We start from the raw sequence: 72,089 nt of genomic DNA, 5'->3' as shown, positions 1-72,089 counted from the left end.
CGTGGACGTCGGAATTAGTGCACAGACTAGAAGCGTCAAGAGATAATATCATGTGAGATGTGGACCATTGGCTCAATCGAATCATAGGAGGATTTATGACTGAGTTCACGGTGGATATGACCATCAGCTATAGTGAGGCGGAGTGACGCTTCTTTAAAGGACCGTGAGGTAAGTATATTAAACCTTTGAACACTTGGATTAAGATTTTATTGTGTGAAAAACAGGTTATGTGAATAAATTAATGTTTAGGACTAAGAAAAGTGGGAAGATTTACAGAAGCGGAGGTAGTGAAGAATTAGAAACCAGTCCCTTAATTTCACCCTCACAGGAAAGCGAGGAAGAGCTCGCGAAAGTTTCTCCGAGAGGTGTGGTCAGTATAATAAGGAAGTGAATTCTGCGCTTACCATCTCCACCTACACCGCCACCCATCTCACCCTCTTCACCTCCATCTCCACCCACCCCACCTCCACCACCACCACAATTTAGTATGGCGAGTGCGATCAAACTACCAGTATTCAGAGGAGTAGGGAATGAAGATCCAGACCAATTCTGGTTTGTGGTAAGGGCGGTATGGGAAGCACAATGAGTCATGGATGACAATATCAAAAAAGCTATGCTGGTAAGTGCATTTTAGGATCGCGCATTAACATGGTACATCAAGCATTCTAATGACCATCCAAATACAGGAATCACAGAAATCCAGACCGCGTTGAATAGGGAATTTAGGAGGCCAAATTCAGAGACACAATCAATTATCAGGTTTAAGGAGATTGTGATGCTCCCGAGTGAGACCCCCTGGGATCTAGACCAAAGACTAAACAATGTGATTCGTTAGGCCAACATGACTTTGACGGATGGACAGCAGTGCGCATGGTTTGTAGTGTCACTAACACCGCATTTAAGGATAGCACTATCACAACAAAAGCTTTCCACCCAGGCCGAAGCATTGGAGATGGAAATGAGATTGTATGAGACCCATATACAAGACCCCGATCTGGGAGTCCAACAAATCCATGCACAACTGCAAAATATATGTCTGGAGATGTAGAGTTTGAAATAGGATAGGACACCTTGGCCAGAGGTGTGTGAGGAGGTATGGTGCATAAAATGCAAAGGATATGGGCATGACAAGGACCACTCTCTAGTATTCGCGAATTACTTGGCGGGAGGAGGGCTAATGCCATTAAGACCTAAGGTACAAGAAGGGCCAAGCACAACTCCTGCTTTATGGTGCGCGATATGTCAAATAGGACGAAAACACAATACGGATAATTGTCATCTATTGCAGAAGTATACGCAGATGTCCCAAAAATTGTTTTGTAATTTCTACAGGTCAGTAGGCCATGATGAATGCACCTGCAAAGGCTACAAACTAATGATGGATCAGACTCCTACCTATAGGGTGCAGACCAAAACATGATCTCTCTACCCAAATACAGGAATGGTGTGCATTGGATTTCAAGGGCGCAAACGAGATCGAGGTGGAATGGGACCAAAAAGGGGTCACAGATAACTAATTTGTTACAATTGCGGAGGGCCATGGCATTATGCCCCCAATTGTACAAACCCAACAAGGACATCATTTTTGTACTATACTCAGTTTGATCATGAGGTAGAAGACTGCCCTACCTTGATAGCGAGGCTATGCAAAAAAGGGGTACTCCAACCTCCTTCGACTTAGAATTTGTAGATGATGAGGTCTGAGCCGCGTGAAGAAGACCCGAATGTAAACATAGTGCTCAAGAGTGGTATGACCACTGGTGATGAAAAAGGTAAGCATTAAGAAGAAAGTGTGTGGGTTTGCAAGGCTCCTACAAAGGAACCTGAATTTGATTTAGAATGCGTGAAGGATACATTCATGGAAGCTAATAAGAGCTTCACGGAGGCCTCCACTTCAGGTAGTAAGGATCAACTAGAACCAGGGATGGATCCTTCAATGCTCACTACCTTTCTAGAGACATGCATGAAACTGCTACGTGATAGCAAGGTAGTAAAAATACTACAGGAACTTATCACTAGGTGTGCAGGGTTAGGAGAACCGCGCGTGGTCGGGAAACTTGGAAAACATGCATTGCGCATAGGAAGAGAAATAAGGTTGATTGCACAAGTCAATGAGTATGAAATGGATTAGGTAATCGTGGAACTCAGATCGGATGTGAATGTACTGCCAAAAAAAAACATGAGAATGCATGGGAAGACCCACGCTACAATGGTCTCCTATTTAGTTGCGAATGGCGAAACAATAGAAAATCTTGCCCATAAGAAGATTGCAAGGGGTAACATTGGAAATTGAAGGTGCGAGCGCACAGGTAGATTTTGAAGTGACAGAGATTTTCGATGATGACAATCCCTATCCTACGCTACTAGGAATAGATTGGGCCACCGATATGAATGGAGTCATAAATATGAAGAAGCGCAAAATCATTTTTGAGAAAAAGTCACTACGCATAGTAGTACTGCTACATCTATCCGAAGGAGCACGATACACTAAACTGGTGCACGGCGATGATAGTGATGATGATCTTGATTGCATCTACAAGATAACCACATGAGAACAGGATTGGGTGAACCCGACTGTAGATGGTAGGATTCTGTGGAAGTGCGAAAAAGAGATAGAGCAATGGCAGAATTGGCTGCATGAAGTAACAATGCTTAATTGCAGCATGATGGTTAGATCACTGCGCTGTGTGACAACAGAGATAAGGGACCTGCCTATGTATGACGGGTTGACCGCGGTGGATGAATTCCTATACAAATTTGAAAGCGCAGTACTATAAAAGCAGCAGTTCGATGCTCTGAAATGGGCACTGCGTGCGACGCTCGCAAGGTGGTGGGGTACACATCAGAGAAGTTTTGACGAATGGCATGAATGCAGAAGGATGATGCGCCTACGATTTTGGAAACCGTAGATATGGCTAGTAGACAAATATGACAGATGGGATGACCCACGTACACACCTCACAAAATGGACCAAGGTCTATGGGGAAGAGCCACAGCCTGAATGGGTACAGCCTGAAGCTCCACCATGGTATGAGAAAATGGGATGCCTTGCGCGAGGGATTTTTGTTAACTTTCACATTTGAAGATCGTTGGTGGGATACTGTTGATGATGTGCTACAGGCAGTAAAAGCAGTTATTTTCAAAATACCCCAAGAGCCAATGGAAGTACTTCAGCCAGAATGGGCGACACAACTGAGCTACGCACTAGAGTGTTACAATGTAAATGTTGAGGAGGATGATGAGGACCCACAAAATATTAACATTCCAGAAATGGAAGGCTGCTGCAAGATTTGAGGACCATCACTTGAGGATCCCAACATCACCGTGCCAGTAAAAAAAAAAAGCAGGTAAACATTGGAATCAAGGTAGAGCCGAAGTACTCAACACTTGGGGACTATTGGGATGACGCCATAGTGGATAAGGTCGCTAAGTTACTCCGCGAATACCAAGACTTGTTCCCGACCAAAATTACGGACTTAAAAGGGATCGTTGGTGACTTAGGGATGATGAAGATCATCCTGAAACCCAACGTGAAGCTAGTTAAGCAGTGGCCTTACTGCTTGAATCCGAGATATAAAGAAAAGGTCCACGAAGAATTAGACAAAATGATCACAGCCAGAATTATTGAGCCAGTGGAAGAATCCGACTGAGTGAGTCCTATGGTAGTACAGGAGAAAAAGCAAAAGGATGAAATAAGAATATGCGTGTACCTTAGGAAGTTGAACGACGCCTATGTACATGATCCATTCCTGAAACTATTCACAAATGAAGTACTGGAGAATTTTGGCGGTCAGAAAGCATACTCATTCATGGATGGGTTCTCAGGGTACCATCAGATCAAGATCGCACCGAAAGATAGGAGCAAAATGACCTTAGCAATAGAATGGGGATGCTTTCAATACATCGTTATGCTGTTTGGAATGAAGAATGCTCCAGCCATATTTTCGTGCATCGTTGTGGTTGCATTCAAAGAATACATCCACAAGTTCTTGGAGGTCTATCTAGATGATTGGACTATCTTTGAATTAGTTAAGCACCATGTAGCAAGCTTATGTGTGATGCTGGATACTTGCCGTCGACACCAGATTGCATTGAACCTTAAGAAGTGCACATTCATCATTCCCTTTAGAAACTTGTTGGGACATGTTGTCTGCAAACAAGGACTGATGGTGGACCCTGCAAAGATTGTCATTATTCTAAATTTGGAAGCCCCGCGAAGTGTTAAACAATTGCGCTTTACCTTGGGACACACCGGATACAATAGGAAGTTCATAAAAAATTATGCCCAAATAACAGCGCTGATGGAAAAGTTATTGAAAAAGGATGTTACATATTGCTGGAATTATGATTGCATGAAGAGTTTGGATGTCCTAAAGGGGAATTTGGCCTCTGCTCCAATCCTGGTCGTCCCAAAATGGGATGTGGAATTTCATGTACATGTTGATGCGTTGTGTATTGTGCTGGGAGCAATACTCACATAGGAGGGCGTGGATCACCCGATCACATTTGCAAGTCAAAGATTGTCCAAAGCAGAAAAGAACTATTACACCACTGAGCGAGAGGGGTTAGCGATGGTGTACGTGCTCCAAAAATACTGATACTATTTACTCAGAGGACATTTCAAGATGTATACTGACCATTCCGCGTTGAAATACGTGGTGAATAAGCCTATCTTGGGAGGGCGCATATGCAGATGGATTTTACTGTTCCAAGAATATGATTTTGAGGTAATAGTTAAGCCAAGATGCTTGAACGCAAGACCAGATCACTTGTCATGAATTGAGATGGGCAAGGAACCCACGAATTTGGAGGAAGAACTATCTAATGCACAACTCTTTGCAATGCGTGTCGTGGATGGACACTTGGAAGATATAATCCATTTTTTGACAACAGGGACTACGCCGAAGGAATACTCAGTCCAACAAGAAAAGGAATTGGTGGTGCACATGGCGGAATTTTTTATCATCACGGGGCACCTATACAAAATGGGCAATGATGAGATATTGCAAAGATACGTACCTGAATTTGAACGAGGTCAGATCCTCACAGAAGCACATGGGGGTGCTACAGGAGGACACTATGCAGGATGCACGACTACACAAAATATTCTTTATGCAGGGTTATGGTGGCCAACCCTGCACCAAGATTCAAAAGCACATTGTAAGGCCTGCGATATATGTCAAAGGAATGGAAAACCATCACAGAGGGCCGAGATGCCATTAAATATACAAATGACACTACAGCCATTTGAAAAATGGGCAATCGACTTTGTGGGACCGATCAAACCTTAGGGAAAGACAGGCATGCACTACATCATCACCACGATGGAGTACTTGACACGATGGGCAGAAGCGCAACTGGTCAAAGACTGTGCAGCCGCTATGGTTGCGAAGTTTTTGTCCGAAAACGTGTTGACCCAATTTGGTTGTCCAAAAATATTAATGAGTGATCACGGAACACATTTCCTGAATGAAACCATCAGCACACTCACAAAAGAGTTCCAGGTGTATCATCAGAAAAGTACATCATACCACCCACAAGCTTATGGGACAGTAAAAGCATTCAACAAAATACTGGAGACTGCGCTGACCAAAGTGTGCAATGCACAATGAATGACTAGGACCTACGCGTACCTACCATACTATGGGATTATAGGACAATGTGCAAGAAATTGACAGGACAGACACCTTTCCAGTTAGTCTATGGCACGAAACCTGTCATGCTGATGGAATACAACTTACCTAGTCTATGAATAGTAGTGCTGACAGGCATGACAGACCACAAAGCTCTGGAAGAAAGGTTCCTGCAATTAGAAGAACTCGAGGAACAACGATTTCTGGCTAGATTTCATCAGCAGGTACAAATGTAGCGTGAAAAGGCCTGGCACGACCACCATATCAGGTTTTGAACCTTCAAGGTAAATGACTTAGTGCTGTTGTATGACAGTAAGTTTGAAAAATTCCAAGGAAAATTCAGAATGCACTGGCTAGGACCATATGTGGTTAAGGAGGTCACAAACGAAGGCACAGTCCAGCTAGTCAAACTGAATGGAGAACCCTTCCCAGGCAAAGTAAACAGCAATCGCTTGAAGCCCTACATGGGCGGGCCGACTGTCTGACTAATCAACCAAAGCACAGTCTTCGCAAATCGAGGATGCAAAAAAGGGTGTGGGACTATAAACATATTCAGCAGATGCTGGTACAAAGGTAAGGACACACGTCAGACACAAAGGGTTCAGAAGCAAGAAAGCAGCAGGTTCAGTAGGTAGCAACGCAGTGCACTGCAGACATTCAGGCCATTCGGGACCAGTTGGAGGGACTCTGTGCCAAGATTGCCACGCCGATAGAGTGACTTGAGGGCAAGTCATGATGTCTGTGTTGGGGGCCTGTTGGGAATGGAATCCCCCCATAGCATGTTTTTGGGCTCAAAGCCTAAGTTTTGGTCAAATAATGTTGTAAGACTCCGTGAATTACGAGCACGGAGTGCGAAATGTACATTTAGTCATAGGGTTGTCCGCCCTAAGTTTTGTAATGTAATATAATGTCATGTCGGCCTACCCATTGTCCACGGACCATGGGATTGTATAAATAGAGCGAGGCTCTAAGTTGTAAAGAAAAGAGGAGAGAGAAGAAGGAATGGATTCTAGAAGATAGAGAGCCTAGAAGAAAGGTCTAAGTGTCTTGGGTTGTAGTAGTAGGAAGAGGCTCTGCGGCTGAGTGCGCAGAGGCCTAGTAGAGTCCACAGTTGAGTGCGTTCACCCCTGTAGCTGAGTGCACAGGGTAGAGACGAGTCTATAACCCAAGAAGAAGAATAATAAAGAGAAGTTTGATTCCAAATATTGTGTATCTGCGTTTGTATTACTTTATATGCATTTATACTGTGTTATTTATCTCGTGCACTTATATGAATACTGAACACTGTTAAGTATAATTGGGCTCATATAGATAAGTTACATAATTGGATGATATCGGGTTAATAGTAGGGAACTTGGGTAATAACACGGATCGCACCTTGAGTAGGGCTGCGCGAAGATAGCATTCCAGGCTGCGTGGTAGTGATAGGTGCGAATAGCGACGTGTACGCAGGGTCGAAACCGCAGACCACTGAAAAACCATCAGACATCTCTACGGTGTGGAAACCTGGTTCTAGCACCCTCCCATACTAATTCGAGTGGGACCTTAGTCCACGCTCTGTGGACTGTTGCCAAAATTTCCAGTAGTACCGAGATTTGTTTGGCTAAATCATCTCTGAACCTGGGTTAGGCCCATATAAGCCATCACTGTGAAGTTGGTTTTATACTGAAACAATAGTTATGTAATGGAGGAGGCTCCTAAAAAATGATGAATGCCCAAACTATTGTAAGGAGGAAAATAATTTTTGATTTAATAGAAAATCTAATCCCTTGCCCTGTGGATGTTTCCTTGACACCTTGTCAAGGTTTTACCATGTGAACATTGTGTTTTTACTTGTGCCTTTGCATTCAATTTCATTTAGTTTCAGTTATATATTTCTTGGTTAATTAACTACTTTGCCAACAAATTATAGATCTAACCATAAATACATAGATGCAAAAGAAATAATACTTCATTTCATTAATGTAAAATATTGGAATATGCCTAGTAACAAAAATGCAAATAAACTAGCTCGGGCGATGGCAGCTTATCCCTGAGAAGAGATGTGATGGCTACATGCCTCTGAACTACCTTACAATGAGGCTCAAGGGCCTTTTTATTATTGAGCAATAAGAGAAAACCATAAACAACCAAAACCCTAACCTGAGGAGATGTAACACCAAGAGTTTATGTGCCCCGTTGGCGTTAGTTGGACAACCAACTTTCCGGGGTCGTGACTTGGTCATATTATCTCCGTTTGATGCACATGATACCCCATTGGAAAGATCTCTTCAAGGACTATGATGGAGAAGAAAATGTAAAAAAAAAAAAATTGTTGACGGTAGATAGGAAAAAAAAAATGTCGTTTAGGGAGTCAAAACGGCTCCAAAAATTTAATACCCGAAAAACTACTAAAAATAGGAAACTGTGCTACAATTAAGGAAACTGAAAAAATGAAAGAAAAAATGGTGGGGATCTAAGTGGAATTTGTAGGTGGCCACCAATATCCAGCTAGATCAATGAGAAGAGCACTCCTTTCTAAGTGAAGTGGTATAGGGAGCAGGAAAAGTAAGGGCTGCGGAAGAAAAAAAAAGCCACCAAGCCATCGTTGGACCCAATTACTTTGACTGACGACGACCTAGATGAAATAGGTGATAAGGTGTGGGATACCACCATAGAACTGCTGCAACAATTTGAGCAACAACAAAAGAATACACTGAGCACCATTTAGAAGGATCTGTGTGAGCTACAGATTCAAACTACGAAGATCCAGGTGGGTGCAGGGCAGAGCAGTGCTACATCAACAAGTTTGGCACTGAGAACCACTCAAGCAGCTGAGATGGTCTGGTCACTGGATCTCTAGGCAGTCACGCTAACAGATGGATCTTTGAGTGTGGAGGTGGCTGCTGACAAGGCTATTGTCATCTCTTTGAAGAACATTGGTCTCAACTTGGCCACGCTCCCCAGTGAGTTTCTTCACACGCTGCAAGTAGGTGCGATCACAAAGGTTAAAGCTCAAGAACATCACTCACTGAGCCTTATAAGTGACTATCAACTAAAAAATGAATAGATGTTCGTTGAAAAATCAGTGGCACTAGAGGCCTAGAAGAAAGTCTAGGAACATAACGACCTGCTTACAACTGCGGTGGCAGAAGCCTATAGAACAGTGCCTAAGCTGCATATACCAAAGGAAGCATCGTTGGAGGCAAAGATCGGAAAGCTGGTTGCAGGCGTGTGTGATGCCAAGACAGAAATGCCTCGAGTTTAGTTTGAGCTGAACTTGAATATCACAGAATTAGAGTTGAAGTCACAACCTTCAACTCCACCAGAGGTTAGAGAACAACGCGAAGATGCTATGAAGGATGGAGTTGCGACAGTGGATGCTGCGATGGCAGATTGCACCACTCTTTTTTAGCAACCAATGGATGTAGTCATGTCCCTATAGGAATATCCCACCCTACATACCTTTAATACACAAGCTCACAAACTCTAGCAATAGTATGATGAAGTCAGAGCAATGGCGCGCACCATTACTGCCGCACAATGTGTTGCTAAGTTGCAGGAGGTTGGGTAGCTGCATCTACAGGTAGAAGCAACAAAGAAGAAAGAAGCAATCCTCAAGGCCAGATTGGGGCCTTGGCTGGATGAGGCCTACATTATCTTCGCTAACATTTAGGAGAAGTTGGCAAGCCTGTAGAGCACACAACAGAAAATCAAGGAGGATAGTGCAGGACTACCAAAAAAACATCTAGTGGAGCATATCAAACAGGGAGCTACGTAGTCTATGGCTGAAGTGGCAGTGGCACAAGTAGAGTTGGGAGGTCTTTGCAATAAGATCTCCAAGCCAGTAGAGTGACTCGAGGGAGAGTCACTATATTTGTGTTGGGCGCCTGTTAGGATGGCGTACCCTAGAGTCAATTTTGGGGAAAAAGCCCAAGTTTTGTTATATAAAATGTAAAGTCTCCACAAGTTGTGGTTGCAGAGCGCATAGATAATTAAAGTCTCATAAAGGGTTTTACCCTTCTTTTATGTAATATGAGTCAGTTTTTGAAGATCTACCCATGGTTCGCGGACCATGAGATTGTATAAGTAGGTGTGTCCTAGAGAGTCTAAGTCATAATAGTACTTAGGATGGAGACGAATGTAATGGGCCAGTAAGAGTAAGAGCGAAGAAGTCTTAGAGTAGAAGGAAGGCTCTGTAGTTGTGTGCACAGAGGCCTAGAGTAGAGTCTACAGCTAAGTGTGCAGATCCTTGCAGCTAAGTGTGCATGGAAGTCTTGAGTTTGTAAGATTGAACTGGTTATCAATAAAGAAGATTGTGCATTAATATCTGTGTTATCTCTTTACTTTTGTTTATATGAATGTGCCTTATGTTATAATGGGTTTATGAAATAACTATGTATTGATGCACAAATTTACATGACTTATATTGTTATATGAACACAATTAATGTTAACTATTTACGCAAAGATAATCTTGTTGTATGTTGAAGCTATCAAACACTTAAGTTAATATGAATAGTTATTAGGTTATATGTAATCATTGATACATGCAAGTAGTGGATTCACCCATTCAGGGTCCGCGAAAGACAATCATAAGAATTCGTAGAGGTATATAAGCTAATTAAGGGGAGCTATATTGATAAGCCCTAAAGGCTTATTGATCTGCACGAAGGCAGATTTAGGGCATTAAACGACATCACGCTCATCTTTGGGTGCAGAAACTTGGTTCCAGCATCCCCCCATACTACTTCAAGTGAGACTTCATTCTGCACTCCACAAGTTGATGCCGAAAGGGCTAGTAGTGTAGGGATTTGTTTGGCGAAACTAAATCTAAACCTGGGCAGGACCCACTAAGCCAACATGACCCTTTTTTTCTCTTTGTTTAATTTGGGGAACATTCCTCCTAAAGTTTTGGTTTCTAGTTTTAGGGGCACTTTGGTTTTCTCTTGCTTTAGTTTGGTCAGTAATGTTCACTCTTTTCATCATTTGATTCACTAGTCTGACTAAGTTATCAATCTTATGATCAATAGCAGAAGTAGAAGGTTCTTCTTTTATGGTAACTCTTAGTTCAGATTTTAGTTTGTCATTTTTGGCTAGGATGTTAGCTTCAACTTCAATTGCATTTTCTTGCATTTTTCCAAAGTTGCGGGTCTCTCTCTCTAACTTGATATTCCATTTCTACATTGAAACCATATGGAAAATCAATCAGAGCTAGGCTAGGTGAGGGCTTGATGTCTTGTGGAATGGCTTTGTAAACAATATTAAACCATTGACAATATTCTTCCGCACTTTCATTTGGTTTTCTTTTTAGTCTTTTATATCCAGCTAGGAGTTGAAATGGATTCTTCTTGATCTCTCATCTAGCTAAAAAAGTTTGATGGAAGCATCTAGGTTGGCTATACTTCCTGTAGTTAAACCCCTAAACCATTTCTTGACATCACCTCCTAGAATTTGGGTAAACAATCTCATTTTAACATCAACGTCATCTACTTCTTGGAGGCAAAACACATTGTTCATCCTATCTACATGCTACTAAGTAGTATAAGCACCAATTTTATCGAAGGTCACAATTTTAGATTGATAATCTCTAGGCATAGCATTCAGTTGGCCTAGCAACACCAAAGGTGCATACTTTCCTACCATAATTGTTTTAGAAGATTTACTTGAAGATGGACCCAATGTAGGTGTAGTTTTGATAACTATAGGTATAGTAGGCACAAAATTTTGGAAAACCAAAGGTGAGGAGGTTAATACTATGGAATGAGTAGGGATAGGAGGTTGTAGATGAACTGACTGCAAGGATTGACTAGACAAAGAGGTTGTTGCAACTTTTAAAGAAGAAAATTAAACAGAGTGATGAATAAAGGCTTTTTCAATAGCTTGGTCCAACTTTGAAACTACACCTTGTAATTTGTCAAATTGTTGTAAGGATTCAAGGTCAGGATCTATTTCAAGGAGTTGGGTTTGGGGTATATATGGCTGCAGTGTGGCTTCATGTATGATAGTTTTATCTACAAAGGCCTCAGACTTTGATCTAAACAAACTTTGTTGGAAAGGAAAATCAAATTATATATCTTGTACAGCTTCAAATTTCTCTGGGAGAGAATTAGACCTTGACAAAGGAATATTCTCAGGGAGAGAATTGAATCTAGACAAAGGACTACTACTGCCTTGACTCCCGGTAAATCTTTTCTTTCTCACCAATTTCTCAAGGTTATCTACAATTTCAGCAGGGGTGGGGTAAGGGTGAGATCTAGGGCAAATTATTTTGGGAGCCAGGGCTATGAAAAATAATCACACACAAATTAAAATCAGAATCAATGATATATTAAATATATACAAATTAACAACCTTGGGTCATGTATTTGATAATGATACAACAGTTGCTTATTGAAATACTAATTCAAAACCAGGGAATAATTATTTTTTGGATAAAAATGTATTCTTCCCACGTATGGTCGCCACTATGTTGTCATTCTTTATTTTTGAGGTTGAGGGAGTAAACACATTAGACAACATCAAAACCACTTTGGAAGCTAGGATCTAGCCCTGCCAGCTTCAGAGAGGGATATCTCTGTTTAATTTAGCTTTGTTTTAGTGTGAGTTTTAGGCTAGTTATGATTGTACTTGTTTGTTTTGTTTGAAAGGTTTGGTTGATTTGAGTGTTATAATTCCATTGGGCTATGGAGTCTATAAACTAAAACTGGAGTTTTTTCATCAATTTTTTAAAGGAGTTCTCATAGAGAAAGCTAGGTTGTAGTAAATGGATCTTTTCAGAAATTAAATGAATGGTGGAATAGAATAAGTGTAAGGTTTAGTATAAATCAAGGAGAAATTAAGAATTCCTTGATCAGACTTCAGTGGAAAACATTTAAATTAACAACAACCAAAATAGGGTGTTCTTGATAACGAATCCTATTTATCATAGTTTCAGTTGATTAATACAGATTTAGAATAACATAGGAAAGAAATAATATCATTTAAACAAATAGAAAGAAACACATCACCATTGAAGACACCACATGAATCCTATGAAAGGTCCCTATATTATTTGTTGACACCTAATCCTCACGGTTGGGTGAATTTATGTAAATAGTTAAATTAGGAATGTGAACAATCATCAGAAGATGAACTGAGCAGTCACACCATTTTGTATATAACAATATCCTACCTAATGAAATTGAATGAATCAGTTTTACTGCCTATTGGAGTTATTTCCTGGCCTGACATGGTATCAGAGCCAGCTCGTTGTTTTAGCTATTATGCTCCTGTAACTCCTCTATCCTGGCCTCTGTCTCTCCCTCTGCCTTATTCCCCTCTGTCCTGAAAAGCGTTGTACGTTAAATTTTTGAATAGCGTTGTCATGACTGAATAAATCCTCTACCAGCTCTGCCCTTTCCATGTTGTTTTCACTGTTTGTTTGCTTGTCTTTCTCATTACTCTGACGCGCCCTTTTCATGCCAATCTTGCCCGTTACTTTGCCAAATTAACAACTCTCTCAACCAACTTTCGCTGTAGTATTCATACCATACCATTCAATGGCGTGGGAATTGGTCTCGAGCTTTTTTTCATTTCCATATATCTGAAATTCGCCCCAGGTTCTTGTACTGCATCGAACTCTTACCCGCCATTTTTTTCTTATTCCGTTTCACTCTCTCGATCTGCAAGGACTGTATGACTTGCTCGCTACGTGTAGAGACATTTTTGACCAAAACTACCATCTGTCTGGTCATTTTAGAAGACCTATATAACACGCATGCGTCTTTAGAAAACATCAAACTGTTCAACGAAGCATTTAAAAGAAGGTATCTGTCTCTGTTAGACCGAATGCAAGAGCACATGAAAATATGCTTCCTCGCTTTGTACAACCTGGTATCGACATTTGAATGCGGAAGGGTTTCTGCGTTTCCAGTTGAATGCGTTGAATGTCGTATATATTGAATGCAGTATATATTGAATGGTATCAACATTTTAACGTTGTCCCATTGGTAACAGTTGAATGCGGTATATGTTGAATGCGATATATATTGATTGGCATATGGTATCGATTGGACAACGCATTTTTTTAGTATGTCTTTAAAATGTCTTTAACGTTGTCCCATATTTTAAACACTGTCCAACACTTTAATGCTGCCATATTTTTTATTACTGGCTTCAAAGTCTAGAGAATCAAAGGGATTTATGGTGTTTTTCTTTTTTGTGAGCTTTGAAATTGTGATGCCATTGCTGCTCCAACTTTGTAGAGCTTGCGGAGAATGATTGATTACTGGCTGTGATATGAATTAAACAAACAAAATTGTTTCCCACAGAAATTTTTGAGTACATTGTTACTGTATATTGGCAGAAGTATTCTTTTCTATCAGCGAAATTTTTTACAGAATGCATTCAATCATATCCATGGTAGGAATAGTTCTCACTGGCAAGGAGAACTATCCTGAATGGTCCCAGATGATAAAACACACCCTCATCTTCAATGAGTTGTGGAAAGGAGTGTGTGTCGGAGAAGGAGACAATGACCCAATACAGCCTACCTCAGACAAAGAGCTCGTCATTTGGGAAAACAAGAACAGCAAAGCCTATGCATTAATCGCAGCATCTGTAAATGAAGAGGTGAGTCACCATATTTCATCATATTCAACTGCCTTTGAAGCTTTACAAAAGCTAAAAGAACTCTATGACTCACATTCTACACTTGAAGTCGTCCAACTCATGATTAAACTCTTCACTCTTGAAATGCAAAATAATGATCCTCTTGCTCTTGCATCTGAAGTAAAGTCTATAATGCATGATATCAAATCCACTAAGGTTGAGCTGGATATCCCTCTTATTTCTTTTCTCAAAGCACTTTATCCTACTTACTCCAACTATCTTGAGTCTTTGCAAGCAAATGGAAATCTCAAAGATATAACCTTTGACTCTCTTGTGAAAAAGTTTGCTGAAAGAGAAAAAGCTTTTGGAAAGAAGACAACCCCTGAGTCTTCTGAAGAGACTGTGTGCCTTGCTCATAAAGAAAAGCATCCTGCTCAAGATTCTACAAGAGGAAGAGGTGGACGAAGAGGAAGAGGAAGATATTTTAGAGGCAGGGGGGGTAGACATTCTCAAGGAGAAAAGGCAGATTTACACTGTATTCGCTGCAAAAGAAATGGATCACATGATTCCTCTACATGCAAGCTACCATGGGACAAAATTGAGCAGAAAAGAAACCAACAGAAAGGTAAAACTGATGATACAGACAAAGGTAAAGCACCTGAATCTGCTCACTATATTGAGGCACAATGTAACATTGGAGTAAATGAAGATTTGTTTAATGCTTCACTTGCTTCATGGAAAAATGATTGGTTGCTTGATTCAGGAGCAACCTGTCACATGACTCATAGAAAAGATTTTTTTGAAGATTTCACTGACAATGTTGATGGAGCAGTATACTTTGCAGATCAATCAAAAATCAAGCCATCAGGGCTTGGCACAATCAGGCTTAAACTGCCTGGTCTTCTAGACTTTCTTCTGGATCATGTTCTATATCTCCCACAGCTCAAGAGAAACTTGCTATCCTTGGTCCACATCCGCCAACAAGGTCACTCCATTCATATGTTTGATGCAAGCTTGAGGTAAGAAAAGCATCTGACCACTCACTTGTCATGAGGGGAATAGAAGAAGAAAGGCTTCTCAAACTGCAAGGAGCCTCTGCTCATGCACAACATTTCTCATATATTTCTCATGATGAAGAAGGTACACTTCCATCAAGTTTATTATGGCATGCTAGATTTGGACATTTAAACTATGACAGTGTCCGCTTAATGAAGAAAAATGGTGTTGCAGGTTTGCCTACAATTCCTAGGAAACTTAAGCAATGTGATGCTTGCATTCTAGGAAAGCATAGCAAACAGTCCTTTCATGATTCACATTCAAGAGCACATAGGAAGCTTGAACTCATTCATTCAGATTTATGTGGTCCAATGCCTGTTCCTTCTGCAAATGGAAATAAATATATCATGACATTTATTGATGACTACACGAGAATGTGTTGGGTTTATTTATTGAAGAACAAATCTGATGCTTTTCAAACATTCAATAATTTTCATAAATGGATTTAAAATGATGCACAATCTCATATTGGGTCTATTCGCACTGATAATGGAAAAGAATATACATCAAATGAATTTGAAAACTATCTTCGCCAACATGGGATCAAACATCAAACAACTGTGCCTTATAATCCCCAACAGAATGGTGTAGCTGAAAGAATGAATAGAACAATCTTGAATATGGTACGATCCATGCATTTCTTCAAAAATGTAAAGATAATGTTTTGGGATGATGTTGTTCTATGTGTTGCATATATAAAGAATAGATGTCCATCTAATGCTATAAGAAACAAGACTCCTTATGAATTATGGTATGGACATTTTCCTTCGGTAAAACATCTTAGGGTCTTTGGTTCCACCCGTTATGCTTTAGTACGAAAGGTACATCGAAACAAACTTGGTGCTAGAAGTTGTAAGTGTATCTTCCTGGGGTATTCAAACACCTCCAAAGCATATCACGTCTATGATGAAGTAAATAAAAAGTTTGTTGTATCGAGAGATGTAATTTTTCTTGAATCATCCAAAACTGACAATGTTGTTGAGCGGCAACTTGATCGCTTGGATAGATTCACTAAAAAAAAATCATTTCAAGAATTTGATAATCATATTCCACATCTTGAAGGGGGGATTCCTATTCTAGATCAACATGTGGAATCTTCTTTTGAAGAACACTCTCCCCCGAATGAAACTCCAACAACGGATGATGCTTTAAGTGATGTAATTGATAGAATTGGGAGACACAATCTTGATTCAGTCCCAACTCAATCAACAAAGCAGCGTGGACCATCTTAGAAAGGTCCCCCAAAGTGGCTGACAAAGACACTTGAAAGTGTTCATCCTGATGAAATTGGAAAAATAGGAACCAGATTTTCAAACTGACAAAATGGAGGTGATGTAGATGACTCTAATTCACCTGTTGATATGGATGTTTCTTATGATTGTGAATTGAACTTGTCTACAAATTTTGAACCAACTTCCTTCAAAGAAGCTACTTCTCATGATGAATGGAAAGAAGCGATGCAAAAGGAGTATGATTCCCTCATAAAGAACGACACTTGGAAGCTGGTTGACCCTCCATTTGGAACCAAACCAATTGGCTGCAAGTGGGTCTACAAGAAAAAGTACAAAGCTAATGGCTCACTTGACAAGCACAAAGCTAGGCATGTGGCAAAAGGTTTTGCACAGAAGGAAGGGGTCGATTATGAGGAAAATTTTGCCCCCACAGCAAAATGGGCCACCATTCAGACACTCTTTGCACTAGCAGCTCAGAACGGTTGGAAAGTCCATCAAATGGATGTAAAAACTGCCTTCTTGAATGGAGATCTAAAAGGGAATGTTTTTATGTCCCAACCTGAAGGATTTGCTGTGAAAGGACATTAACATAAAGTATGCAAACTTGTGAAGTCCTTGTATGGCCTCAAACAAGTACCGCGAGCCTGGTATGAAAAAATAATTGAGCATCTTCTGAAACTCAACTTCAATCATTTTGATCTTGATGATCCAACTTTATTTGTCAAGAAAGTTGGCAAAATAGTTGTATATCTTGTGGTATATGTAGATGATCTTTTAATGACAGGGAACAATGAAAGCTACATTGCATCCATAAAGAAGGAATTGGGGAAAAGTTTTGAAATCACTGATTTGGGCTATGTTCATTACTATCTTGGCATTGAAGTAACCCAACATCCAAAATCCATATTTCTTTCTCAAAAGAAATACATTGGAGATTTGTTAAACAGATTTGGCATGACAGAGTGCAATTCTCTTACTACTCCAATGGAACAAAACTTAAAGCTCACATCAATTGAAGGAAAGGAATTTGAGGATGCAACAAAGTATAGAAATCTTGTAGGAAGTCTCAACTACCTTACTACTACCAGACCAGACATTTCATTTCTTGTTGGAATCCTCTCCAGGTTTATGCAAAAGCCTTGTGAGGGACATTGGTCTACTACAAAAAGAGTTCTAAAGTACTTGAAGGGAACTCAAGACTTTAGAATCAAGTACACACAGGTGGATGACTTCAGTTTGATCGGATACTCTGATTTAGACTTCGATGGAGACAAAGAAACTGGGGTATCTACTTTAGGATATGCTATGAGTCTTGGATCAGGAGTTGTCTCCTGGAGATCACGCAAACAATCAGTTCCAACAGATTCCACAACAGAAGCAGAATACATGGTAGCAGCTGAAGCAACAAAAGAAATTGTGTGGCTCAGGAAAATTCTTGAATATTTGTAGGTAAAACAAGTACAATCAACTCCACTAATAATTGACAACACCTCTGCAATAAAGTTGGCCAAGAACCCAAAGTTCCATGATCGAACAAACCACATCAATACTAAATATCATCTGATCTGACATCATGTTGAGGCCAAAACAATCCATCTCCGTCATTGTTCCACAAATGAGCAAATTGCAGACATCTTCACCAAAGCGCTTGGAAGAGAAAAGCTTGAAAGATTCAAAACGATGCTTGGACTCACCAACATCCCTTCAGATTAAGGGGGGGAATGTTGACACCTAATCCTCGCGGTTGGGTGAATTTATGTAAATAGTTAAATTAGGAATGTGAACAATCATCAGAAGATGAACTGAGCAGTCACACCCTTTTGTATATAACAATAGCCTACCTAATGAAATTGAATGAATCAGTTTTACTGCCTATTGGATTTATTGCCTAGCCTGACATTATTGATGCTATACTACTTCAAAATTACAATATGCAGTAGGAATTACATTCAGAAATAAACAATAATACATCAAACAGTGATGTATTTATAATAAAAATTACAATAATTCTTTTCAAAATCATTGTCAAACTGATAGTGTATTATTAGCCTAGTTACAAACTAATGTCATCTAATCCTGGCAAAAGAATAGGCCACGTAGGTTGTTGAGGAAAATGGTGGCCCTGTTTGGGTGGTTTTTGTTGTTGAGTCATTCAAAATAGAATGCGATGCTAAACTGAAACTTGCGCTAGCTGTTGTGTTGGCAAAATTTTTCACTGCTACTGAGTTACTACTTAGTCCAGTAAATCAAGTAACACTTCCCATCTCTTTTCATCTGGCACTGTTAACTTTGTCATCCTACGGTATATTTCATCTGCCTTTGTATACTTAAAAAAAGTTGGTTTCACGGTAAAAATGTGTTTTACCTCATTCTGCACATGGAAGTCATTTGACATGGTCTCTAGAAAAGCCTTTGTTGTCATACTTCCTTTGATTCCACTGAACTTGATGCTTCTTTTGGCTACCTCTTTCATCTTTTGGATGTAGTCCTCCTGAGTGATTAGCTTGTCATTAATGACATAGATACTGGGTAGTCCTTTCTGCATCAAGGCTTCAATCCTGTTTGTAATTCTGCTTACCTGTAGCTCCAACATCTCACACCTTTCTTCAAACTAGTCAATAAGATTTATCTTAGTAAAGAATTTCTTGACCTCCATGATAGTGGCAGTTTTGTCACTAACTCCCACTTCCTGCAGCTCATATCTCGACTTTGAATTTAAGAACCTAATAATATTGGCAGCTTTAGTTGGCATTTCTCCCAGCTTTTCCCTCCATTGCACAATGGTCTCAGTGGCCTTCTCTATTAACTCTTTCTGTTCAAAAATAATCTGAATAGAATGCCAAATCTCATTCAGTAAGTCAAGTATGTTCATCCAAATTGTTTCCTTGGCTTGGGCTAAGGTATGGCCAATAGATGTGTCTCTCTCTACCTGTTGTAGCTTTTCTAAAAGTCTCTAAGATTTGTCCAATTTAGCAGCTCAAGCAGCTTCAACTTTGGATTTTTAGGCTTCCAAAGCTTTGAGTTGTCCCTGTAAGGTCTAAATTTCCTTTGTTTGCAAAGACATATTTTTCAATGTCCATGTGACCTGTTAAACATTGGGAGTTTGAGTAGAAGTAGTAGATGCAGCTGTTGTTCCTGTGGATGGTAGCTAAGAAAGAGGTATGGCATCCAAAGGAACAATGGCCATTTTCAAGCTGTCTTCCTTCTCCTTTATCATATTTTCCAACCTTGCTTCCATCTGCCTGATCTATATGTTTTGATCAGTGATTAGTTTCATCATGTCTGTTAGAGTCGGTCCTTACAGCCCTCCGTCAGAGATCTTTTCGCCTTTGCATATCATTTTAGGTGTCTCGCTTGTTCCACTTCATTGCATTCCGCTAGGGGCATGCCATTGACTGACGAGGGGGTCTGGTTGTCCTGTGTTTCCTCATGTTTGTACCTGTAGGGTTAGTGAAAAAAAACAAATTTTCTCGAAAATCACTGAAGTCCATAATCATGCATTCATTGTCATAAAAGTTTTGTTTCATTAAAAATTCCTAGAGTCTAGGGTTGTCAGTCCTTTGCATATACATAATACGAGCCTGCCAGTCATGAGGTTGATATCAATAGATTCTTATGTAATGAGTTTTTCATAAAGCATTTTAAAACATTTTTAGTCCAAAACGCTATTTTGGAACTAAAAATTGTTATTGTAAATAACTGTATTTATGTCATTTCAAAGGTTTCAGAGCAAGTCTCTGATCTTCTCCAAAGCCAAATGCCAGATCCCTGCAAAAATCAACAAAAAAAAATGATCAGTCCAAACCTCAGAAAAGCATGAGAAAATCAAAAAGCAGTGTTGTATTTAAAGACCAAAAGTGAAAAGTGCCACACCTTACAAAGTGGGTTTTGAAATCAATTTAAATCAAATGAGATATTTTGTTTACTTATAAAAAGGGAAAACAAGTCCATTTGCACACAAATTCCCAAAGAAACATCGTGTCTAATCATTTGAAGGTCAAAACCGCGAGTTACATACCTGTGGACAGTGTTGGAGGGTGCGCTACGCGTTGGAGGTGTGCGCTACGCATCGGGCAGTGCGCTACGCATTGGGTTAGGGCAGCCAGTGTAAAAATACACAGGCACTACGCATTAGGCTGTGCGCTACGCACTGGGATAGTGCGCTATGCACTCAGTCCAGCAAAAAAATTTGTTTATATTCATGCGCCCAGATTGTGTCTAATCGCCTCCAAATCTGCAAGTAGGTGTTCTATGACCGTTTCAATCAATTTGATATTGTTTATAGTGTGTTTGAAGAGAGGTGTGATGTGTTGGGTGTAAAAAACAAATGAAACCCTAGGCCAACAAATGAAACCCTAGGCCCCATCAAAATCTTCCTTAAGGGTGTTTATGGATGATTGGTGAAGATTTTTCTGCTCTCCCTTGGCGAAACACAGCCTCATACCCATTTGTAAGCTTTGAGCCAACAACACTTCATACCTTTTTCCATTTGACAAACTGTCCTTATGACTGTTTTATACCCAATACATTAAAACAGAATGTCCATTATGGCATAAGTCTTATGATGTTTGGTTGGCCTTTGAGTATGTATTGACATTGTGATTTCACCACACCTACAACATACATATTGCAGACCTCCTATATATTGCAGTCATTGTGATTTCAAAGCCATGTCCGACTCAAATTTAGTTTATGAGTAGGAGAATGACAGTGATTCCACAACAGAGGGTAATGTGCCTCGGAGGCCTCGCAGAGGTGGTAAAGGTGGAAAGCATCTCAGAGAAGAGCCCACTTCTTTGGCTCAATTACAGGCTTGCCGGCTTGCAATGGATTGTTTTCGCCACCAGTCATGCTATCACTATTGTGAGCTAATTTCACAAATTCAGCATCATCGTGAATTAGCTCGCTTGTTTGTTCTACATTTACATGATGACCATGTAAACCTTACCGGAGTTAATTTCATTTTGTCACCAGAAACTATTGTAGAGGCCACTGGGATACCAAATATTGGAGAGCAATGGAATAAGCATCAGCAGCTAGAGAAATCCTATTATGAGCCATACATCAAACCTGGGTATATGAGGCACTTGAGCAGAGTTTTTCCTTTCCAGTACCTGAATGATCAGTTTGCACCTTTGATGAAACTCATCATTAAGTATTTCAGCTATGAGGGCAGATTCTCCCATCTTTATGCGTACCATGTCTATTTTTTGATGCATTTTACAAGGGTACGTCTGATGAATATTCCATACTTCATGTTTCACAACATAGAGAGGATGGTTGTTTTAGTACAAAGGAAGACCCCAGCACAGCAACATAGGAGTATTTATCATTATGCACTGATCAAGATCATAGTGGTTCATCAGTTGGCACAGCAGGGCATTACTTGGGAGGATTTCATTTCTCGTGATTTCTTCACAGTGCCACAGCCACCTCCCAAGATAGTTCATGATGAGGGAGGGCCTTCACATCAGTTTGACATTCATGAGACCGAGCATGTCAATGCTCCAGCATGTGTGACATATCAGTGAGGCCACGGGGCCTTATTTGCAGCTACACGACGAGTACTATCTCCACATGGTGTGGAAGGGGTCTCGCCTTCTTTTTTAGTACAGGTTGTTGAACTAGGTTGTCATTGATGTCAATATGGCAATATTCTGAATACTAGAGGATGACATGAAGCCAAGGGGATGCAGAGCAGATTCATGAAGAGACAGGAGCAAAGGCCATCAGGATAGCTGAGCCATATATATATATATATATATATATATATATAGATATATATATATATATATATATATATATATAGATATATATATATATATATATATATATATATATATATATATATATATATATATATATATATATATATATATATATATCATATATATATGCGGAAACAGACATATATGCAAGGAGGTGGTCTTTGAAAGACACTGCCAAGCCAAGAGGAGTAGATGGAGATGAGAGGAGCAGACAGAGCCACCAAGCCATCGGAGAGCCTTGTTAAAGCAAGAGGAACGCTGCCTGTAAAACAGGCATATCAGAGAAAATGGAGCAAATGGACCGAGAGGAGCAGATGGAGCAAGAGGAGCCATCGGAGGAGCTATCGGATCCATACTTATAGACCATACATATATGCCAAAGAAGAGGAGCAATGGAGCAGACAGAGTTAGCGGAGCTACAGGAGAAAACAAAGCAAATGGAACAGAGCATATATATATGCCATATATATGCTCCATTAAACGAAACATTGGGCGAACGTGAATTCTTATTAAGATTGGTCCAGACCCATATCAGGTCCGAAACCAATATCGCATCGGAGGAGTGGAGCCTTTCGGAACCGCCGAAGTGTATGTTCCGAAATCCCCGAGCCGAAGTATTATGAAGTGCAGCAGATAAGGATTTTGGGTCCGAAATCAATATCGCATCGGAGGAGTGGAGCCTTTCGCAACCACCGAAGTGTATGCTCCAACAGACCGGAGCTGAACCATTATAAAGGGGAGCATAAAGTAATATCGGGTCTGCAAAGGCCTTTGGGACTGTTAAGTGTAAGCTCCGACTGTCCGGAGCCGAAATTATTATGAAGCCAAGTTTAAGGAACATCGGGTCCGCGGAGGCCTTATATCACATCGGAGCAGCGATTAACGAAATCGCCAAAATCATCCGGACCCGAAATCATTATATAATGGGTCATTAAAGGTTATCGGGTCCGCAAGAGCTTAGGACTGTACGCCCATAAACGGAGCCGAAATAATATACAGAACAAATGAATGGGCCGTCGGGTCCGCAGAACTATCGCATCGCAAGAGGCCGCGATAACCTCGATATCCCGGACCCGAAGTCATTTTAGAAAGGGATGTAAGAGCTATCGGGTCTGCAAGGGCGTCGGAGGTTGGAGTTAAGGGATTAATTGGGATCGCTGAAATCCGGACACGCTGATAATTATAAAGGCGGGCGGATAAGATTTGAAATCCGTGAATGTTCATATTGAGCAGAATTACATGGGTTCCCGTGTATTAAAATATATGTGACCGCGGGGTTTTATAGTGTTGGCCATATATTTGTATATGTGCATTTCCGCGGGGCTTTAAAGCTTAGCCCAATAGTTAACACGTGGTTGGGCGGTGGCTTTCGATGGGTGATTAAAAGCGTCGATAAAAAGGTGGCTCTGATTCTAAGTAAGTCCAAGGTTTATAGAAGGCACATAGCCTAAGGAAGGCTTCCGATAGACATAAAAGTAGTGATAAAAGGGTGGCTCCGATTCTAAAGTGTGGAGGCGAAAAACTGTGAGGAACAGTCCTAATAGTGCGGGAGACCAAATCATGGCGATTATGATTATGATAAGGACGTGTGTTATGAAAACAGCTCAAGAAAAGATAGAAAAGATAGATCAACGCCTTAGAATTCAGCCTCTTCAAGGGGGCAACCTCCTTTACATTACATAAATGAACAATTCTTGGATGATACAAATGACAAAACCTCCTTTCTATATATAGGAGTCTAGGGAGTCACAATATAATCCAGCCGACCTAACAATAATAATATAAAGCCACAAAAATAACAATAGAGAGATTCTATGGGGCACAGAAATAACAATATGGGGGTAATAGGGGCACAACAATATAAATAAGGGGTATAACTACAATAGTAATGGGGTAATCACTAGTATTATAGGGACCCAACATGCCCCTCTCCTTCAAAAAAGTGTTGTCCTCAATGCTTGAGTAGTTCTGGATACTTCTGCATAAAATTCTCATCCTCCCATGTGGAATCTTCAGCGGATAAGTTCTTCCACTTGATAAGATACTCTGAAATTGATCGATTTCGTAGCTGTCGAGTTCTTGTTTCTGTGACTACTTCCGGTTCCAATATAATTTTTCCTTCCTCATCAAGTTCTGGCAATATTGTTTGAATTGGGAGCTTGTCACCTATAACCTTCTTTAAACATGAAACATGGAAAACTGGGTGCAATCGAGAAGCTGCAGGAAGCTCCAATTTGTATGCCATAGTACCAATCTTTTGCAACACCTTGTACGGACCATAATACTTTGGTGATAATTTATTATCCTTCTTAGCTTGCTTTAGGGACATTTGCTTATATGGTTGTAGCCGTAGGAATACCCAATCACCTACATCAAAACTTCTTTCACTGCGATGTTGATCTGCCTGTTGTTTCATTCTATTTTGTGCCAACACGAGGTTATCCTTTAAGAGTTGGAGGACTTGTTGTTGATGTTCGATGTGATGTTCCACTGCATGAACCTTAGAATTTTCTCTTAAATATGTTGTGATGGATGGTGGTTGATACCCATAAAGTGCCATAAATGGGGTCATTTTTGTTGCTGTATGGAAGGAAGTGTTATACCACCATTCAGCCAGAGGCAACCATTTGACCCATTGTGTCTGTTTATCAGATACAAAGCAACGAAGATATCCTTCCAAACATTTGTTTACTATCTCAGTTTTCCCATCAGATTGAGGATGATAAGATGAGCTATGAGCTAACTGAGTACCAAGACAAGAAAATAATTCTGTCCAAAAATTTCCAGTGAAAATGGGATCTCTGTCACTTACAATAATCTTTGGGTTTCCATGTAGCTTTTGAACTGTTTCCATAAATGCAGTAGAAACTGTACTGGCTTTAAATGGATGTGATAATGCACAAAAGTGTGCATACCTGGTAAGTCTGTCAACTACCACCATGATGACACTCTTTCCCTCAGACTTGGGTAAACCTGTGATAAAATCCATTGAAACCTCCTCCCAATGTTGGCTTGGAATGGATAAAGGTTGTAATAGACCCGGTGTCTTAATTGTTTCAACTTTATTTTGCTGGCAAACCAAACATTCCGCCACAAACTTTTGAATATCTGATTTAAGGCCATCCCAAAAAAATTCCTTCTTAACCCTGTGGTAAGTTTTTAAAAATCCTGAGTGCCCTCCTAAGGGAGAAGTGTGCAATTCCATAAAAATCTTTTGTTTTAGCTGGGAATTCTTACAGAGGTATAAGCGATCTTTGTACCATAACAAATCATTTTGCCAGCTAAATGTATCAGAAGTACTGGAATCTTGTTGTAGCTTTCGAATAAGTGCCCACACTTCTTCGTCATTCTTCCATTCCTCCCTTGCTTCGTTTATCCAATCTGGTTGGATAATAGAAATGGCACACAACAATGCTTCCACATCCTCATCCTTTCTTGAGAGTGCATCTGCCACCACATTTTGCTTCCCTTTTTTGTAGATGATTTCAAAGTCATAACCCAACATCTTTGTGACCCACTTTTGTTGCTCTTCAGAGGATAATCTTTGTTCTAAAAAGTATTTAAGGCTATCATGATCCATTTTTACCTTGAAGTGTCTTCCCATTAGGTAGGGTCGCCATTTCTTAAGTGCATGGAGTATTGCCAACATTTCCTTCTCATAAATAGCTTTTCTTAAAAACTTTCCCTTGATTGGACGACTTTCAAAAGCAATGGGTCTTTCATCTTGCATTAAAACAGCACCAATTCCATTTCCTGAAGCATCACATTCCACAATAAAGGTTTTTGTGAAGTCTGGTGTAGCTAAGACTGGTGCTTGGCACATTGCCTCTTTAAGATGTTCAAAGGCCTTTGTTGCTTCCGGAGTCCATGAAAATGAATCTTTCTTCAATAATGTTGTTAGAGGTGCTGCTATTCTCCCATAATTCTTAACAAACTTGCGATAATACCCTGTCAACCCAAGAAATCCTCGCAGATGCTTTATGGATGTGGGGATTTTCCATTCCTTAATGGCTTTAATTTTGCTAGGGTCTACCTTAACTCCTTCATGAGATACAATATGACCCAAATATTCCACCTCCTGGACTCCAAAGAAACATTTGGATCTTTTTGCATATAATTGTTTCTCCTCCAATAGTTGTAGCACCCTGTCAACATGTTCAACATGATCCTTCCAAGACTTGTTGTAGATTAGTATATCATCAAAAAATACTAACACAAATTTTCTAAGGAATGGTTTGAAAATTGAATTCATCAAACCTTGAAATGTTGAAGGTGCATTGGTAAGGCCAAAAGGCATGACCAAAAATTCATAATGACCCTCATGAGTTCTAAATGCCGTTTTCAGAATGTCTTCAATCTTCATTCTGATTTGATGATATCCCGAACGAAGATCCAACTTGGTGAAGTAAATTGATCCATGCAATTCATCCAGTAATTCATCAATAACAGGAATGGGGAACTTATCTTTAATAGTGAGCTTGTTGAGCTCCCTATAATCCGGACACATGCGCCATGATCCATCCTTCTTGTGCACCAATACTACTGGAGCTAAGAAAGAACTTTGACTCGGTTGAATTATACCAGCCTCTAGCATTTCTGCAACCATACGTTCAATTTCACTTTTTTGGACATAGGGATATCTGTACGGCCTGATGTTTGGAGGAACACTTCCTGGAATCAGATGAATAGCATGATCATGATCACGCATAGGTGGGAGACCCTTGGGAGTCTCAAATACCTTGGAATGATTGTCCAGGACTTTTTGGAGATCTGGAGAAATAGATGATTCCAATGTGGAAACATCTAGCGAGCATAATTGTGCAATTACACATCTTTTCTCCTTTTTTAGAAGCTTTGTCATACCATGAGAGCTGATTATCTTTCCTGGTTTCCCTGCAATACCCCTTAATTCAACTTCCTTTCCTTCCGTAGAAAATTTGATGAAAAGTTCTTGAAAATTAAAAGCTATTGTACCCAAGGATTGTAGCCATTGGACTCCTAGTACAACATCCGCACCTCCCATTGGAATGGAAAGCATTGGGCTAGTCAATACATATTCTCCCATGGATAGCTTGATATTATGGCACTTTCCAGAGCAATTTATTGTTCCTCCATTTGCAATCATCACTTGACACTCTGGTGCTGGATATAGGAAGCAATTCAATTCTTTTGCTACCCTACAATGAATAAAATTGTGGGTGCTTCCTGAATCAATCAACACTATTACCTTTTTCTTCTTGATTTGTCCTTCTATCTTGATGGTTTGAGGAGTGGTAATTCCTGCCAATGCATTACAAGATATGGTCGGATTTATTTTTTCTTCATCTAGGCTTTGTTCCTGAAGTATATCTTCTTCTTTTGACCTTTCTTGCTCCTTTTCTTCTTCCTCTTCACAATCTATGTAGAATAATTTCTTCTCAGCACACTTATGACCTTTAGTGTATTTGCTATCACAACTGTAACAAAGCCTTTTTGCTCTTTTTTCTTCCAATTGTTGTGGTGTCAACCTTATAGGTTGTGGAAGACTAGGGGCAACAACACTTCCGTCTTTATAGTTGTGAGTGGTATGCTTCCTGGTTGCCATAATTTTGCTTTCCATTTTTCTTGCTAACCTGAATGCCTTCTCTAATGAATCAGGTTCCCAAAGGCGAACATCATGTTGGATATTATCCTTTAAAGACCCTATGAACACATCAATCCTATGCTCCTCTGGAATATCTTTTACCCTTATGTTCAATTTTTGGAACTCCTCAATGTGCTCCATTACTGAACCCTTTTGTTTGAGACTTATCAATTGGCTAAAAAAAGTGTTGCTTTTTGTATCTTCATAATGTGCTATCAATTCTTCCGTAAAAATTGCCCAAGTGATAAATTTTTTATGAGAGCAAAGCCATTGATACCATACAAACTGATTTGGTTCCAAATATACAGTTGCCATACGTACCTTTTGTGCATTTTGCACATTATTGAGATCGAAGAATTGCTCCATCTGTAATATCCATGTGGCGGGATCCTTGCCATCAAACTTCCTCATATCGATTTTTGGAATATGGTGATTCTTCGATCCAACATTAGCGTCTATGGAATCATGATTAACATTTCTTTTGTTCTCATCATGAGTTTCCTTTACTACCTTTTCACCATTAGTGACCCTTTCTTGTAGCAACTTCTTCAATTCTTCCATGTCTGTCTTCATATATATCTTCAAATCTGCCATGTCTCTCTTCAAATCTGTCTTCAAATCATCCATATTAGCTTCCATGCCCTTTATCTTAGATTCCACGCCATTTATCTTAGGTTCCACACCATTTATCTTAGATTCCACGCCACTTATCTTAGCTTCTGTTAGCTTTTGTGAGCGTGACATTTGTTGCACTTGTTCTTGTAATTTTGATATATCATGTAGCATTTCTTCCTCTTCTTCATGAGTCATGCTAGAGCTTTCAGGTTCCTTACTAGGTGTTTGAATTTTCTTTCCTCGGGGCATCAGTTACCGATAATAATGCTTTACTATGCCCTTTGAATTCCGTTAAACCAAGATTACACAAAAATTTAAAAAACAAACTACACACATTTTTTCACTTTATAGAAGCCTGATATTGAATCTGATGTATCTCTGTAATTTTGGATCATCCAATTTTGAAATTGCTATCTGTAGTAGCCTTCTGTGTCCTCTTTCCAATGCCACAAGTATGAGCCAAATTGGTTTCTCCAAGGAAGAGTTATGTGAAATCTCCCACAATGACTTTTTTTTAGACTGGTTCAGTAGAGCGAATTTGTACGACATGCCATGAGTCACTGTTTCAACCTTTGAATCTGAAACACACACACAATAAGCTACAGTCCGTTCTCTTAGTGTACCTTCTTACAAAATTTCAATCCGATCCCCAGAGATAAAGTTATGACGATTTTCCCCAGGTCACCTGTTTTGAATGTAATTCAGGAGTCTGCAAAAAGACCAACTTCCTCAGATCATATCTCCCCAAATATCGCGCGAAAAGCTCTGAAATTCAGACCCAAGGTTCAGCGAAATTTATTCTCAAATGGGTTTTTTTTGCGACTTCTGAAACGTCACAGAAAAAAAGTTATAGTGAAAATTCCACGATGATCTGTTTGGACCAGCGAAACCCTAGAATCCAAAGCTTTGATACCAAATGTTATGAAACCGGCTCAAGAAAAGATAGAAAAGATAGATCAACGCCTTAGAATTCAGCCTCTTTGAGGGGGCAACCTCCTTTACATTACATAAATGAACAATTCTTGGATGATACAAATGACAAAACCTCCTTTCTATATATAGGAGTCTAGGGAGTCACAATATAATCCAGCCGACCTAACAATAATAATATAAAGCCACAAAAATAACAATAGAGGGATTCTATGGGGCACAGAAATAACAATATGGGGGTAATAGGGGCACAACAATATAAATAAGGGGTATAACTACAATATTAATGGGGTAATCACTAGTATTATAGGGACCCAACAACTTGGCTGTCCGTTAAAAAATGCCATCCCCGTGTATGCCCACAATCATTGGCAAAGCAGCACTGTTACAAGTTTTTGAACTTGTGTTCTCTACGGATGACTCGATCCTTGCTCATTGATTCAATGTGTCCTATGAAAATGAATGGACAGAGGAAGCTACAATGAAAAACAAGCCAACAAGTGAGGAAGCTGAAGCAAGCGAGAAGGAAGCCGAAGAGCCAGCGAGAAAGAGGAAACGAATGGACAAAGACAGGTATGCATAAAACAATAAATAGAGGACTGCATGTGTTGTGATGGTTGTTGCAAACAAACCAGAATATGAGGTAGCAGAAGCCGCAGAGGTGGTGGAGCATTGTTTGAATTTGCTAGTGAACACTGCTGCGGCTGTTGAACACTGTTAGAACTGTTGTGGGGGTGAAGAACTAGAGTGTGAGGTAGTAAAAGCAGCGGAGGCTGTAGAGGCTGCAGAAGCAGCGGAGGTTATAGAGGCAGCAGCAGCAGAAAAGGCTATTGGAGACTATGCGTGGGCAGTGTGCAGAGCTATGAAGACTCATCCATAAGAAGACATGGTTGTCATTGATACAGTAGTTTGGAGACTACAGTGAAGCTGTAAATAGACAGAACTCAGCAGAGAAGAGTTCTGAGAGCAGAAGGATTGGAGTCCTTGGGGTTGGAGCCTTAAAAGTGAGAAGGATGGGAGTCCTTGAGGCTGGTGCCTCAGAAGTGAGATTGGATTGGAGTCCTTGGGGTTAGTGCCTCAAAAGCAGGAAGGATTGAAGTCCTTGGGAGTTGGTGCTCTTAAGTCCAAGATTGGTGTCTTGGGAAAATAGAGTTGGTGCCCTGGAGGTTGGAGCCTCACCAAAGTCCAAGTTGGAGCTTGGCAACCGATTGTGACCATCTATTGTATTTATTTTACTGCACAGTTATATTAATAAAAGCATTTATTCTTGCTGTTCATATTGTGTTCTGAATATATATGTTTTAACTGGTAAAACAATAGTGGGAAAAAGAAATACTGATTCACCCCCCCTCTCAGTATTTCCAACAATTGGTATCAGAGCAGGTTCCTTCATTCAAAGCTTAACAGCTTGAAGGTTGACTCTTAGAACACAAATGGCGAGATCAAGGAAGAAAGTCTCCAATCCTCCTAAGGATGTGTCTCCCTCTACTACTAAAATAGAAGACAATGAATTTGAGGAGGCTCCAAGGCTCAATGGGAACTTTAATATATGGGAAGTAAGAATGAGGAATTTCTTACAAACTCAAGACTTTGAAATCTGGAAATTTGTGATTGATGATAGCAGTATGGATGAAAAATCCAAGGAGTACAATGCAAAAGCAGTAAAGGCAATCTTGAATGGGCTACCTGATTCTGTAAAGAACATGTTAGAGTCGATCTAGTAGCCCTCCACCAGAGATCAAAGCTCTTTGCATTTCATGATTAGGTGTCCCATCAGTGTGATCATGTTGCATTCCGTTAGGCATGCCATAATCTTGGTGGAGGGAGTTTGTGTCGTTATTCCCCTCTTGTTTGGCACTGCTGGATCATGTTTTCTTGAGTAAATAAAATCTTCACAAGGTCATTTCCCTGTTTTAAATGTCAAGGTCTTAGGTCTAGGGTTGAGTCAAGCTTTGTCTTGAGATGTCATAAAGGACCAGCAGGCCAGAGGGATGTCCGTCATAAAGCATCATTTTAATAACTCTTATCATTGTACAACTAATTTTTACCTTGTTTTCAAAAACCCTGTTTTTGAAGACAAAGGTCATTATCTCATTTTTGTAAAAATTTGTAAAAAGTTCAAATTCTCCGAAAGTTGGCATGCAGCCTTGGTCTCCTTTGCCAAGACATCTCAGAAGCTATCCCTGCAAAAAATTTCAAGAGAAATCATCATTTCAACCAATTTATTTTGAAAAAAGGAAACCAGAAGTCAGCAGCAATTAATTCAAAAAAGTGTCATTTCAAAAACATTATAAAGTGGGTTTTGGGCAAATTGAATTCAAAATTGAGCCTATAAAAGCCCCTCCCTCCTCATTGGTAACTCATTTTCCTCTCACACTTCAAGAGAATACTTGTCAATTCGATTTCAAAGTTCATTGGGCGAATTGGGCAATTACAGCGGCGCACTACACATCAGAGGAGGCGCGCTACGCATTGGGGGCGCACTACGCATCAGCGCACATTTTCCAGTGCAAATTAACTTAGGCACTACACGTTGGAGGTGCGCTATGCATCAGGCTGGGTGCGCTACGCGTAGGGTTTCTTGCTCCGGAAATCGCCAGCAAGCCACCAAAACTACTTCTCTCTCAAAATCTTTTCAGGTAGGCCTCTAATCCATGGTGATTTTGGTTTGGCTAAGATGAATGAGCAATGAACATGCAAAAAATGCCATGCTAATATGGAGTAAAAACCCTACCTTGCTGTGTCAAAATTTAAAAATGTAAATGTGCTAGGGTTTCATTGAAATTTGTTGCCCAAGGTTACCCATTTTCCATTCCTCTTTCCCCATATTTTCATCACCATTTTCCTTGACATTTTTCCATGCAATCATATAATTTCCCTATTAAAAATCATTAAAATCCATAAACCCTACTAATTCCTAAAACCCTATGTAAATTTCCTAAACCCTACTTCCCATTAAAATCCCACAAATTATGATTGTATATGTTCCATGTTCCTTTCCTAAAATTTCCTTTCACATTTGTTTTCCCTAATCCCCTCAATGTTCCCTTTTCCCTAACATTTCCCATGTGTGTTTGTCCCCTTGGTAACAACATTTAAATAAGTCAAAACAACAGTTCATTGGGTGCACAGTCAGCATTATTTTTCAGTCACTTGCCTCCAAAACCATGTCAGAAACAGAGTCAGATTATGAGCAGAGCTATGACAGTGATACATCACCAGAGGTAGAAGTGCCAAGGAGGCATCATAAGGGTTGTAAGGGTGGTCGGCATGTCAGAGAGGAGCCCACTTCATTGGCTCATTGTCGTGCGGAAATAGTCGTTTGTGCGGACACAACTGACCTCCCTAGGAGTCTAAACTCTCTAGCGACAAACAAGACAAAATGGAGTGATCTTTCTCTAAATACACCTTTTACAACATGAAAACTACAAGTGTTTAGGCTTACCTTATTCCAAAACGCTGTTGTTGAAGTCCGTTCTTGACGATCCGGATGAGCTCCTCCTTCAAGTCAATTCCTGCAACCACAAACAATCAAACAATTACCAAGCACTTGCATTTCATATAATAAAACATATATTCAACATGCAGACCAAGGAACACATGAAATAACTCATTAACACAAGCTATTGAGAAAAATAAACCAGTTTGTATTAATAACGAAACAAAGAAACTCTTACAACCTGGCCTTGGTGTTGTGCAAGTTCCTCCCAGGGTCCATCAAGGGTTTTCCTCTACTTTGACAAAACTCACCCACTTCCAAGTAGAATCAAGTAAAGACAATCTCTCCTCACAAGGCTCTAAATGGAAGACCTAAATCCTGCAGCATTTACCCAAAGAAAATGTATAGCTCCAACCTCTCCTCCCTCTGGCTCAATGTCTTTATTTATAGTGCTGTAAAGAGGTTATTCAGGTCCACCATCAATGGGATAATCCCCCTCTTTGGGTGGGATAGCTCCCTTATTGATGGGATAGGTTCCTCCTTAATAGAGATACATGAACCAACTGGAGGCGCATCCAATTCATCAAACCGACCTCTAGAAAGTTCTAGAAGTAACCACAAGTAACTTTTTTAAGATGAAACTCGCGCATTTTGCCTTTTACAGAAGGACGCACCTGTCCCTTAACATACAGAGCGTCCAAGGACGCACCTTTTGTGAACATGGTCAGCGTCCCCGCAGGTAAGGCTAGAGAGAACCTGCAACCCCAGAGATAAACATATTTTTTACAAGACTTTCTCTCTTCTTTGAGTTTGAGATGGATAACAGAGGCATAAGACTTGCCTAAGAGGGTAGCATGACTGTTGATTTGAGCCATACTAACTGTAAGTGGTCATGGTGACATTTTTTAGTGTAACAGATTGCCCCCTAAAGTGCGAAGCCTGGAATAGATTTAGGGTTTTGTAATTCTAGGAAGGGTGAAGTGCTTTATCATTTCAAGGATTGTCTTGTGGATGACCTGGTTGGAACCTGCAATTTTCAACACAAAATACATGTATAAGATTATATCGTCACTGAGGTAGGCATTCCCATACTCAGATTCAAAACTTTAACTAATGGACTAACTATTCTGATACAGGAATGATCTTGCAGTACATCATTTTTATAGACTTTTGTAGACACAGTATGGACGCAGCCATCTGTTTATGATTAGTCTACATAGATAATGAATACAAAACTCCTCGCAGCCTGGATGGTAGAAACTAGATCCAGGGTCTTCACTTCTACTTCCCGAATTGGTACGATTCTAGCCATGTGATTAAATGATTCGATGTCGAACATGTTAGAAACCACTTGATTACCAGTCGATGATGCAAACTGTTAACAAGCATGAGAGAAACCACCAGTAATGTCAATGGTTCTCAAAGTACCAAGCACAACCCGTGAAATGTGAATAGATGTTTTGATGTCGAACACTTCACGGAATCCTTTGATCGAAAGTCAATGATGTAAACTGACGTCAAAGGCGAGAAACCTGCCATTGATGCACGCAGACTTCAAGGTGCTGTCAATTCCTAAGTCATCTTTCTAGATAATGTGTCGATGTCGATAGAAAACGACCCGTTGCAGGCAAGCCCGCAACACGAAATCATTGTTCAAGTTGAAGAAATGTTGCTGTAAGGACTGACTCAGGGATGGTCAAATGGATGACAAGTATTTTGCAGATGAAAGTTTTTGCTTGCAGACCTCTTGAACACATAACGACACGACAGATGGCTTGGTGATGAATAACTCAAAGTTAATCCCCGGAACCCGGTTAAAGACTTTCAAAGTGGTTTGGTCAACTGTGAGGTAAAAGATTTCCCAACCCAGGTGAATGAAAAGTGTCGTGTTCAAGAGTGGTAATAAAGTTTCTTTTGAGACAAAAGGTGACAAACAGGTTCATTCTTCTCTCTTTTCCCCCACCATTTCTGGCAAGTACCTCTTTATTTTTAACAAGCTTGAGGAGGATAACATATGCTTGATTATAAGCTCATCCTTCGGACGAGTCCAACCTAGTTTAAATTCGAACCCTAGGAAGGAGTGGTTCGTTCCTGTTTGTAATTGAACAGGTCCTTTACTGTAAAAGTTTAACGAGTCCAGTATAGGAGAAACTCGGCGTTTTTCATTTTTAGAGAGTCTGAAAAAACAAAAGGAGACTCCACGTTGAACTTTTTCGTACATTTGTGTCCCTCAAGCCCGAAAAAGTATAAAATAATACCTGGGGGAACCGCTTGATCTTGCGACCAAGGAGTACTTTCATAATTAGTGTCGTTGACCTGAAAAGTAAAAAGCGATCAAGGACACGTCGTTTTATTTCCTTATCGAGTTTGAAACGACAAAAACCCGGCAATCTTTTCCTGATTTTGCGGTCAGAAAAGAGCTAAAAGGGGACCGTCTTTTAATTCCGTTTTAACGAGTGTAAAAGAAACGCTCGGCGATCTTTTCATGTTTTAGGAGTCAGAAAAGGGCTTAAAAGAGAACTCCAAGGTTTCACTTTTTCGTAAGTTTTAACGAGTTCGAAAAAATGATAAAAATGTACTCATGGTTTTCACTTTTTCGTAAATTTTAATGAGTTCGAAAAAGGGATAAAAATGTACTCATATGACCGACTTTCAATTTAATTTACGAGCAGGAAAAGACGGAAAGAACTCGGCATTTTCATTTGTTTTACGAGAATGAAAAATAGCAAAATAATCTCGGGATTTTCATGAGTTTAACGAGTCTTGAAAATAACTGAAATTGACTCGAGATAAGTTTCATTTTTACAAAAGCTTGAAACAGATAAAAACTATGCTTCAAAGTAGTTTCATTTTTTCACAAGCTTGAAACAGAGATAAAACTGTGCTTGATGCCCCCTAAGCGTAACTGCTAGAGTGCATGCCCCCCTAGCTTCATTTCATTCAACCAGTTGGATGAAATGAAGGTTTGAGTTACGAGATCATTTGAAAGACTTGACCTTAAACTGTAATAAAATTATGCAAAAACTGAAATAACTAACCTAAATACTTAACATTTATGAGATCTAGTCAAACTCTCGACTCAAGTAGAGGAGGATTTGTTTCATTTTTTAACGAGCTTGACACAGGAAAAGAACTATGCTCGACTTCGGTTTCATGTTTACGCAAGCTTGAAACGAAAAACTATGCTTGTTACAGTTCACATGCCCCCAGCATAATGACACAAAACGAGGTACATGCCCCCCAAGCTTCATTGCATTCAATGAGGTGGATGGAATGAAGCTTTACTTTCAAGATCTTGGAAAGACTCGTGGGAGTTGTTTCATTTTTTAGTGAGCTTGACACAAGACAAGGAACTATGCTCATAACTACTTTCTACAATCTACTGAACAAAAACTCTACTTTAAAAACCTTGATTCATTTTTTAACGAGCTTGACACAAGACAAGGAACTATGCTCATGATCCTTGTTTCACTTTTTAATGAGCTTGACACAAGACAAGGAACTATGCTCATGACTACACTCTACAATCTACCTACTTAACCTACCCTTGTTTCATTTTTAAACGAGCTTGACACAAGACAAGGAACTATGCTCAAGACTCCTTGTTTCATCTTTTAACGAGCTTGACACAAGACAAGGAACTATGCTCAAAAAGTTCGCATGCCCCCAACATAATGATGCAAAGCGAGGTACATGCCCCCCAGGCTTCATTGCATTCAACCGGCTGGATGAAATGAAGGTTTACTTTCAATATTTAACTTGAAAAGGGAGTTGTTTCATTTTTAAGGAGGTTGACACAAGAAAAGAACTATCCTCATACCTGATTCATTTTTTAACGAGGTTGACTCAGTAACCGGAACTATCCTCGTACATGATTCATTTTTTAACGAGGTTGACTCAGTAACAGGAACTATCCTCAAAACCCTACTTTCTACAATCTACCTACATATCCTAAAGTCTACCTGATTCATTTTTTAATGAGGTTGACTCAGTAAAAGAACTATCCTCATTACAACCTATTTCATTTTTTAACGAGGTTGATACAGGAAAAAACTATCCTCGTACTCACTGATTCATTTTTTAACGAGGTTGACACAGTAAAAGGAACTTTCCTCACTGCAGCCTATTTCATTTTTTAACGAGGTTGATACAGGAAAAACTATCCTCGTAACACCCTATTTCATTTTTTAACGAGGTTGGCACAGGAAAAGGAACTATCCTCGCACACACTGATTCATTTTTTAACGAGGTCGACACAGTAAAAGGAACTTTCCTCGATTCACTGATTCATTTTTTAACGAGGTTGACACAGTAAAAGGAACTTTCCTCTCAAATCCTACTTTCCTATATAACCTATCCTTGTTTCATTGTTTTAACGAGGTTGACACAAGACAAGGAACTATCCTCGAACTAACTGATTCATTTTTTAACGAGGTTGACACAGTAAAAGGAACTTTCCTCAGAACTCCTTGTTTCATTTTTTAATGAGCTTGACACAAGACAAGAAACTATGCTCATGACTTCCAGTTTCATTTTTTAATGAGGTTGAGACTAGAAGAAACTATCCTCATGCTAGCCTGTTTCATTTTTTAACGAGGTTGATACAGGAAAAAACTATCCTCGTACTAACTCCTTGTTTCATTTTTTAATGAGGTTGATACAAGAAAAAACTATCCTCGCACACACTGATTCATTTTTTAATGAGGTTGACACAGTAAAAGGAACTTTCCTCACAACTCCTGATCATGGCTTCCAACTGGAAGAAAGACATGTCAATGGACGCACCTTGATCATGGCTTCCAAGAGATCTTCATCCGAAGGAAGAATACTTCTTGGGAAGGAACACATGTCAAGGGACTCAAAAGGGATAAGAACATCGTGTTCAAGTAATCCCATAGAGTTTTCCATGTCAATTACCGGAGCTAAATCAAAGGAAGATGAGCAAACAGTGAGAGGCTCACTTACATCGGTAACTGAAATCATGGGACCGGTTGCCACATAATTAACCCGTGGCAGGGTAGATACCACTTTAGAATCAGGAACATTTAGGGGTGTCATATTATTGGTAGTTGAAACAAGACTAGGGAACGAAAGCTGGTCTACAGTCACAATACTGCCATTGTGAGGGAAAGACATCACGCGAAAGAGTGTCGATACGACGGCTTTCATTGCATAAACATAGTCTCGCCCAAGGAGTAAATTGAAATCCAAGGGACCTCGAACTACCACAAGATCAATACAGACAGTTTTACCTTCCAAGGTAATGGAAAACTTAGGAAGGATCCCTAAAGGTTCACTAATGGTTCGGTTAAAAGCTTTCAGATTCTGCGTAATAGGCGCAAGCTGAGGGGAACCCAAAGCTTTCCAAACAGTTGAGGATAAAATACTAACAGAAGCACCTTCATCTACCTGAGTACGATGTATGTCCCTACCACCAGCCTTGACAATGATTTGGAAAGGGATGGAGGAAGGAAGACGAGGTTCTGTCAGTCTATTCCAATCAAAGGAAAAGACCTCAGTGCTTGGAGGGGGTTCTGTAGAAACAGGTGAAATGCCCCCTGGCATAGAAGAATCTGATGTAACAAGAAGAACCTGAGCGGTATGAAGTTCACTTTCTAAATGGAAAGTGGGATCGACCAAATGTGAAATTGAATCGACCACTTGATCAACTAATGGATCATCAACCTGAGTGACATGAGTTTCACTCTCCAATGGAAGAGTGTGATTGACTGTTCTTGAATTTAGATCAATCACTCCGTCAGTTGACGGCAGGATGGGAGAAAGTTTAGGGTAACCAGTTGGAAATTCTTGCTGTGGAACAGTAAGTTTTTCCAACAATGTTGAGGCTTCATCCATGTGAGGGCAAATATGAGTTTGATGACTCCCTTTGCATAACTTACAAGGAAACCTAACTTTACCCTTTTTCCCAGGAACTTGACTATCACTGGTTGATGGATCAATGGAAAGTTGATGAGATTTTTCTGACCATACTTCCAAGACCTTTGGAATACTAGGACAATTGACAAGGAAGTGGTCACCCTTACAAAGCCTGCAAGGGTATTTGGGTTTACGATGCATGTCGGAATTGTCCTCAACACAACTAACACTTACAGCCATGGTTGGTTGGTTGACTTCTTTCTTATCTTGCTTCTTCTTCTTCTTCTTCTTCTTCCCTTTCTTCTTCTTCTTAGCCTCCTGGTTACTAACATCAAGGCTTTTACCAGGCGAAGAGGAAGAAATGGAGGAAGAAAAATTAGGCGAAGAAGGTAAAGGGTCAACAGAAGGTTGGTGATGTTGAGATGGTGAACTCTGTTGAGGTGAAGCATCCGGTTGAGATGGAACAATTGGAGTATTTTGGGCCAACGAAGTTGAAAACAACCATATCGGTAAACCTATTGTAAATCCAGGTAATGACAAAGTAGCCATATAAGGAGGACCAACATTTCCAAAGTAAGGAAAAGTACTAGGATTCTCATTAGGAGGGGTTCCTAGGTTGATAAATTCCGGAACATTTGCCATTATATTCAACTTCAGTGAATTTTATTAACAATTTAAAACTAAAATTAACAATTCACAATTCACACTTAACAACTAAAATTCACAATTCACACCTATGGTCTCTAAAAGTAAAAACAAACAAATTAACACGCGCTATCAAATCTAGGAGTCAAACCACACACAAACAGTAAGCTCTCCGGACCGAAAACACTAGTTGGTGATGAAGCCCAACCTCGCAGAATTCAGTACAGAAATGGCGGGTGGAACAGTTACCCCGGCAACCTGCTTAATGAATAGACCGGCACAAGTTCCTCCACTTTAACCGTCTCGAAGTGAAGTGAACCCCTCGGAAAATCCAAGTGAGTATAACCGACGTCTGCTCCAGGTACAGTGGGACCTTCCCTCCACCGTCACCTCGGTAGAACCCTAAAGATTATGGTCACTAAGGTCACCAACAGTAACAAATACACCTGGGGGAATAGTCTAAACTCCGACAGCACGCAAGGGTAGAGTAGCAAGCTCAATCCCCTTACCGGTTCCTTGACAACAATCCAAGGTTTACCAATAAGTGACCCCTGGCTCCTCGACAATGGTTAATCCGAGGTTTACCATTTGTAATACGTACTGTCTGGCGTCGTTCCCAACGAGGGGGGAATGATCCCCTCACTGGTTCGGACACGAGCTCGTGCTTCTCCTTTAAGAGGAGCTTTCCCAGAGTGCAATTGAAACAATTGGATTTATTCTACTCAAGATAAACTATCTGTTTGGTTTTGTAGTCTTGGAGAGTTAAGTACTCACCTACTCCAAGACCCTAGCCTAAGCTATGTTGGTATTTCAGAGCCCTAGAAATGTAAAAATTACTAGATGAATTTTAATTAAGCGCTGTGTTATTAAGGCTGTTATTACTCAAATGGGTAAATGGAGATGAAACCAATGGTGTTATGACCCGACTCAACTGAATGCAATCGAATATGATAATGCAATCCTTTCAATTCGATGAATCTTAACTAGAGTAAGGAGAGAGTTTCCATTCACTTCCAACAATGCAAAAAATTGATCATTAAGAGAAAATTTAACAAATTCTCTAATGCACTAATTTCATCAAGAAAAACTAATGCAAATCAATTCCAAACCAATTTTTATTTTTATTTTTGTGTAAATTCAAATCAAAGAAAGTTGATCTAAATCTACGATTGATTTTTCAGAATGTAAACTATGCAATTGTAATCTATGCACAATTCACATGAAAAGTATGCAAATGTAATCTATGCACATTTTTCATTCATATTCTGAAACTGAGAACTCTAATTATGCAAATGTGATCTATGCAAGAGAATTCTCAAACACAAGATGATTCTAATGTAATCTAAGAACCAATCAAGTGCAAGTCGAGAAAATTGGGTGAGAGTTCCAAAGATCAAAACATAAAAACACTCAAAGGCGATTAACACTCATACACAATTTAGCCCCCCTGGCGAATGAGGGGGAAATTTTTTTGCAAAAACAAAAGCAAAAAGATGCAAAATTGTGAAAAGACTGAGAGAAACCTCCAAGTAATGACCAAAGGAAATCAAATTAAGAATTTCTCAAAAAAGAGACCCAAAACACCCAATTGATGAAAGCTAAAAACAGGAATGCTAATGAAACAAGTTCAGGTGAAAATTTTTGACAGGGTACTAAAGGATCTGGGCAGAAAACACTAAGAAAAAACAAAATCTAAAAGCAATTAAAGCAAAAATGGAGTTTTCCTAAATTTTTACAGGAAGACGCAGGCAACCCGTTAGAACAGGCGCAGGCCCGCTCTGTGCAAACGGCAACAGCGCGTCCGAAGACGCACTGTGCAGTACTCAGAGGGTGCATCCTTCTGGAAAAGTTAAGAAAAACCAAATCTAACTAAATCTAAAGCTAAGCCACCCAAATACTAATTCTCACAGTCAAAAACCAGAAAATAAAAATTATTTTCTCAGAGCAAAGTTCACACAAAGGAAAAGACTTTCACATTAATGGGTTCCCCAGCAGAGTCGCCAATTTGTCGTGCGGAAATAGTCGTTTGTGTGGACACAACTGACCTCCCTAGGAGTCTAAACTCTCTAGCGACAAACAAGACAAAATGGAGTGATCTTTCTCTAAATACACCTTTTACAACATGAAAACTACAAGTGTTTAGGCTTACCTTATTCCAAAACGCTGTTGTTGAAGTCCGTTCTTGACAATCCGGATGAGCTCCTCCTTCAAGTCAATTCCTACAACCACAAACAATCAAACAATTACCAAGCACTTGCATTTCATATAATAAAACATATATTCAACATGCAGACCAAGGAACACATGAAATAACTCATTAACACAAGCTATTGAGAAAAATAAACCAGTTTGTATTAATAACGAAACAAAGAAACTCTTACAACCTGGCCTTGGTGTTGTGCAAGTTCCTCCCAGGGTCCATCAAGGGTTTTCCTCTACTTTGACAAAGCTCACCCACTTCCAAGTAGAATCAAGTAAAGACAATCTCTCCTCACAAGGCTCTAAATGGAAGACCTAAATCCTGCAGCATTTACCCAAAGAAAATGTATAGCTCCAACCTCTCCTCCCTCTGGCTCAATGTCTTTATTTATAGTGCTGTAAAGAGGTTATTCAGGTCCACCATCAATGGGATAATCCCCCTCTTTGGGTGGGATAGCTCCCTTATTGATGGGATAAGTTCCTCCTTAATAGAGATACATGAAGCAACTGGAGGCGCATCCAATTCATCAAACCGACCTCTAGAAAGTTCTAGAAGTAACCACAAGTAACTTTTTTAAGATGAAACTCGCGCATTTTGCCTTTTACAGAAGGACGCACCTGTCCCTTAACATACAGAGCGTCCAAGGACGCACCTTTTGTGAACATGGTCAGCGTCCCCGCAGGTAAGGCTAGAGAGAACCTGCGACCCCAGAGATAAACATATTTTTTACAAGACTTTCTCTCTTCTTTGAGTTTGAGATGGATAACAGAGGCATAAGACTTGCCTAAGAGGGTAGCATGACTGTTGATTTGAGCCATACTAACTGTAAGTGGTCATGGTGACATTTTTTAGTGTAACACTCATTTGCAAGCTTGTCCACTTGCAATGTCATGTTTTCGATATCAGTCATGCTTTGGGTATTGTGAGAGGATCTCACAAATTCAACACCATAGAGAGTTGGTTCACCTGTTTGTCCTACATTTGCACAATGGGCATGTGAATCTTGCAGGAGTGGACTTCACATTGTCACTCGAGATTGTTGCTCAAGCAACAGGGATACCCAATATTGGAGAAGAGTGGAACAAGCGCCAGCAGTTGGACAAATTTCATTATGAGCCATATATCAAACCTGTATATATGAGGCACCTAACTGCTGTTTTTCCCTTCAGATTCTTAAGAGACGAGTATGCACCTTTGATGAGGATCATCATTCGCTATTTCACTTGTGAGGGCAGATTTTCACGTTATATTCGTACCATATCTGTTTGTTGATGCATTTCACATGGGTACGAATGATGAACATTCCATTATTCATGTGCCAAAATATAGAGAGGATGGTGCCCTTGATGCAAAGAAAGAGCCCAGCACAGCAACACAAGAGCATCTATCATTATGCACTGATCAAGATTGTGGTCATGCATCAGTTGGCACAACAGGGTATTCCATGGGAGGATTTCATTTCTCGTGACTTGTTCACAGTGCCACAGCCACCTCCTGAGGTTGTCCGTGATGAGGGAGGGCCTTCACATCAGTTTGACATTCCAGAGCCAGAACATGTCAGCATTCCTCCAGCTTATGTTACATATCAGAGAGGCCACAGGGCCTTATTTGCATCTGCACGGCGAGTATTATCTCCACATCAAGTGGAAGGGGTCTCGCCTTCTTCATCAGCAAAGTGAGTGTTATCTCCACATCAGGTGGAAGGGGCCTCGCTTTCGACAGCAGCACAGGTACCAGAGAGAGGCAAGCAGCCCAAGATTGATGAGGGGCCATCAGGTGTTCCAGGCATAGATGTTGTTGACCTTGATATCATTTCTCCTAGCCTAGAGTCAAAGGAGATCATCTAGCAGCTAAGGGCTGAAAATGACTTGTTGCAGCAAAAGTTGAAGAGGGAAAATTGGACAATTACTTATTTAGAGCAGCGCAACAAGCAATTAGAGGATGAACACTCTCTTGATGAGTTGCGGAGGATCCGAGAAGACCGGAACTTGGCTCGCAAGAGACCTGGTGATTTGACACCTAAGGAGCAAAGCTCTATGCTCATTCAGGTGAACACACATTTAGAGAGGTTAATAGCCAAGGCAAACGGAGAAAAGGACATGCTCCGACACATGAAGAATCACTATTGGGCTTGAATGCATGTGTGTAAAGCAAGAATGAAGGTACTCAAAGGACGGTTGGCCAAGGCACTAAAACGGAGAAAAAGGCCCAATCCCCTTCATATTTTGGCTGAGGCTTCCTTGAAGGAGCATGGCACTAAATGACACACCTTCAGCTCAAATTTCAGAGAGTTTGGAGCAATTTTGGTCATTTTTGAATTTTTTTTGGTCAAAAAACAGGTTTTTGCCCTCAACGCGTAGAGCGCCGCACGCTACCTTGAAGATGGGCAAGTCCATTTCTCAAAAACTCAACATTTTTGGATTTTTCATGACAAATTACACTTTCTCAGCAATTTCCAAGACATTTCATCAGGTTTTGAGCCCTCAGAAGGTCAAAAAACATGCAAAAAATGACTTTCTGCCACTTTTTGGACACACAGGAAGCAGTCTTGGGAGACTGCAATTTTGGAGGGGCAAATGGACACCAAATTGAGAAATTCCACTTAGGTTGGAAAGTAGTCATACAGAACTTTCCAACAAGCCTACTTTTGCCTCATTTGGATGCCGTAAAGTGCCTCAAAATCTGGCTCAAAGGCGCGCTACGCGTAGAGAATTGGGGCGCTACGCATCAGGGAAATTTGCCAGATTTTCACCTACAGCTCAGCAAAACGCAGATTTGACTAGTTTTGACTTTTTGGAGTGATTTTTCATCCTCCTTGATGTAATTGATGTAATTTTATGATGTCATGGCACTTATTTATCTCTTCTAGAAGATTCATTCATAAAAAGTCAAAAATTTAATGAATGAATTGGTTTCCTAACTTATAGAGGCAAGTTGTTTTGATTGCCTACATTTTAGTGCTCAGTTTAGAATTGGTTGAAACAGCTCCTAGAAGGATTAGCTCGACCCCTAGAGGCAAGGAAAGGTGTTAGCTTTCCTATATTATGTATTTTCTTAGTCATTTTCATGGTTGGACTCTTGAGGGATAAGCTTAGACTGTTTTATAATTTGTATCTCTACAATTTTGGCAAAGTAAAGACCAGGGTTTTGCAGCACTATTTGGGATTCCTGTGGTTATTTGTGTTGATGGTGTGCTTCTCTCTTGTACTTGTAAGTCTGTTATGTGTATCATTTTCCAACTTCTCTTTTCTGCACATTAAGTAAATGAAGTGTTAAGGTAGAATTCATAATTTATATGCTCTGCCTTTAAGTTTGCTTAATATCTATGTTTTCCTCTGTCTAAAGAGAACTCTCGAAAGTTTCTTGCTCTCTTTAGCTCCTCACCAGTCATTTCTATCCATTTACTTAATTCAAAGGCATCAAGACAATCTCCTACCTTGCCCCAAAAAGACCTCTGCAAAAACTATGTCTCATCCCCGCACCCAAAATTGTTGTGCTCATTTTTCCACCAAAACTCTAAAAATTTAAAATCAAACTTTCCCTATCCGTTTACTAGCCTAAAATCAGTGTTCTTAATTGGTCATCTCCGCCCTTTGAAGACCTTTCGCCGAGATAGACCCGGAGAGAGCCCTCTCCTGCCCCGTAGGGCTAGCTACGAGGCTAAGTGGTTTGATGTTGCCTTGGATTTTGTCTTTTTCAGCCTGAGGCCAAATTCAAGCGCTAACAGAACAATCTAGGAAAATGTTCATTAGCAAAGGGTATATGGGACAAACTTCATGACCTTCACTCAAAAGGAGCATTGACCATGAACATCAATCAAGAATATAATGGAAATCTAGAAGGAAATCCAGAACCCATCATAGAAGCTGAAAATAAGAATGATGACATCAAGACTGTAGCAGACCAAAAAAATGAAGAGAATGAAAAAGACTTCGTAGAAGAACTCCTTGCTCAACTTATGACTGTCATGGAAGAGAATAATAATTTGAAAAAAGAAAACGAGGCACTTAAGAAGATAGCTCAAGTTGGTGACCAAGATCAAACAAGGAAGAAAGTTGATCTCATTAAGCTTCAAGTACAAGAAAGGGATGAAGAGCTTGCCAAGCTTAAGATGAAATATCATAAAGCAAAGAAGCAGGAAGATATCTTGTCAAGTCAACTTGAACAAAGGCACAAGAGTGTGAACAAACTTGAAGAAGAGATTGGTCAGTACAAGGTAGAGGTATCCTCCCTTAAGTCTCAATTACAAGAAGCCAGGAAACAGGCACAAGGAGCTGAGAAGAGAATGGAGAGCAGTCAAGCAAAGAATGAAGAAATATTCAAAATGAAGTCAGATATCATCTCCCTTAAAATAGTAGCAGCTGAAGCTACTCGTAGCAAGGAAGAAACTGAGGAACAACTTGCAAAGAAGAATAATGAGTGTGAAATATTGGAAGAAGATATTGTCCTCCTCAGGAAAAAGGTTGAAGGGATGAACAAAATCATAAAGAGCTCTCAGGCCTTGGATGACATGCTCAGCTATCACAGATGTCCATTTGATAAATCAGGTCTCATATATGTAGGTGAATCCTCAAACAAGAATGAAAATGCTTCAAACAAAAGAGATGTGAAGAAGCTAGAAAGAAATAGTGATGCTCCCAGTTCCAGCAAAGGCAAGGAGAAAACTCAAGGCTACAATAGAACAAATCCTGCTCCAAGAAGAAATCCTGCTCCAAGAAGAAAACCCGCTCTAAGAAGAAATATAGATGATGACAAAGATGCGAGAGGCAATGGTTATTATCAAACGATCTCAAGGCAAAAAGGCTTCAGAAGTACATCAAGGAAACCTCCATTTCCTAGGTACCAAAGTTCATTTTTTGGTTATTGTTATTCCTGTTCAAACTTTGGTCATATGGCAAAAGATTGTAAAGTATATCATAAAGATAGATGTTATGGTCCCCAACCATCTCATAGAGATAGATGTCATAGCCTCCGACAACCTCCAAGAAACAATTTTGCAAGAAGAAATCATGAATTCTTATTCATGTACAATGTAGAATGCCTCAAGTGTCATAACATTGGTCATATGGCACGAGATTGTAACTTAACATGGGCTCTTACACAAGCTAGAACCATGCAAAAGAAGAAAGTTACCCAAGTATGGAGAAGGAAGGAAATACAGTCTGAAAGTCCCTTGAGCTCTCCAGCCAATCTAAGCATTTTATGAGAAGACTCAGCCAAAAGGAGGTGATGCATACAGTTAGGGGGAGCCTGTAATTCTTGATCAATATTGCTGAAGCTATTAGTGAAAGGGTCCCTATGAAATCCTTATTGAGCTATATTAACAATCATTTTTTTGATGAAGATCATTTCTCAGGAATACTCCATTGAAGAACATGATTCTGTAATTGGAGAAATAATTATGGTGCTGATATTACAGATGATGAATGTATTAACTCAGGAATTAAATGTGAGAACATATAAATTCTAGACACTGATAGAGGAAGTCTTCAAACAAATAGATACATTTGGAATGGAGTTTGAAGTAAGAGCAGCTAGCAGCATATAACAAACTGAAGCATTGTAAAAAGATGCAGATTAGCAATTGTATTTAAAAGGCAGTCACAGATTCGATATTTGAATCTGCAGAGATATGTACAAGAACGCAAGGAAAATATGGCTCATAGGAAGGAGAATGTTGTGCAGTCAAGTATAACTGAAGCTGATACTGATCACTTAAGGAATATAGCAACAAAAAGGCACAACCCCTCACATTTTTGTCCAAATGCAATGATGATTGAATACTAGATGGCAGTAACTTAAGGGGAAGCACAAAGACACAAATAAACTCAGATCTGAAGAAAGACAATCTCAGGAGAAGTTTCTATCTTGATTCGAACTATGAAGGTCTGTCAATTCTGCCTATGGAGACATCAATATGGATTGAGCATGAAAGCCTGGACTTGGACACCTGTGTATGGCCATTTGCAATCTGAATGAAAGCATTAAAGTAGAGCATCCTGAAGCATTGTTGAAGCCATGATAAAGCAGTTCTGAGACATGAAGATGATAAAGCATCAATCCTTCTATCTTGAAGAAGAAGAGCACTATGACAGGGGGAGTCACAGACCCATGAAGATCTACCATTCATGAAGAACAGAAGCAGTTTGATAGGGGGAGTCCCAGAGCACTCCTTTGCCATTGATGTCAAAGAGGGAGAGAAGAAGAATATTGCCATCAATAACAAAGGGGGAGATTGTTGAACTAGGTTGTCATTGATGTCAATATGGCAATATTCTGGATACTAGAGGATGACATGAAGCCAAGGGGATGCAGAGTAGATTCATGAAGAGACAGGAGCAAAGGCCATCAGGATAGTCGAGCCATATATATATATATATATATATATATATATATATATATATATATATATATGTGGAAACAGACATATATGCAAGGAGGTGGTCTTTGAAAGACACTGCCAAGCTAAGAGGAGTAGATGGAGACGAGAGGAGCAGACAGAGCCACCAAGCCATCGGACAGCCATGTTAAAGCAAGAGGAACGTTGCCTGTAAAACAGGCATATCGGAGCAAATGGAGCAAATGGACCGAGAGGAGCAGATGGAGCAAGAGGAGCCATCAGAGGAGCTATCAGAGCCATACTTATAGACCATACATATATGCCAAAGAAGAGGAGCAATGGAGCAGACAGAGTTAGCGGAGCTACAGGAGCAAACAGAGCAAATGGAACAGAGCATATATATATGCCATATCTATGCTCCATTAAACGAAACATTGGGTGGACATGAATTCTTATTAAGATTGGTCCAGACCCATATTGGGTCCGAAACCAATATCGCATTGGAGGAGTGGAGCCTTTCAGAACCGCCGAAGTGTATGTTCCAAAATCCCGGAGCCGAAGTATTATGAAGTGCAGTGGATAAGGATTTCGGGTCCAAAATCAATATCTCATCGGAGGAGTGGAGCCTTTCGCAACAACCGAAGTGTATGCTCCGAAAGACAGGAGCCGAACCATTATAAAGGGGAGCATAAAGTAATATCGGGTCCGCAAAGGCCTTTGGGACTGTTAAGTGTAAGCTCCGACTGTCCAGAGCCGAAATTATTATGAAGCCAAGTTTAAGGAACATCGGGTCCGCCGAGGCCTTGTATCACATCAGAGCAGCGATTAACGAAATCGTCGAAATCATCCGGACCCGAAATCATTATAGAACGGGTCATTAAAGGTTATCGAGTCCGCAAGAGCTTAGGACTGTACGCCCATAAACGGAGCCGAAATAATATACAGAACAATTGAATGGGCCGTCAGGTCCGCAGAACTATCGCATCGCAAGAGGCCGCGATAACCCCGATATCCCGGACCCGAAGTCATTTTAGAAAGGGATGTAAGAGGTATCGGGTCCGCAAGGGCGTTGGAGGTTAGAGTTAAGGGATTAATTGGGATCGCTGAAATCCAGACCCGCCGATAATTATAAAGGCGGGTGGATAAGATTTGAAATCCACGAATGTTCATATTGATCAGAATTACATGGGTTCCCGTGTATTAAAATATATGTGACCGCGGGGTTTTATAGTGTTGGCCATATATTTGTATATGTGCATTTCCGCGGGGCTTTAAAGCTTAGCTCGATAGTTAACATGCGGTTGGGCGGTGGCTTCCGATGGGTGATTAAAAGCGCCGATAAAATGGTGGCTCTGATTCTAAGTAAGTCCAAGGTTTATACAAGGCACATAGCCTAAGGAAGGCTTCCGATAGACATAAAAGCGGCGATAAAAGGGTGGCTCCGATTCTAAAGTGTGGAGGCGAAAATACTGTGAGAAACAGTCCCGATAGTGCGGGAGACCAAATCATGGTGATTATGATTATGATAAGGACGTGGATGTCCATTAAAAAATGCCATCCCTGTGTATGCCCACAATCATTGGCAAAGCAGCGCTGTTACAAGTTTTTGAAGTTGTGTTCTCTACGGATGACTCGATCCTTGCTCATTGATTCAACGTGTCCTGTGAAAACAAATGGACAGAGGAAGCTACAGCAACAGACAAGCCAACAAGTGAGGAAGCTGAAGCAGGCGAGAAGGAAGTCGAAGAGCCAGCGAGAAAGAGGAAATGAATGGACAAAGACAGGTATGCATAAAACAGTAAACAGAGGACTGCATGTGTTGTGATGGTTGTTGCAAACAAACCAGAATATGAGGTAGCAGAAGCAGCAGAGGTGGTGGAGCATTGTTTGAATTTGCTAGTGAACTCTGCTGCGGCTGTTGAACACTGTTAGAGCTGTTGTGAGGGTGAAGAACCAGAGTGTGAGGTAGTAAAAGTAGCGGAGGCTGTAGAGGCTGCAGAAGCAGCGGAGGTTATAGAGGTAGCAGCAACAGAAAAGGCTATTGGAGACTATGCATGGGCAGTGTGCAGAGCTGTGAAGACTCATCCATAAGAAGACATGGTTGTCATTGATACTGTAGTTTGGAGACTACAGTGAAGCTGTAAATAGACAGAACTCAGCAGAGAAAAGTTCTGAGAGCAGAAGGATTGGAGTCCTTGGGGTTGGAGGCTTAAAGGGGAGAAGGATGGGAGTCCTTGAGGCTGGTGCCTCAGAAGTGAGATTGGATTGGAGTCCTTGGGGTTAGTGCCTCAAAAGCAGGAAGGATTGAAGTCCTTGGGAGTTGGTGCTCTTAAGTCCAAGATTGGTGTCTTGGGAAAATAGAGTTGGTGCTCTGGAGGTTGGAGCCTCACCAAAGTCCAAGTTGGAGCTTGGAAACCAATTGTGACCATCTATTGTATTTATTTTACTGCACAGTTATATTAATAAAAGCATTTATTCTTGTTGTTCATATTGTGTTCTAAATATATATGTTTTAACTGGTAAAACAATAGTGGGAAAAAGAAATACTGATTCACCCCCCCTCTCAGTATTTCCAACACAGGTACAGGTTCAGGACAGAGGCAAGGAGCCAATTTACGAGGAGGGCCATTCAGGTGGTCATGATATTGATGTTGCATTGAGTGATGTGGATAGGAGCTCTCCTAGCTCGAAACAAAAGACCGAGATTGATAGATTGAATGAGGAGTTATTGAAGGCAGAATGTCGGATCAAATACTTGGAGCAGCACAATAAATAGTTAGAGGACGAGCACACACTTATAGAGCTGCAACGAATCCGTGAAGACCGAAGGTTGGCCTGTAAAAGACTTGGTGATTTGACACCTGTTGCGTGGAAAGTTTTACTTGAGAAAGTCAATTGAAATTTGGAGGAGTTTTTGGCGAAGGCCAATAGAGACAAAGACTTGCTTCGTCACGTGAAGAATCATTATTGGGCTCTCATGCATGTTTGCAAGGCAAAAATGAAGATTTTGCAAAGGAGGTTGAGCAAAGCACTAAAACGGCGAAAGAGGCTAGATCCGCTTTGAGTTTTGGCCGAGGCTTCACTGGCTGAGCATGAAACATGATGGAGGGTCTTCACTTCGAATTTGAGCAAATTCGGAGAAAATTTTGTCATTTTGAAATTTTTGGTCTCAAAAACAGTTTTTTCCGCACAATGGGTAGCGCGTCAGCGCACTCGCTTTTGATTGGGACACCTACTGGAGAAAAACCTTATATTTTTGGGTTTTTCATGATGAAATATACATGCTCATTTATTTCCAAGGCATTTCATCAAATTCTGGATGATCGAAAGGCCTAAAAACACTATGAAAACCACCTTGTTGCCACCTTTTGCAACAACAGAGAGTACTTCTGGGAGAATGCCGTTTTGGAGGGGAAAATGAGCTCCAAATTGGAAAATTCCACTTGGGTTGGAAAGTAGACATCCAGGGCCTTCCAATGAGCTATCATGAGCGTAATGTGGATGTCAGGAAGTGCCCCAAAAACAGGCTGAAAGGTGTGCTACGCATTGGGATCAGGGCGCTACGCATTGGGGTTTTTGGTCCAGTTTTCATCCTCCAGCTCAGGAATTCGGCCAGTTTTCACCAGTTTCACTCCTTGATGTAATTTTTGACCCAACATGATGTAATTTGATGTATGTAAGGTAACATGGCACCTATCTACCTTCTTCTAGATGATTCATTCACAAATTAGCAAACAATTAATGTAATGAATCAATTTCCTTCTTTTTAGAGGCAGGTTGTTTTGGTCACCTAGATTCCTGCTCCATGTTTAGAATTTGTTCAAACTGATCTTAGAAGGAGGAGCTCGACCCCTAGAGGTTAGGGAATGAGGTTAGCTTGATCTATATATGTAAATTTTCATTCAGTAACACAGGTTGGACTCTTGGGAAGATTTTGGACACTATTGTACATATTTTTCATATTTTGGCTAAGGAAAGATCAGAGATTTTACAGCACCTGTTGGGATCCTTGTGGCTTTGTGTGTTGATTTTGTGTTTCTTTATGTAATTGTAAGTTGTTAATGTGTATCATTTTCCTTCTTTCATCTTTTGCAATTGAACACATGAAGTGTTAAGGTAGAATCCATAGATTGTTATGCTCTGCCTTTAAGTTTGTTTGATTTTCCATGTTTTCGTCAATTTGAAGAGGATCCATATTCTCTTTTTCCCTCTTCAACTCCTTTTCATTCTGATCCATCCATACACCTGATCAAAAGGCATCAATACTATTGCCTACCTCGCCCCAACTCGATCTCTGCAAAAATCTGATCTCGATCCCCGCACCCAAAATTGGTTTTCCCATTTCTCCAATAAAAAAACTTAAAAATCTAAAACAAACTTTCCCATATCTTTACTAGCCTAAAATCAGTATTAATTCTGAGTCATCTCAGCCTCTTTGAAGATCTTTTGCTGAGATAGACCCGGAGAGAGCCCTCTCCTGTCCTCGTAGGGCTAGCTACGAGGCTGAGCTTGGTTTGATGTGGCCTTGAGTTTTGCCTTCCTCAGCCTGAGGCAGATTTGAGCGCTAACATAGTGGCGACCATACTGGGGATGATGGTTTGCTGTTGATGTGACATTCAACTTGTTGGTTGTCTTGTCCCAGTACATGAAATCAAGTTGCAGATCTGATGCTGATGGTGGACAGCAATCAGACACTGGCAAGGCTGAAATCATTCACCTAGCGATTCCTTTCACTGAAGAATCCAGCAACCTGTGCTTCGTGGTGACTTCACTGCAGAGAGATTAGTGGCTTTGAGATTTCTCAAGATGGACCGGATTACGAGAAGATATGCTCCCATGAGCCGAGATCACATTCTAGGTTTTCCGAATAAGATGCCCAAGGTAGATTGGTCAAAGGATTTCCTTGTGTTCAGAAATGTAGAAGGTAATGATGCTGCTCTTCATCTGGTAAAATTTCACATTCATGTGCATAAATAAAATATCAATTTTCCTGAAGACTGTTTGATGAAAATGTTTATGTCTACTCTGGAAGATGAAGCCCGATCCTGGTATGAAAGTTTTCCATCTGCTTCCATTTATTGTTTAAGGGATTTTTATACCGTGTTCTTTGAAAAGTATAAAGAATCATATCCATCCTTGATTTTAGTTTAGAACTGTTGTAGCCATGTACATAATTTCATTGAAGATCTAGAGAATTTTTATGGTGATAATGATTTCATGGATGGAGAAATCATGGAGGCTCTGTATGAGAATCCATTTCAGCAACATGACGAGAACCTAGTGGATACCCATCAAGATGATCAGGAAATTTTACAGAAGAATCAAGATCAACAGGTTGAAGATGGCCATATGGCTGTAATTGATGAAAGAGAAGAGCTTGTTTCAGATCTGCCCATAGAAGAAGACAACATGCAGATTGCAGATTCTGATAATGTCCACTCAGCTATTTCAGATCAACATTTGGATTATGATGACTAGGAATATCTTGTGCTGAAACCCATCGAGGAGGACTTTGCTGTTGAGTTCATCTGGAATGTAGAAGACAGAGGTATGGATTCAAGTGTTCTCAGTCGTGCTGCCAGTCTGTCATCAGAACAGAGTCTTCATGAGGAGGTCATTCAGCCAGCTCATGAACATGAACAGCAAGGTGAGATCTTTGCTCAAGCAAGTGAAAAAGTTTCTCTGAATGAATTTGTGGCAGACGATATAAATGATAATATTGTGCTTGATAATATTGAAGAATGTAATAAGGAACTTGATAATTTGGTTTTGATATCATATGAAGATGACCTACCATATTGTCAGACTACAGAAGATCAGAGCATATAGGATTACCTTTCAGATTCTTCATATGTTTCATGTGTCGAAATTTTTTTACAAGAGGAGATCTGCTCATCCATTTGTTCAGAGTTTTTTGAAGGCCATGAGCATACTTTTACCGAAGCACATGATGAAGGCAGATCAGAATTTGAAGCAAAGGACACCTTGTTCTTTCAGCAGGAGGTGGCAATGGCAAATCTTCATATTTTTCAAGATCCTCTAGCAAGTGTGTTGCAGCCAGCAGTGACAGTGTTTATTACAGTGTTCAGTGACCAAGGCGATCATGGTCAACTATGTTTTTGGATGCCCAGTGATAGGTTTGTACTGTTGACCAGAAGATCTGCTAGGAAGAATCAGTCAAGAAGCCATCTTCTTGATTGGTTGAATTGGCATTTTGATATAGTTTGAGGATATATTGTCTTGTAAGAAACACAGGTGGCCATGTACTGCCACCATGCTTTAAAGTTTTAAGTTTCATGTCTTAGGATTTTTTAGTACAGTTTGTCAAGTCAGTTGATTAGTCCTTTCAGTTTTAAAATTGAGTCAGTTTTGTCAGAGTTGTATTCAGTTTTCAGTCAAATCTGCAGTCAATAAATGTGTCAAAGTTTTGTGTTAATTGTTGAAATAATGACTCCATCGCCCAATGGACGGAGGCACTGTTTTCTCTCCCAAAGCTCTGCGGTTCTTGGCGTCTCGAAGGAGCCACCATCCCCATTGGAGCCAATGTTAGAGTTGGTCCTTACAGCCCTCCGTCAGAGATCTTTTCACCTTTGCATATCATTTTAGGTGCCTCGCTTGTTCCACTTTGTTGCATTCCACTAGGGGCATGCCATTGACTGACGAGGGGGTCTGGTTGTCCTGTGTTTTCTCATGTTTGTACCTGCAGGGTTAGTGAAAATTTTTTTTTTTCTCGAAAATCACTGAAGTCCATAATCATGCATTCATTGTCATAAAAGTTTTGTTTCATTAAAAAGTCCTAGAGTCTAGGGTTGTCAGTCCTTTGCATATACATAATACGAGCCTGCAGGTCATGAGGTTGATATCAATAGATTCTTATGTAATGAGTTTTTCATAAAGCATTTTAAAACATTTTTAGTCCAAAGCTCTGTTTTGGAACTAAAAATTGTTATTGTAAATAACTGTATTTATGTCATTTCAAAGGTTTCAGAGCAAGTCTCTGATCTTCTCCAAAGCCAAATGCCAGATCCCTGCAAAAATCAACAAAAAAAATGATCAGTCCAAACCTCAGAAAAGCATGAGAAAATCAAAAAGCAGTGTTGTATTTAAAGACTAAAAGTGAAAAGTGCCACACCTTACAAAGTGGGTTTTGAAATCAATTTAAATCAAATGAGATATTTTGTTTACTTATTAAAAGGGAAAACAAGTTCATTTGCACACAAATTCCCAAAGCAACATCGTGTCTAAGCATTTGAAGGTCAAAACCGCGAGTTACATACCTGTGGACAGTGTTGGAGGGTGCGCTACACGTTGGAGGTGTGCGCTACGCACTGGGCAGTGCGCTACGCATTGGGTTAGCGCGGCCAGTGTAAAAATACATAGGCACTATGCATCAGGCTGTGTGCTACGCACTGGGATAGCACGCTACGCACTCAGTCCAGCAAATTTTTTTTTTTATATTCATGCGCCCAGATTGTGTCTAATCGCCTCCAAATATGCAAGTAGGTGTTCTATGACCGTTTCAATCAATTTGATATTGTTTATAGTGTGTTTGAAGAGAGGTGTGATGTGTTGGGTGTAAAAAACAAATGAAACCTTAGGCCAACAAATGAAACCCCAGGCCCCATCAAAATCTTCCTTAAGGGTGTTTATGGATGATTGGTGAAGATTCTTCTGCTCTCCCTTGGCAAAACATAGCCTCATACCCATTTGTAAGCTTTGAGCCAACAACACTTCATACCTTTGTCCATTTGACAAACTGTCCTTATGACTGTTTTATACCCAATACATAAAAACAGAATGTCCATTATGGCATAAGTCTTATGATGTTTGGTTGGCCTTTGAGTATGTATTGACATTGTGATTTCACCACACGTACAACATACATATTGCAGACCTCCTATATATTGCAGTCATTATGTTTTCAAAGCCATGTCCGACTCAGATTCAGTTTATGAGCAGGAGAATGACAGTGATTCCACAACAGAGGGTAATGTGCCTCGGAGGCCTCGCAGAGGTGGTAAAGGTGGAAAGAATCTCAGAGAAGAGCCCACTTCTTTGGCTCAATTACAGGCTTGCCCGCTTGCAATGGATTATTTTCGCCACCAGTCATGCTACCACTATTGTGAGCTAATTTCACAAATTCAGCATCATCGTGAATTAGCTCGCTTGTTTGTTCTACATTTACATGATGGCCATGTAAACCTTGCCAGAGTTAATTTCATTTTGTCACCAGAAACTATTACAGAGGCCATTGGCTTACCAAATATTGGAGAGCAATGGAATAAGCGTCAGTAGCTAGAGAAATCCTATTATGAGCCATACATCAAACCTAGGTATATGAGGCACTTGAGCAGAGTTTTTCCTTTCCAGTACCTGAATGATCAGTTTGCACCTTTGATGAAACTCATCATTCAGTATTTCAGCTATGAGGGCAGATTCTCCCGTCTTTATGCGTACCATGTCTGTTTGTTGATGCATTTTAAAAGGGTACGTCTGATGAATATTCCATACTTCATGTTTCGCAACATAGAGAGGATGGTTATTTTAGTACAAAGGAAGACCCCAGCACAGCAACATAGGAGTATTTATCATTATGCACTGATCAAGATCGTAGTGGTTCATCAGTTGGCACAGCAGGGCATTACCTGGGAGGATTTCATTTCTCGTCACTTCTTCACAGTGCCACAGCCACCTCCCGAGATAGTTCATGATGAGGGAGGGCCTTCACATCAGTTTGACATTCCTGAGACCGAGCATGTCAATGCTCCAGCATGTGTGACATATCAGCGAGGCCACAGGGCCTTATTTGCAGCTACACGATGAGTACTATCTCCACATGGTGTGGAAGGGGTCTCGCCTTATTTTTCAGTACAGGTACAGGTTCAGGATAGAGGCAACGAGCCAATTTACGAGGAGGGCCATTCAGGTGGTCATGATATTGATGTTGCATTGAGTGATGGGGATAGGAGCTCTCCTAGCTCGAAACAAAAGACCGAGATTGATAGATTGAATGAGAAGTTATTGAAGGCAGAATGTCGGATCAAATACTTGGAGTAGCTCAATAAACAGTTAGAGGACGAGCACACACTTATAGAGCTGCAACGAATCCGTGAAGACCGAAGGTTGGCCCGTAAAAGACCTGGTGATTTGACACCTGTTGCGCGGCAAGTTTTTCATGAGAAAGTCAATCGACATTTGGAGGAGTTGTTGGCGAAGGCCAATAGAGATAAAGACTTGCTTCGTCACATGAAGAATCATTATTGGGCTCGCATGCATGTTTACAAGGCAAAAATGAAGATTTTGCAAAGGAGGTTGAGCAAAGCACTAAAACAGCGAAAGAGGCTAGATCCGCTTCAAGTTTTGGCCGAGGCTTTGCTGGCTGAACATGACACATGATGGAGGGTCTTCACTCCGAATTTGAGCAAATTCGGAGAAAAAATTTGTCATTTTGAAATTTTTGGTCTCAAAAACAGTTTTTTCCGCTCAATGGGTAGCGCGTCAGCGTGCTCGCTTTTGATTGGGACACCTACTGGAGAAAAACCTTATATTTTTGGGTTTGTCATGATGAAATATACATGCTTAGTTATTTCCAAGGCATTTCATCAAATTCTGGATGATCAAAAGGCCTAAAAACACTATGAAAACCACCTTGCTGTAACCTTTTGCAACAACAGGAAGTACTTCTGGGAGAATGCAATTTGGGAGGGGAAAATGAGCTCCAAATTGGAAAATTACACTTCGGTTGGAAAGTAGAAATCCAGGGCTTTCCAATGAGCTATCATGAGGTCAATTTGGATGTCAGGAAGTGCCCCAAAAACAGGCTGAAAGGTGCGCTACGCATTGGGATCAGGGCGCTACGCATTGGGGTTTCTGGTCCAGTTTTCATCCTCCAGCTCAGGAATTCAGCCAGTTTTCACCAGTTTCACTCCTTGATGTAATTTGTGACCAAACATGATGTAATTTGATGTATGTAAGGTAACATGGCACCTATCTACCTTCTTCTAGATGATTCATTCACAAATTAGCAAACAATTAATGTAATGAATCAATTTCATTATTTTTAGAGGCAGGTTGTTTTGGTCACCTAGATTCTTGCTCCATGTTTAGAATTTGTTCAAACTGCTCTTAGAAGGAGGAGCTCGACCCCTAGAGGTTAGGGAATGAGGTTAGCTTGATCTATATGTGTAAATTTTCATTCAATAACACAGGTTGGACTCTTGGGAAGATTTTGGACACTATTGTACATATTTTTCATATTTTGGCTAAGGAAAGATCAGAGATTTTGCAGCACCTGTTGGGATCCTTGTGGCTTTGTGTGTTGATGGTGTGTTTCTTTCTGTAATTGTAATTTGTTAATGTGTATCATTTTCCTTCTTTCATCTTCTGCAATTGAACAAATGAAGTATTAAGGTAGAATCCATAGATTGTTATGCTCTGCCTTTAAGTTTGTTTGATTTTCCATGTTTTCGTCAATTTGAAGAGGACCCATATTCTCTTTTGCCCTCTTCAACTCCTTGTCATTCTGATCCATCCATAAACCTGATCAAAAGGCATCAAGACTATTGCCTACCTCGCCCCAACTCGATCTCTACAAAAATCTGATCTCGATCCCCGCACCCAAAATTGGTTTTCCCATTTCTCCAATAAAAAAACTTAAAAATCTAAAACAAACTTTCCCATCTCTTTACTAGCATAAAATCAGTATTAATTGTGAGTCATATCAGCCTCTTTGAAGATCTTTTTCCGAGATAGACCCGGAGAGAGCCCTCTCCTATCCTCGTAGGGCTAGCTACGAGGCTGAGCTTGGTTTGATGTGGCCTTGAGTTTTGCCTTCCTCAGCCTGAGGCAGATTTGAACGCTAACATAGTGGCGACCATACTAGGGATGATGGTTTGCTGTTGATGTGACATTCAACTTGTTGGTTGTCTTGTCCCAGTATATGAAATCAAGTTGCAGATCTGATGCTGATGGTGGACAGCAATCAGACACTGGCAAGGCTGAAATCATTCACCTGGCGATTCCTTTCACTGAAGAATCCAACAACCTGTGCTTCGTGGTGACTTCACTGCAGAGAGATCAGTAGCTTTGAGATTTCTCAAGATGGACCGGATTACGAGAAGATATGCTCCCATGAGCCGAGATCACATTCCAGGTTTTCCAAATAAGATGCCCAAGGTAGATTGGTCAAAGGATTTGCTTGTGTTCAGAAATGTAGAAGGTAATGATGCTGCTCTTCATCTCGTAAAATTTCACATTCATGTGCATAAATTAAATATCGATTTTCCTGAAGACTATTTGATGAAAATGTTTATGGCTACTCTGGAAGATGAAGCCCGATCCTGGTATGAAAGTTTGCCATCTACTTCCATTTATTTTTTAAGGGATTTTCATAACGTGTTCTTTGAAATGTATAAAGAATCATATCCATCCTTGATTTTAGTTCAGAACCGTTGTAGCCATGTACATAATTTCATTGAAGATCTAGAGAATTTTTATGGTGATAATGATTTCATGGATGGAGAAATCATGGAGGCTCTGTATGAGAATCCATTTCAGCAACATGACGAGAACCTAGTGGATACCCATCAAGACGATCAAGAAATTTTACAGCAGAATCAAGATCAGCAGGTTGAAGATGGCCATATGGCTGTAATTGATGAAAGAGAAGAGCTTGTTTCAGATTTGCCCACAGAAGAAGACAACATGCAGATTGCAGATTCTGATAATGTCCACTCAGCTATTTCAGATCAACATTCGGATTATGATGACCAGGAATATCTTGTGCTGAAACCCATCAAGGAGGACTTTTCTCTTGAGTTCATCTGGAATGTAGAAGACAGAGCTATGGATTCAAGTGTTCTCAGTCGTGCTGCCAGCCTGTCATCAGAACAGAGTCTTCATGAGGAGGTCATTCAGCCAGCTCATGAACATGAATAGCAAGGTGAGATCTTTGCTCAAGCAAGTGAAAACGTTTCTTTGAATGAATTTGTGGCAGACGATATAAATGATAATATTGTGCTTGATAATATTGAAGAATGTAATAAGGAACTTCATAATTTGGTTGTGATATCATATGAAGATGACCTACCATATTGTTAGACTACAGAAGATCAGAGCATACAGGGTTACCTTTCAGATTCTTCATATGTTTCATGTGTTGAAATGTTTTTACAAGAGGAGATCTTCTCATCCATTTGTTCAGAGTTTTTTGAAGCCCATGAGCATACTTTACCGAAGCACATGATGAAGGCAGATCAGAATTTGAAGCAAAGGACACCTTGTTCTTTCAGCAGGAGGTGGCAATGGAAAATCTTCATATTTTTCAAGATCCTCTAGCAAGTGTGTTGCAGCCAGCAGTAACAGTGTTTATTGCAGTGTTCAGTGACAAAGGAGATCATGGTCAACTATGTTTTTGGATGCCCAGTGATAGGTTTGTACTGTTGACCAGAAGATTTTCTAGGAAGAATCAGTCAAGAAGCCATCTTCTTGATTGGTTGCATTGGCATTTTGATATAGTTTGAGGATATATTGTCTTGTAAGAAACACAGGTGGCCATGTACTGCCACCATGCTTTAAAGTTTTAAATTTCATGTCTTAGTATTTTTTAGTACAGTTTGTCGAGTCAGTTGATTAGTCCTTTCAGTTTTAAAATTGAGTCAGTTTTGTCAGAGTTGTATTCAGTTTTCAGTCAAATCTGCAGTCAATAAATGTGTCAAATTTTTGTGTTAATTGTTGAAATAATGACTCCATCGCCCAATGGACGGAGGCACTGTCTGCTCTCCCAAAGCTCTGCGGTTCTTGGCGTCTTGAAGGAGCCACCATCCCCATTGGAGCCAATGTTAGAATCGGTCCTTATAGCCCTCCGTCAGAGATCTTTTCGCCTTTTCATATCATTTTAGGTGTCTCGCTTGTTCCACTTCGTTGCATTCCGCTAGGGGTATGCCATTGACTGACGAGGGGGTCTGGTTGTCCTGTGTTTCCTCATGTTTGTACCTGCAGGGTTAGTGAAAAAAACAAATTTTCTCGAAAATCACTGAAGTCCATAATCATGCATTCATTGTCATAAAAGTTTTGTTTCATTAAAAAGTCCTAGAGTCTAGGGTTGTCAGTCCTTTGCATATACATAATACGAGCCTGCAGGTCATGAGGTTGATATCAATAGATTCTTATGTAATGAGTTTTTCATAAAGCATTTTTAGTCCAAAACTCTGTTTTGGAACTAAAAATTGTTATTGTAAATAACTATATTTATGTCATTTCAAAGGTTTCAGAGCAAGTCTCTGATCTTCTCCAAAGCCAAATGCCAGATTCCTGCAAAAATCAACAAAAAAAATGATTAGTCCAAACCTCAGAAAAGCATGAGAAAATCAAAAAGCAGTGTTGTATTTAAAGACCAAAAGTGAAAAGTGCCACACCTTACAAAGTGGGTTTTGAAATCAATTTAAATCAAATGAGATATTTTGTTTACTTATAAAAAGGGAAAAGAAGTCCATTTGCACACAAATTCCCAAAGCAACATCGTGTCTAAGCATTTGAAGGTCAAAACCGCGAGTTACATACCTGTGGACAGTGTTGGAGGGTGCGCTACGCGTTGGATGTGTGCGCTACGCATTGGGTTAGCGCGGCCAGTGTAAAAATACACAGGCGCTACGCATCAGGCTGTGCGCTACGCACTGGGATAGCGCGCTACGCACTCAGTCCAGCAAAAAAATTTGTTTATATTCATGCGCCCAGATTGTGTCTAATCGCCTCCAAATTTGCAAGTAGGTGTTCTATGACCGTTTCAATCAATTTGATATTGTTTATAGTGTGTTTGAAGAGAGGTGTGATGTGTTGGGTGTTAAAAACAAATGAAACCCTAGGCCGACAAATGAAACCCTAGGCCCCATCAAAATCTTCCTTAAGGGTGTTTATGGATGATTGGTGAAGATTCTTCTGCTCTCCCTTGGCGAAACATAGCCTCATACCCATTTGTAAGCTTTGAGCCAACAACACTTCATACCTTTGTCCATTTGACAAATTGTCCTTATGACTGTTTTATACACAATAAATTAAAACAGAATGTGCATTATGGCATAAGTCTTATGATGTTTGGTTGGCCTTTGAGTATGTATTGACATTGTGATTTCACCACACCTACAACATACATATTGCAGACCTCCTATATATTGCAGTCATTGTGTTTTCAAAGCCATGTCCGACTCAGATTCAGTTTATGAGCAGGAGAATGACAATGATTCCACAAGAGAGGGTAATGTGCCTCGGAGGCCTCGCAGAGGTGGTAAAGGTGGAAAGCATCTCAGAGAAGAGCCCACTTCTTTGGCTCAATTGCAGGCTTGCCCACTTGCAATGGATTGTTTTTGCCACCAGTCATGCTATCACTATTGTGAGCTAATTTCACAAATTCAGCATCATCATGAATTAGCTCGCTTGTTTGTTCTACATTTACATGATGGCCATGTAAACCTTGCCGGAGTTAATTTCATTTTGTCACCAGAAACTATTTTAGAGGCCACTGGGATACCAAATATTGGAGAGCAATGGAATAAGCGTCAGCAGCTAGAGAAATCCTATTATGAGCCATACATCAAACCTGGGTATATGAGGCACTTAAGCAGAGTTTTTCCTTTCCAGTACCTGAATGATCAGTTTGCACCTTTGATGAAACTCATCATTCGGTATTTCAGCTGTGAGGGCAGATTCTCCCGTCTTTATGCGTACCATGTCCATTTGTTGATGCATTTTACAAGGGTATGTCTGATGAATATTCCATACTTCATGTTTCGCAACATAGAGAGGATGGTTGTTTTAGTACAAAGGAAGACCCCAGCACAGCAGCATAGGAGTATTTATCATTATGCACTGATCAAGATCGTAGTGGTTCATCAGTTGGCACAGCAGGGCATTACTTGGGAGGATTTCATTTCTCGTGACTTCTTCACAGTGCCACAGCCACCTCCCAAGATAGTTCATGATGAGGGAGGGCCTTCACATCAGTTTGACATTCCTGAGACCGAGCATGTCAATGCTCCAGCATGTGTGACATATCAGCGAGGCCACAGGGCCTTATTTGCAGCTACACGACGAGTACTATCTCCACATGGTGTGGAAGGGGTCTCGCCTTCTTTTTCAGTATAGGTACAGGTTCAGGACAGAGGCAAGGAGCCAATTTACGAGGAGGGCCATTCAGGTGGTCATGATATTGATGTTGCATTGAGTGATGTGGATAGGATCTCTCCTAGCTCAAAACAAAAGACTGAGATTGATAGATTGAATGAGAAGTTACTAAAGGCAGAATGTCAGATCAAATACTTGGAGTAGCGCAATAAACAGTTAGAGGACGAGCACACACTTATAGAGCTGCAACGAATCCGTGAAGACCGAAGGTTGGCCCGTAAAAGACCTGGTGATTTGACACCTGTTGCGCGGTAAGTTTTTCTTGAGAAAGTCAATCGACATTTGGAGGAGTTGTTGGCGAAGGCCAATAGAGACAAAGACTTGCTTCATCACATGAAGAATCATTATTGGGCTCGCATGCATGTTTGCAAGGCAAAAATGAAGATTTTGCAAAGGAGGTTGAGCAAAGCACTAAAACAGCGAAGGAGGCTAGATCCGCTTCGAGTTTTGGCCGAGGCTTCGCTGGCTGAGCATGACACATGATGGAGGGTCTTCGCTCCGAATTTGAGCAAATACGGAGAAAATTTTGTCATTTTGAAATTTTTGGTCTCAAAAACAGTTTTTTCCGCTCAATGGGTAGCGCGTCAGCGCGCTCTCTTTTGATTGGGACACCTGGTGGAGAAAAACCTTATATTTTTGGGTTTTTCATGATGAAATATACATGCTCAATTATTGCCAAGGCATTTCATCAAATTCTGGATTATCAAAAGGCCTAAAAACACCATGAAAACCACCTTGCTGCCACCTTTTGCAACAGCAGGAAGTACGTCTGGGAGAATGCAGTTTTGGAGGGGCAAATGAGCTCCAAATTAGAAAATTCCACTTTGGTTGGAAAGTAGACATACCGGGCTTCCCAATGAGCTATCATGAGCTCAATTTGGATGTCCGGAAGTGCCCCAAAAATAGGCTGAAAGGTGCGCTACGCATTGGGATCAGGGCGCTACGAATTGGGGTTTTGGTCCAGTTTTCATCCTCCAGCTCAGGAATTCGGCCAGTTTTCACCAGTTTCACTCCTTGATGTAATTTTTGACCTAACATGATGTAATTTGATGTATGTAAGGTAACATGGCACCTATCTACCTTCTTCTAGATGATTCATTCACAAATTAGCAAACAATTAATGTAATGAATCAATCTCCTTCTTTTTAGAGGCAGGTTGTTTTGGTCACCTAGATTCCTGCTCCATGTTTAGAATTTGTTCAAACTGCTCTTAGAAGGAGGAGCTTGACCCCTAGAGGTTAGGGAATGAGGTTATCTTGATCTATCTGTGTAAATTTTCATTCAGTAACACAGGTTGGACTCTTGGGAAGATTTTGGACATTATTGTACATATTTTTCATTTTTTGGCTAAGGAAAGATCAGAGATTTTGCAGCACCTATTGGGATCCTTGTGGATTTGTGTGTTGATGGTGTGTTTCTTTCTATAATTGTAAGTTGTTAATGTGTATCATTTTCCTTCTTTCATCTTCTGCAATTGAACAAATGAAGTGTTAAGGCAGAATCCATAGATTGTTATGCTCTGCCTTTAAGTTTGTTTGATTTTCCATGTTTTCGTCAATTTGAAGAGGATCCATATTCCCTTTTGCCCTCTTCAACTCCTTGTCATTCTGATCCATCCATACACCTGATCAAAAGGCATCAAGACTATTGCCTACCTCGCCCCAACTCGATCTCTGCAAAAATCTGACCTCAATCCCCGCACCCAAAATTGGTTTTCCCATTTCTCCAACAAAAAACTTAAAAACCTAAGACAAACTTTCCTATCACTTTACTAGCCTAAAATCAGTATTAATTGTGAGTCATCTCAGCCTCTTTGAAGATCTTTTGCTGAGATAGACCCGGAGAGAGCCCTCTCCTGTCCTCGTAGGGCTAGCTACGAGGCTGAGCTTGGTTTGATGTGGCCTTGAGTTTTGCCTTCCTCAGCCTGAGGCAGATTTGAGCGCTAAAAATGTCTACTTTCTGAGCTTCACCTTCTGCAATGCCCTTGGTCATTGGATCTTCTGTAGCTGGAAGCTTGAGCTGTTTCGTCAATGTTGCAATGTCCAATTTTTTCTTCTTAATAATTTCTTCAGCAGCAATAACATCCTTAGGGTCATAACCTATCTTAATCACCAAGTCCTCCAAAGACTTGATCATGTTATCTTTCGCCAAGGAGGAGACCTTATCCATCTTCAACTGTGACTGCACATTTTCAAAATAGACCTGCAATTTGGATAAAGACATGGAAATTTTAGTGAAAGTTGAGAATATCATATCACCAGTTTGTTTGTGCATCTCCATTTGATCAATGGGATGTATGTCCTTTGTACTGAACCCAAAGGTGGTGATCTTGTAGTCAGCTGCTGATTTGGGTTGTGAATTTTGGGCCTCAAGGAAGGCCATCTGAATTTTTCCATGTTCAGTGTCATATACTGACAGAAGCCTACTTTGTGAAGTGGAAGTCTTCTTCAAAAATTGGTTGTAGGTGTAGTTCTTCAAGATTTCATTCCTAAGCTTTATCTCTCTATACTTATCAAACATTGTTTTTTCTTTTTCTATCTGGACAGTGTGTGTTTCTAGCTCAGTCTCCTTATGACCCTGTGAAGATGAAGGTTCAGAAGGAGAAGTAGTGAACTTCATGGCTGCTGGTGGAGAATATGTGATGATGATAACTGACTCTTCTTCAATTTCTTCGTCTACTTCTGGTTTGTGAGTCATCTTGGGCCTCTTTCTGTAACTGATTCTAAATTCTATGGCTTCACTCCCTACTGTGGATGATGACCCTTCCTCCCTTTGCCTTTTGATGGATTTTTATCTGCCCATTCTGTTAGCCCCCTGTTGCAACAGGTGTTCATCTTTCATGATTGGCATTTTTACATGCCAAATATGTCATACTTTGCATGCTGCAATGATCCATATTTCCAGAAAGAGGTCAAAGAAGAGACCATTCAAGTGTGCCAGTCTAAATTCCATTACTGTATCCCAAATTTTGATGAGTTATCTTTTTTGAAGAATTTTCTGTTAAGGGAAGGCCAAACATCTTAATCTTGGCTTCCCTAGGTTTCAATTTCTTGTTCTAGAATATAGAGAATCATTATCTGTCCAAACAGTTTAATCTTGGCAGATTTGTAGGTAGGTAGAGAAACAAAGGAGCTCAACAGCTTAATCTGAGCCCCGACAGAAATAAGGATCGATTTAGATAGGAGGGCAGTCAAAAGAAAATTTGTAAAGCAGGGTCTGCAAGTCTAAGTGCACCCAAACCAAAAAGAAGAAAAAATGCTAGGTAAGTAGGCTGGGTAGGTAGTTTTGAGGTTGCAGAATGTTGAATTATGATCAATTTTGGGTTTCAAAGTGATATTGTACTTCAGATCACAAATGCAAGGCAATTTCCATTTGGAGGAGCTCAAGCGAGGCATGCCTAACTCCCCTTCTTCTTATTCCCCAAAGTCACTCACTAACTTCCCTGAAGAGGTCAAGATCTGCTTGATACCTCCTAGTTTCATCATCTTCCATATCATTTGCCTTGGTAAAGATCTGCTTTACTCAAGGAGTGTTAATACTTCCTCTATGAATCATTTTTCCCCCTTATTAGCCTAAGATTCACATACTTAGCGCTTTCTTATCACTTGTCATATTAACTACTAATTTTACTATGTAGCTCCCTATCTATCTCCCCTTCCCCTACTAAAACTATGTTAATAAGCTCCGCTATGTACATATCCCCATCCCTTGGCATTATAGCCATATCTATCAAGTCCGGGAAATAGTAGTTCACCTGGGGCTACTACTAACCCTTCCGTGTCCTAAACAAGAGTTAGTCTGACATCTGGTCACCCTAACAACCATTTCCCTTAAGTCCTAACCCTACAAAACTCATTTCCCGCCCTTATGCTAAATCCATACTTGTAAATATACTTTCCCCGCTTGTAAATAACCCAAAAGCCCACTTTCCTAAAATTTCCCCCCCCCCACCGTATGAATAATACATATAATTAAATATGCGCGGGCCCTATTTTTAACCCCTCGCCGCTTTGATCGCACCGCCGGCCGTCAGATCTGGCATGCCACAGATCAACGGTGGGCGGGTCTTTCCATACCCCGACAGGTCGAGGGTTATCGTCCAGAAGATGGGCGGTTTTACCATCGTACTCCTGCCACGCGTCAGCCTCTCGGCTGTGGCGGAGCCCCCTCCTCTGAAACCGCCTGCGCACAAAAGCGGTGCACCCGAAACTAGATACTGCCTCCCTCCTGCGTCACCGCCACATCATGCTGATGTCACCATCCCGCTTTGGCCTCCTGCCACCGTGTCCCTGCCATATCACTGCCACATCACCTCCTCCACCGTACCGCCACGTCACCCGGCCGTACTGCTGATGTCACCCTGCCACATCACCATCGTACTAGGACCAACCGCTAACGTCATGCTGATGTCATCGTCAAAAAGCGCGAAAGGCGCAAATCGCAGCTTAGGAAGCCCGGAGTCAAAATCTGAGGCAGTTTTTCATGCACGATTAGCGCTTAGTGCTAATCGTGCATGCTATGGGAAATAGGCCAAAATGGAAATCCCTTTCGTGGCTCGGCCTCTGGCAGGCCCCAAAGCCGCTGAATGACATAAATTTCTTCACGTAGCACTCAGAAAGGGGCATACATAGTCTTAAAAGCATTTAAAGCCACCGAACAGCAATGGATCAAAACCTAAAGCACAATTATGGCTAAGTGATCAGCACAGAGACATAAAGACAACACATTAAACTCCTTTTTGGTACAGCTGCACCCAGCGCAGCCCGAAGATATTTTCCCGCATTTATTTCAGACATGTGTTAGGTTAAAGACAGTTATTACAGCAGATCTGTCTAAGATCTAATTTTTGTAGATATTTTTCTTATATAAACAACCCTAATTCATTGTTTAAGGGGTTGGTCGGTTGTTTGTATAGCTCCAAGAGAGACTCGCTCTATGTACATGATGTTTTACTTAATCAAAGACTGCTGAAAAGCTTGGAGGAATGACTATCTGCTATGGTTTGAAGAATTGAATGTAGAATTCTTGTGCTGCAACATGACTCAATAAGTGTTTCTTACCTTTTTTTTCCATTGATGTACCATCTAAATAGCAGAAAGAAAGATTAGCTTAGAATTGGTTTAATTGCCCTCTATGCTCAATTTCTGCTGTTTCTTTATGTTTTCATCTGAGTTAGTAATAAATATGAATTCCTTGTGGCTCATATTTCCGTAATTCACTCATGTTTGACAATTATCTAGGGATTCTTCACTGCTCCTACATAGAGCTAATTCACCTTCCCTCTGCTAAGCTAAATGAGAGATTCTTAATTGCCTCTCAGTCCTCAGCCCTCATTCCATCCTTTTAACCTTGAATCATTATTTCATGTGCAGCTAGCTTGCTCCATATTCCCTCTTGTGACCAAGAAAACGCACCAGCAGTCCTACTCCTTGACTCCACACCCAATGGTTCTGAAACTTTCATGCTATCCCTGCCTCTCTACTTGAAGGAATCATCCTTCCCACCAAAATCAAAACAAAACCCCTTGAACTCAACAACTAGCCTAAAATCATCATCAACAAAGCTAAATCCTAAAGAGAGAGCCCTCTCTGATTGCAGGTGGGCTAGCACCTGCAGTCCAAAGATTGGTTTGTGGTTACCTCGGCCGTATCCCTTTAAGGAGCTTTAGGGACAACCTGAGTGATAACATAATGGCGACTCTGCTGGGGAACATCCTCAGTTAAATTTCACAAATCAAGTTGGAAAGCTCCACTGGGGAAAACAATGAATTTTCCAATTGCTGCATATTCCTTAAAACTACAGATAAAGCCAGAATGTCAGCCAGGTAGCCTTTGAAACTGTTCTTGATTTGCATTTACAGGAGTAAACAAATGCTGCTTCAGTCAATATTCATGCTAGTTTTAAGTTATAGATAGCTATTCCAGAATTTGATCAGTTCCTTGCTAATTCTAAAAACATTCCCAGAAAATACCAAAACAAGTTCAGAATCTGGCTCCCAAAAGGAATCCACGTTATACAAGGTCAAATCCAGATCCAAACCCCCCAGTTGTTTTGAAAATCCCAATTTAATCCAAAGGAACCTCAGGAAGCTAGAGCAAAGAGAAGATTTTTTTGACTTTAGCCCTGAAGCAGTTCAGCCAAGCTGTGTTCCAACCCCTGTCAAAGTTTTATTTTGGTCAACCCCTACTTCCCCTTGTTCATCATCCACCTCTCAAAGCACTCCTTCCACACCTCCATTCACTGCACATACTACCACCACTGTTGTTACAGCTGTTCCAGCTATCCCTGTTGTTCCTGTTGTTCCACTTATCCCCGTAAACATGGCTAATAGATATGCACCCCTGCAATTACCTGCAAATCCTGGGGCTATGCCTCAGGATTATCAAACTAAAATTACATATTTTGATGGAACTAGTTCTTGCACAGCCCTTCAGCATACAAAGAAGATGCAAGACTATTTTGAGAACTACGAAATAGATGACGATAGCGTGAGAATGAAGATTTTCGTCCAAAGTTTGACAGGTGATGTCAGGACTTGGTTTAGAGCACTCACAGCCAATTCCATAGCAGACCCAAAAGCCTTATATCAGTCATTTATCAACAGATGGGAGAAAAAGAAAGAACCCTTGCACATATTATCTGAATATGACACCATCAAAAGAGGCCCTCAAGAGTCTATCTTGGACTATTGTGCAAGATTTAATAATGTTTATAATGCAATACCACAAAACTTAAGACCTCCACCTGATCTTGCTTTGTATAAATTCCCTGATGGTTTTGACACTGACATGGCTTATCAGTTAAGGGAAAGAGCCCCTCAAACCCTTGCAGACATGAAAAATGTTGCTGTTAGCGTAGAGGAAAATCTAATTGCCAAAAGAAACAAAGCTAGAACCGACAGAAGAACCACCTTTAAAGAGGAACCCTCAGCCTTAGATCAAAAGTTGGATGCTATTATCAGTGGCATGCACAAGCTGGGAGACAGAGTAGAGAGTGTTGAGAGGAAATCATCATGGGAAGGACAAAAACCTAATACCATAAGGAACCCAAATTTTTGGAAAACGCAGAATACAAATGCTAGTAGGTCTAGCCTAGACCATGATGTAAGGCCCCCTTTTCATGAAAATTATGCGGAAGCATCTACATCTAGTGAGCCCACAGAGGACACTCACATGAACTTGGTGGATTCGAGGGCTGAGAAACAGATTTTCCTAACTCAACAAGACCAAGATGAGCATGACTTTAATCAATTTCAGACTAAGTCTGGTGAGTCTTTTGATTTTAAACAAGGTTATGATACTGCTGTGTATGAGGTCCACAAACAATATAAGCTGAGAACTAGGACCATTGAAATTCCTGAACCTAGCAAACCAAAGGATGGCAAACAACCCAACAAGATTAAAGGCAAGGATATCATAACAGAATCAGCTGATATACCTGTCCCAAACCCGCATCAAGTGACTGTAGAGGACATAACAGAAATGCAGCCTTCTAATGATCAGCCTCTGCCACCCTCTTCCTCAAAAGAGAACTCGAACAACATTCCAAAAAGCCCTCCTAAAACAGAAAAACCGCAATCAATCACTTCCCTTAACACTGATAAACAAGACCAAATTGCTGATACTCCAATGGGAAAAGGGAAGCCTGCCTCTCATAATACTAAAACCCAATCTGAAAAATCATTTGACTTAGAGGCAGAAATAGGTAAACTGAAGATATCCATCCCCTTATCTGAACTTGCCAAACATGAGGTATATAGGCAACAAATTCAAAGATCACTTCAAATGCCAGAGGTTAAGGATGATGTGAATGTTCTTGATGATCAACCTGAACTGTTGTTCGGTCCAGAAGTTAATGGAAAATCAACATATGGATCTGTTTTACCTTTTTATGTCAGTTTGCATATACATGACAAAGTCTTGCACAATGCTATGTTTGACTCAGGTGCCTCACACAACCTTATGCCCAAAGCTGTTATGGAGAAGCTGAACCTTGATGTTACAAGACTCTACAAAGATCTATTCTCCTTTGACTCAAGTCAAGTCAAGTGTTTAGGCCTCATCAAAGACTTGTGTGTCTCCTTAGTCCAATATCCCAACAAGACAATCCTCATGGATGTGGTGGTTGCTGACATCCCACCAAAGTATGGCATCCTATTGTCAAGATCTTGGGGAGAAAAACTCCAAGGATCCCTCCAATTAGACCTCTCTTATGCCACTGTATTTGTCTTTGGGCAACCAAAGAGACTATATAGAGAAACACTCATGAAGTATGTGGTAACTAGTGAGGACAAGCCCCAAAATTTTCCTATTCACTCAATCCATTCTGATATGGATTCTTTTATTTTATTTAATGATGAAACAAATCCTCTCATTGATGACAAGCTGTTGGCTTTAGAACTGAACACACACACCAATGAAGAATCGGTTGCCCATACTGATGAAACTGTCAAAACAACAGATGCAACCAGCATACAAGAAGAACCTCCCCAAACAGAAATTTCAAATCTGTCCACTGCAAGAATGACTGAAACTCTTGATACTAACCACAAGCAAGAAATCACATGGTATTTAGAGTTTGATGGCTCTGTTAACAAGTTAGGAGCAGGGGCAGGTGTCTGGATTCACAATACTCATAATAATCATGCAGAAGGCCATGCCTACAGATTGAATTTCAAATGTACCAATAACATGGCAGAGTATGAGGCTCTCCTGTTAGGCCTTAAACTGCTCAAAGCTCTAGGAGCCGCAAAAGTGTCCATTCTAGGTGACTCTGATTTAATCATACAACAAATGAAAGGCAACTTTGTTACCAATGACAATAGAATGAGGGCCTATAGGACTGCTGCCACTAATATACTCAATGCATTCACTGAATCCAAGCTTGCTAAGATTTCAAGAGATCATAACATTCATGCACACAGCCTAGCCACTTTTGCTAGTACATGCAAGCTCCCCTTTGAGCCAAATCACCATTTTACTGCT

This window comes from Pinus tabuliformis, chromosome 5_2 (assembly GCF_031772625.1).
Source record: "Pinus tabuliformis cultivar Carrire ecotype Pingquan chromosome 5_2, CPIR1, whole genome shotgun sequence".
Taxonomy (NCBI): domain Eukaryota; kingdom Viridiplantae; phylum Streptophyta; class Pinopsida; order Pinales; family Pinaceae; genus Pinus; species Pinus tabuliformis.
Note: the sequence above shows the minus strand (reverse complement) of the source record.